Below are 72,089 nucleotides of genomic sequence, written 5' to 3'. Positions count from 1 at the left end.
GAATTGAAGCTCTACTATAAAGCTATAGTAATGAAAACAGCTAGGTGTTGATACTAAAACAGACAGGTATACCAATGGAATCAAACTGAAGATCTTGATATTAATCCACACACTTTAAGTACTTTCTAAGAAAAAATAAAACAAACCACAAAGACCCCAAATAACAACCTCACCTGAAAACAAAGAAATAAAAAATTGCAACACACACAAACACACAAAACAAAACTATAAGCCCATAAATGCACACACACAAAAAAATCCCCAAACCTGTAGAGTCCATTGCATGTTGGTCAAATGCTCCTTAATATGAGGCCTGTCCTAGAGTGTTTAATATATTCAGTGTCAGTGAATTGGAGAAAAATGATTTTCCCTCTTCTAGCAGGTGTAAGTGACAGTATAGTTGTTAAGCTTTATCGAGAGTTTCAGTTTTCATCAACTAATTAATTAATTGATTTTAAAAATATAACAAAATAAAATACAAGATAAAAAACTATCACATCAAAATGTGTCAAAGCAAACAACAGAAGAGCCCAAGAGAAGGCACAAGAGTTGGAGACCTACTTGGCTGCACACTAAAACTCTTAACTAGAAGCCACAATGTGTTTGTGGAGGACCTGGAGCAGACCCAACTAGCCCGGTGTATGTTTTCATCTCTGTGAGTTCATATGAGCTTTGCTCATGTTGGTTTAGAGGACCTGGATTTCTTAGTGTCCTCTGTCCTCTCTGGCCCTATACTCCTGCCTCCTCTTCTGTGGTGTTTGATGGAAACATCCCATTTAGGGCTATGTAATGACTGAACCCAGAAGCCCTCTGTATAGCCTGCCTTTTCTAGGGATTTCATATATGCCTCCTCTTCTGGGATTAGCAGTGAACATCCACAAGTACCTAGATTATATGTGGCTTCTAGGGATCTATATTGGTCCTCATGATTATACACCAAGGCCGTTAACTATGAGCCACCTCTCTAGCCTCTTAACTTATGACATCTGTTGCCTTGGGACTCTTCATTATGTAAAGTCAAAGTGAATTGAACCTATCAAAGCCTAAGTTATATCTTGTTAAATTTCAAGTCAACATTCCTCCTTCCATTTTCAGTTTCTCTAGTCTCTGTCCAATTAGGACAAAGCTCAAGACCTTTAGAAGAGCTTACATGATCTGCTTTGATAAGGTCTCTCATTAAAATCTCCAGCTGTATGCTGTGCACGTCAGTCCATAACTATTGAATCTATGACTGTCACATGAGATATATTTCTGTTATTGCACCATATTTTCAGGTATAGGAGAAGATATCTCTTTAAAATCTTTTGATTATCTCCATGTTACTTAAATATTTGCTTAATTATTGTGTCCCTGAAATTCTTGAGCTATAAACCTACAGAGAGTCACATTCTAGCCCCTCTCCTAAGAAATTGTCATCCTCTAAGTATTTTTGTGCTCATGATAATTGATCACTAATTTGACTTACTATGTACAAAGAGAGTACTTTCTAAGTGATAATAAATCTTTGAAACATGCTAAGCTTTGCTTCATACCACAGTATGTGGTCAATTTTTATAAATGTTCTTTCATGCTTGGGGTAAATTCTTCTGTTCTTGACTATCATGTGCATTTATTCACTACACCAAATTAGTTAATTGCATGATTAAAGTCTTTTGTATTCTAAGTGATTTTCTCTGCCTAATTTACCAATTACCAAGAGAAGCATTTTAAATTTTCCCCGATTAACCATTTGATTTGACTTTGTTTCCTACAGATCTGTAAGTATTTTGAATTTTCTTGTAGGTGCATATAAGTTGTTAGTCTTTACATCATTTCTTTTACTGAAATTCTATCCTTGTATACAGACCCTTATCTTTAGTAGTTTATGGGGTCAGAAGTCTGTCTAAGAATTATCTGGGACTTCTATTAATCATCTCACAGCATTGCAATCAATAAAAATGTTATGTCTCTTTTCTGTAGCTCAATCTACCCCTGCATAGTCATTCAGCTGTTCACTGGAGCAAGTTCTCAATGTTGTAACCCTAAACTATTTGCATTTATTTTAATATTTTGTCTGATTTTCTTTTAGATAAGTATACAGGAACGCCAGACACCTTTACAAAAGAGTGTTATTTAATATGAACTTAGTTAAATACTCTATACTAGAGACATTTCTTTTTAAGTGCTATGTAATAAATAGTCATATATGTCTTGTAGTGATAGCAAAATATATTGCATATAATACTTCAATTGTTTTAATAATGATAAATCAATCTTGAATATTGGAAAAAAAGTTAAACTCTTTAGAATTATTAAAACTTTGCATTTTTTTATTTTTCAAGACAGGGTTTCTCTGTGTAGCTTTGGAGCCTATCCTGGCACTCACTCTGGAGACCAGGCTGGCCTCAAACTCACAGAGATCCCCCTGACACTGACTCCAGAGTTCTGGGATTAAAGGCGTGTGCCACCAACACCCAGCAAAACATTCCAAATTTTAATAACACAAGTTATCATGCTAAGAAGATTCTACAAAAATATTGTAATGGCTATTCCATACTTCAAATAAACTAGGTTGTTGAAAGAACACCATTTTTCATATATGTGTGTGTTTGTTTGTTTGTATGTCTGTGCATTAATATAATGAAATAAGAAAATGCTACAGGTCCAGGAAGAAAGAGCAGAACAAGGCAATCTAGCAATTTTCAAATAATAAAGAGAAACAAAGAAGAAAAAGAAGAAACAGCATTTTATAAAGTATCAATAGAAATAAACAGTGGGAAATTACCAATATGGAGTCGGGTAGAAATACAAGGGTATTTAATAGGGAAAAGCCTTACTTACAGAGCGACCTAGCCAGCCGGTGTGGTAGCAGTCTGTACAGCAAGTACCAAAGTGAAACCGAAAGTGAAAAAGCAGTCACACTACGTCACTCTGACCACGCCCTCACAAGCATGGTCAGGCACACCTGTAGCCAGCCCCTAAGTAGGTGTGGCTACAGCTTCCCCTACAGAAATAAAAATAATCACCATCATGACAATTCACACTGGGCTTAAAATACACTTTAAAAAAATGTGCTACTCCATATACTTGATGATAACACAGAAATTTGGAATTGTGAAAAGCATAATGATTAATCTGGAGATTTCTCATTTTGAAATATATAAAACTAATTAATTCAGCCAAATGCCATTTTCTCCTGATTTTTCTTTTAGTAAGTATAGTTAATAGTATTAGAAGCTTTAATCAAGGTGTTTGTGATGTACCAGGTCTTCGTGTCCCTGTGTAATCTCCATTTTAGTATGAGGAAGTCTCATAAACAATCTTAAGTGACCAACACTTGATAGAAATGGTAAGATACCAATTATAAAATGCATTCATGAAACAATGGAAGGATTTATAATTTCTCCTTCCACTTCATTCTTTCTTCATTACTTTTCTTCTTCCCTTTTCCCCTCTGTTTTTCTCCATTTTCATATGAAGTAGAAGTAAACTGAATACATCTACAGGATAACAATTCATGTTTTTAGCCAGGGGACACAAACCATAGTGGCAGGTAGATCTGTCCCCATTTCACAGAGTCTTCAACTTTCACACTCTGGAATGTGTAATGGCTCTCTTGTGTAAGAGCTAAAGTTAGAAACAACCAGTCAGTCTGTACTTAAGATCCTGCACCACAAAAACAAGAAACTTATCTTTAGTTTTAAAATTTCAGATTTTGAAGTAATTTTTATTCAAAATTAGAAGGGTAATATAAAATGTGTATTGGAATGATATACTCTGGATTCAGATATGTAGAGAAATGTAGAGGTACAATGATAATTCGAATGTCAAAAAATATAAAAATTCCATGGTGTTTTTTTTCTGCAATTTCAAGATCAACACCTTCACAAACATTTTCTAAATGCACTAATTCGGTATGAAAGTCACTAAAAGTTTTATCAGGAAATCAACTTTCATTCAGTTCCTCCTTTTTTATAGATACTTAACAAATAATGCAATTCAGGCTTATTGATTTGAAGAGTTTAGAGTTAACAGCTGTGTGTTAACTGGTGTTATACTTACATGTAATGTAAGGGGCAAGGAAAAGCACAGAATAAAGAACAAGCATCAGAAGAGAACTGAACTGCACAGAGGAAAATGCATTATTACAATGATGAAAACAATGTGGTAATTAGCTCATCACTTAAATTATTTACAATTTTTGGGATACCTTTGGAAGAGACTTTTCCATCTCCTCTTCTATGATGTTTCCAAGATTGACATATTTGCACTGTAGATATCCCCTGGAGTTGAGCATTCTCTGGTCCCTTATTTTCTGCATTTTAACCAGATGTAGACCTCTGTAATAGTCTTCATCTGCTACAAAAAGTAGCTTCTTTGTTGAAGGGAAAGAACTATAGTTAGTGACCTGTGGTCAAGATAAATATTTGCAATGCATTTCAAAAAGCAAAGTAACCAGAATGTGTTCTTTTTTAGTTTTAATTTCATTAGTACATGTTTTCTAAAAACCAATTGTCTGGGCAGACCAACCCTTTGACTTTTGTTTGCTTACCTTATTATTTTCTGCTTTTATTTACACTATTTGCTCCCCTTGTTGGATTGTTAGACTTATCCTTTCTTAGTAACATTTTTCAGCTTTTGTTCTTATCTACTCTAAATATTGAATGCTATAATTCCCCAGATACAGCTTTGTTGTTTAGTATTTTTTTCAACGTTTTCTTCATTCAAGTAGTAAGTTCTCAAGATTGCTTCTGTGTTCTCTGATACAAGATAATTGCAGTGAGAAAAAAACATGAAAAATATAGTGTACTTCTAGAGTATTTTTTACACTTTTTTCTAATTTTAATTTTTTCTCAGAAAATGTAAAATTATGTGTTAATAAGTTAGCAGTACAGCGTTTTTTAATTTCTTACTCTGTAGTCAAATATATCATCCCTTCTATAATCCATTGTATATATCTTACTTTCAATAATTCTTAGATATATTTACCTCAATTTATGGAGTGCCTTATGCATTTGTACAAAGTTTATCAACATCAATAATTATATCTTTCAAACTCATGTATTTCGTTATTTGCTTCTGATGCACTTATAAAATAGAACATTAAATTGTTACTTTGATTTTTTTTACTTTTTTATTGAAATTAGGAACAAGCTTGTTATACATGTCAATCCCACTTCCCTCAACCTCCCTGACTCCCTTGTCCTCCACAAACCCCCATCAATTCTCCTCAGCACTGTACAGTGCTAGAAACACTTTTCTTCACACATTACACATAGGAACTACCCTCTAAAAGCAGAAGTGAAATATATGTGTTTCTACAGTTAGTCACAATAATTTACATTCACTCATTTCTTTCTTAGCTACTTATAGTGTATATTATGTTTTATAATTTATATTATGTATCATGTTTTTATTTAATTCATATAGTATTTCTTCTAAAATCTTCCCATGAATGATTTTGTTTCTTACCTCTTGTGATATCTATCTTTTAGGTTGATAACATTAAAAAAATTAACTAACTACCCTGTCTGTTACTTTTAGTTTCCTCCATCCCTTAACTGGATAATGCCCTTTTCACCTTTTAGAGAACCCTAATGCCTGTGTCATAGATAATGTCAATGACATCCTTGGGGGAATCTGAGAAGATAAATCTGTCCTGTCTTGTTATTTTCTATATGTTAAGCAATAAAACCACTCAGTTAACACTTAATTTTTCTTTTGTCTGACTTTAATTGGTGAGGTAATCACAAAATTTTTCATGTAAAATAGTCTGCTGCTTATTGATAAGAGTCATTCCTTATTAATAACTAACTGTAAAAGGAAACAAATACAGTGATATTAAGTGGCAACCCATTAAAGAGACAATCTAGTCTCTAGTTAAAAATATTTTGATCATGTAGCTGTCTAAACATTTCTAATCCAAAATGTCCACATAATCATATCTCAGGAAAGTAAAGGAAATTTATGCTTGAATCCAGATCATAGCTGCATTCTATTATTAATCTAATTTGATTTCTAAAAAATCTAAGTAACATAGAAAATGTTTATTTATTTTCCAAATGGCAAGGGGACTATTAATTCTTTCTAGTATCCTTGTCTCTGATATGGAATCTGAAAAGAAAGTCCTTGTGTTATGATTTCATAGCAGCTGTTTTTTGTGCAAAGCAAGCATTGCTTAATTCCTAGGATCGGCAGGGCTAATATCAGAGATTTACCCTCAACATTTTAATAACCACAGCTGTGCTTACTCATGGGCAGTAAAAAAGGCAGAAAAGCAGAAATATCTAGCATTTGTGTGATCATCAAAAATACCATTCCTGAGGGTAAACACAGTCCAACAGTCATCCATTCATACTCTGCAAATAAACTGCATAATTAGCAAAATGTCTAACTCCCAAGGTGGAGAAATTATATTCAGAGAGGTCTAGAGATCTGCCTGATTCTGGTTCTACATTATTTTCTTCTGCACATTTATTTAGATATTTATAACTTTAATATACAGCTGTCTTACTTACTAAAGCTCATGATAAATAATTTTATGTATATTTAAAAGTTAGTGTTCTTTTTTAACTGATCTAAGCCTATGCTATCAATCTAAAAGTGGAAAATAATTTTAAAAGCTATCTATTAAAGTTAACAAAAACAAGTTGCACATATCTTTTTTCACATTCGTTCTTTTCAACATGTTACATTGACCAAATTTGCAGTGCTTCATATCATCAGTTGGAGTGTAAGGTTTTGACCAGTAATAATAAATGTCTTATTTCATTGTCTAATTTTGCCTTCATTGGGCCATATCTATTTTAATCAGAGATGCTCTTTAATGTGATATAGACTAGAAATATTTTACAACTAATATTATTTTACCCTGACCAAAACTGATACTCTATTTAACACTAACTTCTGTTGTATCTGTGTTTAGATAAGGACTGTGCCCTGATTCTACTTAAGTAGATTGCTGTCTCTTAAAGTAAACCTCATAATCATGAAAGCAGGGATAATTAAGCAACAGATGTTCACAGAATGCAGAAAGACTGACAGGTTTCCCTAATCAAAACTGAAGAAAAACTGTGGGAAAGATAGATTAATTCCATCAGCCTGAGACAAAATACATCATGAAGTTGCATGCACACTGACAAGTGTTAGACAAGTGTCAGGACTCCATACATTCTTATGACCAAGTATTTCTGAAGCTAAAACTGCTTATTTAGCAGTGCCTGGAATCTATATATAACTTGGTAGTAACCAGACCTTAAAGTTCCTGTTACTTTTAACTTTTTACATCCAGCATAGTTTATGTAATGACAGTTCTATTCTCTCTTGCTTCAGCTTGCAGAGAGGGATCTGCATAAGAACCAGACACAGAACAGACTTGCATCATCAAATTTTAGAATCAAGTTCAGTTACTTTAAATATAGTTTTATAATTCATAAATAGACTAATGATTTTACTACTATCCCTACAGCAACTAGTCAGGGTGCTTGCCAGGAAACTCAATATCCTGGGGTCTATCCTAGGAAGTGAAAAGTAAACAAAGATGATGGAAGAACTCCAGTGTGTTGTACATACCTGAGATTGTTTCCAGTTTCCTCTTGTTTTTACCATTGCATAGGTTCTTATGTTAATTCATCTATTTATGTCAGCACCTTATGTTTCAGACATCATGACAAGCCTTGTTATTACATTGAACTTAGAATAGTTGGCAAATATCTTTATTCTCTTAGAAATGAAGGGATCAGCTCCTTCTTTAGCAGCCATGACAATCTACAGAAAAGACTCAACATGTGCTTGCCTGACCTTGCCCTTCATGCCCTAGTTACTAGGAGGTTAGATAACCTCCTTGTGGCAAGGAACCAATTGGAAGTTAGCTGGTGAAGCTGTGCTTTACAGTTCTGGGTGTGCTTTATGGCCCAAGTGCACAACAGTGATGTGCAGAGCATAGCAACCACCCTGTGAGTGCCTATAGGCCATAACAACCAGTTGACCAATCAGCACAGGACAGGCCACCCAAGCCTGGAAGCACACCAATCCTGAGACTGTTGCATAACTCTAGACACTCCTCTTATGCTGCTCCAGAGGTTCCCCACCTCATGGTTTCTCAGGTCCTTCTCCTGCCATCTGCTGAGAAGAATGGTCAAAGGGCCAGAGCTCATGAGGTTAGCTTGTTAAACAAAAATAAAAGACTCTGCTTTTACATCAGAATGGGTCTCTTGGTAATTTGGGGGATTCAGAATCTGAGCACACTGAAGAAGGATGATAATCAGGAGAAGATGGCTTGCTAGGTAAGATGCTTGCAGTGCAATGTCAGGACAAGATTTCAAATTCACAATACTCATATAGAAAGATAGATGGATGCAAATGTCTATAATCATAGCTTTCCCACAGAGAAATGAGTGGCAGACACAGGGAGATACTCAGAAGCTCACACACCAGGAATCCTGCTGTATATAGCTGGGAAACAGTTCATAGGCCCTATCTCCAACACTGGGAAAAATGAGAACCAACACAGAAATTTGACCTCCACATCTGCACCATGCTATGAACAGCCAGCAGTGTATACTCCCACATTCAAGTGTGTGTGTGTGTGTGTGTGTGTGTGTGTGTGTGTGTGTGCACATGAGAATGCAAACACACACACTTATATATGATAAAAGCCAAGATAGTGTTACTAAAATGAAATATCTCTTACATTTACAACGTGGAAAAACTGACAAGGAAAAACATGCATTGCTCCCAACACATTGGGGTATTATTTCAAAGAGGAGTCTCTTAGTTTGCTTTCTATTGCTACGACAAAACATCATGATTAAAAGGAATTGGGAAAGAAAGGGTTTGTGTGGCTTATACTTCTCCTTCACTATCTATTAATAAGGAAAACAAGGGCAAGAGCTTAAGCAGGAACCTGGAGGCAGTAACTAAAGCAGAGGCTATGGGAACACTCCTTACCAGCTTGCTCAGCTGCTTTAGTAAACAACCCAGAACTTCCTGCCCAGGGTGCCACTGTAAACACCAGACTGGGCTCTTCCATTTTAGTCATTAATCAAGTCAATGCCCCACAGTCTTGCCTAATGACTACTCCAATGGCATGCCAGATTCCAGAGAAAGGTGGCTGAATCCAACTTGTAAAGGCAGAGCAGAAGAAAAAGATACTCTTTCTGGATTCCGTGGCCTTGCCTGTCAAGTATTCCTTCATCAGATATTTTCCTCCTGGAGGGCTAATCCCTGAACTTCAGTTGCCAGCTGTGGCTCCTCTGACATGGCCACAAGTCACTTTCACTCTTCTCTTCTATCCGGGTTCCATTCCTTTGTGACTCTGCCAAAACACAGAACTGTGTTTCTATCCAGCACTCACAGCTGCATAGTAGACAGGGACTCAAATCAGAGCATTGCTCAAGTCTCCTCAGAGAAGATTATTCTCAGAGTAGGCGGCACAACTGGCAATGACAATGTGCAGCACTCCTCCCTAAGTGGAATATTTTCATCTAACTCCTTCCCTCAGAGCTCAGGGATCTATGCTGAGGAGGAGTTAGAAATGTCACATGAACCAGAAATGATTGCTGACTCCAAGGAAATAATGTCTTCCAGGCAGAACGGTACTGATACACATATAAACTGACAGAGACTGGCACGAAGAATGCAAAAGACCAGCACAGGCTCAAATCAAACAAAATCCCAGCACTAAGAAGAGGAATTGGACACAAAATTCTACCCCAACTAAGGAACTATTTGTAACTGATTACCTGCGTGGAAAGGAAAAATGAAATTTCTCTAATGTAGTGTCATTGGGTATATCAACCAAACTTTAGTGTAGGTCCTCTGCCCAAGAGTAGTTGGACAACACTAATAGATACCATGCTTCCATTGCTCATTCTTTGTGTTTTATTTTGTTGTATTTTGTTTCAATATTTATTGTAATTTGCTTTTATTTTAGTTTTATTGTTGTTTGGATTATGAGGGAGAGTTGTTTTGGTTGAGAGAGAGAGAGAGAGAGAGAGAGAGAGAGAGAGAGAGAGAGAGAGATACAATGAGGTTAGGTTGTTAATTGAGGAATGTAAGGAGCTTCAGTAAAGATTAAGATCACATATAATATATAAAAAGAATTTTAAATAAAACACAAATTTTTAAAGGGGGAAAATGGATATGAGGAAAGGAGAGACAAGGAGAAAAATACTTGTATAATAACATTAGGGCCCTCAATGAAAATTATCTAAGTCTTTGCTATGGTTGGTCATGTAATAGCCAAAAATATCAACTTTTTCCTTCCTTCTGCATCCTTCTCTATGTGATTCTTCTTCTCTCTGCCACTTGGAGAGAGGGTATCAGGACAAATATTGTGGCTCATTTGTTGAAAAGCCTTCATTAGTCTTGTCCTCAATTGGCACTGAGGTTCTTTTCAGGCTGGCCATTTTACTTGGGATTGGAATTGTAGATAAATATGATTTCTCAGAAGGGCAGTAAAACGGACCATTAAAAACGTAGCACAAATTAGCTTTTTCAATGTAATTGACTGCACACAGAGGGGCCATAAGGGATTTGGGACATGAAGCAGGCCCATTTCAATGCAAATGGAAAGGAACAAAAGTATGCAAAGAGGGTGTGTTAGGCAGTCAGGGGAGACCTGGGCAGAAAACAAAAATAGAGTTTTAATAACCTGGAAGACAAGGGGAAGCTCTTAAATATCAAACTTGAAGAAATTTCTAGTGCTTTTTAGATTCTGAAACTGAATACAAATCCAGCTATGCCAGTGTAGCTCCTGGTATTTCTCACAGAGAAAGACAAAGCCCCTTCCTTTGATTTTCTATTGGAATAGCAGACAAGAGCAAGATTGCATGGCTTTAGCTTTGAAGAGCACTGGCTTCCAAAGTTCTTGATTTGAATAGTATATGTTTGGTGACCATGTGCCTCTCTGTCTCTCTCTGTCTATGTCTCTGTCTCTGTCTCTCTGCGTGTGTGTGTGTGTGTGTGTGTGTGTGTGTGTGTGTGTGTGTGTGTGTGTGTTGTGTGTGTGCATCCTTGGATTTATACACATGACTTTGTGTGTGAAAGGGCATAATTGTAAATCCAACTATCTCAGCATTTCAGCATGACCAAAATAATAAGAATTAAGAGAATTTAAGTGATATTTTATTGGCTCATCTCAGTTCACTTACAGGGACATTCTGAGTTGTGTGATCATTTTACTTGTCCCTTTTATAATCAGTAGAAGGGGTAACCAGAGCTTAAGTTTACAAAAGTTAAAATAGCTTAAAAGGCAGGACTTAAAGGTTTGATCTACCACTAAAAACTATTAGCACTTATACCAAATATATGCCAATGTTCTAACTGTGGCTGAGAAGTTTCCATGAAGAATTAAGTGTAATAGGAAAAAAAGACTTTATTCTCATCTACACAATAATGTTGTTTGCTTCTTTCAATAACCGTGTATCAAGGCCACAAACTGATTTATCTAGTCAAGCAAGCTGTATCCCCAATACATCTAAGTTGTTCTGGATCATAGTTGACCTACTCCTCTGGACTTCTAAGACAATAGCTGGGAACACATAGCTGAAAAATCACATTGGGCCTGTGTGTGCAGTTTGTGGAATATCAGGTTGTTTGCCTCATCAGATGATATCAAGTTTGTGGGGCATTAGGTCAGATGAGTTTTCTAAAGATAACTGGTACCATATATTTGTGAATAAGAAATCCTGGAAAGCAAATGTGTGTAGATTGAGATTTTTGTTGTCCTGAAATTTCTTGTCACCCTTCTCAGCCCCAAATAAACAAAAAGATGCTATATTAATTAATAAAATGTTGGCCAAAGTCTAGGGCTTCTTATTTGCTAGCTCTTTCTTAAATACTAACCGATTTCCATTAATCAAAGTATTTCCATGTTGTCTTATCTTACCAGAGAAGAGTCCAGATCTGTTACTTCCTCCTCTGTTGCATGGTGTCTCTTCTCTGCCTTTCCCCCTGGTCTCCTAGCCCCACCTATTCTTTCTGCCTGGCCAATCATTGTTTTATTCATCAAACAATAAGAGAAACATATATACAGAAGGAGGACATCCCTCATCAAATATGTTTGTGTTAACTGACTGACCAATTAAAACTTCAATATCTGTCAAGACTATTGTGTGTCCAGAGCCTAATTACAATTTATCTTTGGTTATCTTTGTCCCACTAAATAGCCATCCTGTATTCAACCCTGTGTTTTAACTAATGTCTTGAGTGTAACTAAAAAATTGTAATTATTTAGTTAATAAAACTCTCATTTCCCACATTCCAAAAGGCAAACAATCATCAGGTAACACTGGAAGCTGATGGCCAAGGTTCCTCTACCACCAGTTCATGATTCTATGAATGTCGTAAAAGTGCCTTGAGATATGGCTTTCTTGGATCCACAACTATATAAACTTTATGAAGATAATTTGGTAATTGAACAAGGAATTTGGCCAAAAAACCCAAACCTATATATCTGGACCATAGTCACCACAATTGGCTCCAGAGCAAACTATCTTGTAGCCCCTTGATGAGAAGAGATGTATGATTTTGACAACAAATTCTATATTCACACATATATAATACATAATAGAATCTTTCTTAAATAATAGTCTTCTTCAGAAAATATGGATTTCAGAGGCGTCATTGGTAGCAAGCGTGTGAGAATTTTAAAGAGATTATGCCCATGCTGTTTGTACTGGCAGGGCATATGCTTCCAGCTCTCCTACCTCTTGCTTATGAAGGAATACCACCAAATTTGCTATTTGAAGTCCCAGGAAACAACAAAGAAAAAAAAAACAACTTGTGATTGAAATGCCTGTGTCTTTGTGGGAAACTTGTTGACTACAAGGAATCAAATGGCTGTCATACACATGAGCACAGTTTTTTTTCACGTGTTCTGTATGACTTCTCTTGAAATAATTTGCAGTCTTCAATAAAAATCACACCCCAACCTACAAGCATACTTAGATACCTAGTATAAGATCCATAAGATTCATTCCAGTGCAAGCACTTGAGGCTTAAATTAAAAATAAAAATGGAAAGAATCTGTCTTGAAACTCTCTTTTGTTGTTGAGAATTTATTCATGGAGACTCCTCTTAGACTTATTTTAAAAAGGCAGTATTTCTATGTTACAAAATAAGGATATGTATATATTACATATCCTAAATACAAGACAGGAATATAATAAAAACAAGAAAATATTGATGTTTTGTGCACAAGTGCTGTTCATCTTTGAAATGAAGGAGATAGAGCAGCAATACAATATGCAGCGAGAACTGAGAGGGTGAAACTATGAAGTCATGCTCTGCTGTATCGTCTTTCTCTTTTTTATCCCTGTGTTTAGATGGAGAATTTGAATTTTGTAGTTTTAGGTACCTTGTCATAATTTTGTTTGTTTGTTGATTTTTGCACTTATTAATGGTATCTCCAACACAAACTATAACAAGAAAATAATTCATTTTTATGTGGAATTTCTTGCTTACACTAGAAAATCTAACAGGTTTTGAAATAAAAAAAAGATGCAAGAATTTGAGTCAGAGTAGGCTCATTGAAGCTATTCAAGACAGGATTTCATGCATAAAATCCATAAGCATGCAAGTTTGAAAAACAATAAAACAATTACAATAAGCTAACACATTTTTAGCCAGAAGAATGTGTTATTAGAGATTTTTCCACCTGAGACATGAAAAAGTTAAACAAAAAATTCATATACAAAATCTTGTATGAATAGAAAAATTTAGTATAAAACCAAATTTCTCTTGTTAAAATTCAGTCATTTTCTTTTAAACTACCACCTGGCAGTCATTAAAAAGTTCACTGAAGTTAGGTGAATTCACCTTCTTATATCATTTTAAGTGGCTGGAGTATGAACAGGTGTCTGTACCTTATCAAATGTAAATGGTCCTTTTCAACACCTGCTACCAAAGCCCTCTGTGATCCTAGGAACACTCTTTTGGTATCAAAATTTATGTGAAAACTTATATTCAGTATGCTTTGGATCATCTAATTCTATAAGTTCTTATCATGTAAGTACAAGGAAAATAAAAACTAAACACCAGCTACTGCACCAATTATACTCTGTGTCATTGACCGTTTACACAAAAACCAATATATTCTCATAAACAGAGCCAAACATTTCCACACTATCTGGGAAATAATTTTTGAGACGGTGTTTCTCTGAATAGTACTGGCTGTCTAGGAGCTAGCCTCAAACTCAGAGAATTGTCTACCTCTGCCTACCAGTCACTGATGCATACATGTTTGTAAATGTTGCTGAAGGTTTCTGTAGGTCACATGTTTAAAACTCCACATGCACAAAGTTTTTAACTTAGTTAAATGAGAAATAAGCCTATAATACTTCATGTAGACCATTGAACTCAAAGGAAAAATATGTTAGGAAATTAAATAGTAAATCGATGGAATGCCAAGGAAAGTTCTGGGAAATTTTGTTAGATTTGCTATCTGCTCTTAATCATTCACTAACTCAATAAAAAGTTACATATAGATAAAGATACAGTTGTGCATCCAGATATTTGTATGTGTAATTATGTATTCCTTACTTTTCTATTGCTGTGATAAAATACCGTGACCAAGGAACCTTATAGAAAAAAGGGTTTATTTGGGCATATCACTGAAGAGGATAAATGTCCACCACTATTATTTCATGGAAGCATAGCAACAACAGTCATGGTGTTTGGAGCAGCAAGCTGGGAACTTGTCTTAAGCACAAGCACAAAGCAGAGAAAATGAACTGGGAAGGGTACTAAGCAATTAACTCTCAAATCACACTTCTGGTGAAGTACTTCTTCCTACAAGGCCTCACTTCTAAACCTCCCCAACTGTGCCATCCATTGTAGACTAAACATTCTCATGGCCAAGGCTATGAGGGCTATTTATTACTCAAAATAGCACATTCTACTGCCTGGTCTGCCATTGACTCATAGCCATCTCATAAAGCAAATTGCATTTAATACAACTGAAAGTGTACCCACAGTCCTGCACACTCGCAACACTGTTTATGGTAAACTCCTCATTTACAGATCTAAGGTATTGATTTTGATAATTAACATATTTTCAATTTTAGTTATTATTCCATTTTATTATCTGTTATTTATTTTACGTCATTCTCCATCATTATCGATACATATTTCATCCCTATGCTTCTGTGGTATTGCTAGTTCTATCACTACATTGTCACCAACTAGTCAATTGTCTGTTCCTACTATATAATATTGTCTTATTATTGAACATCGTCTATAGGTAGAATTACATACTGTCAATTCTATCTCTTTCATCTTTTGAAAATTCCTTTTAGTCATATGCCAGTGATGACTTGGAAATTATTGTGCCCTAGTGATCATTGTGTTGTAACAGAGTTCCTTTGTATCATGACATGTCATAGTTTTCAGCTGTCAAATTGACACAAGTGGAAATCACCTGGGAAGAGAAAACTTCAACTGAGAAATTACCTAGGGCAAACTTGCCTGAAGTCACTTCTGCAAGGGATTTTCTTTGTTATTAATTGATGTGGATAAGCTAAGTCCACTGTGGTTAGTGTCCTTCCCTGGCAGGCTGAGACCAGGCTGTGCAGAGAAGGTAGGCAAGAAAGGCAGAAAACAGCATTATTTTATAGTTTCTGCTTCAAGCTCCTGCCTTTGCTTCCTTCAATAATGGACTACCAAGTTATAATAAGAAACAAACTCTTTCCTCCTCATGTTGCTTTTGCTGTTTATCATAGCAACAAAAGAAAAAGCAGAATAATGTGGTATATCCATCCCCCTATGGATAGATATGTTACTCTAATGTTTCAGAACTGATGTGATTTTCATAGTGTTATTCTTTTGGACGTATGTTTTGTAAATTTCTACAAGTCATTGGATTATTAGTTATGCATACAGTGAATTTCATGAAAACTGCATAATAATGTTCAAAATTTTCTAGTATTTACAAGTTGCTTTGTAATTTTTTATGCCTATCCTGTACCTATTGTACTTAATAATTGGCGTCATATTCTGTGTGTGTGTGTCTCTGTGTGTGTGTGTCTCTGTGTGTGTGTGTGTGTATGTGTGTATGTGTGTGTATGTGTATGTATGTGTATGTGTGTGTATGTGTGTGTGTCTGTGTGTGTATGTATGTGAGTGTGTGTGTGTGTGTGTGTGTGTGTCTGTGTGTATATATATATGTGTGTGTGTATATATATGTGTGTGTGTGTGTATATGTCTGTGTGTGTATGTGTGTATGTATATATGTGTGTGAGTGTGTGTGTGAGTGTGTGTGTGTGTGTGTGTGTGTGTGTGTGTAGAACTGGATATTTAGTATCAACATGACGTTTTAAGGGATGGAAGGAGAGATTACAAAAAAAAAACCCACAAAAATCTTAACTTAGATCAAAAATTTTTCTATAGGATTTTTGTTTGTTTGTTTCTACCAGTTAGAAATTTACCTTTTTTCCTTCATATCATTTAATTGTGGATGTATATAGTGAGGGGAATTTTCTTTCCCCCCTGATTTGGTTCATTCCCCTAGTTAAAATTAAAATTAATTGGCCATGTTTATGATGTTACTATCTAAGATTAAAATTGGCAGTATATTTGTAAGTCCATCTCTGGATTTTCTAGTCTATTACTTTGAGCTATTTCATCTATCCCTCTGCCAATAACCACAATATGTTAATTAGTGTAGTCCTCTCCTATAAAAGAAGTGTACTGTGGCTTCACAGTAAATCCCCAAAATGGCTCTGTTTCATCTGCTAGCTGCCTAGCACCTTCACATCCAATTCTCTGATTTCTCCTTTAACGAGATTCCTTTTTTCCCCTCTGTGCTTTGTTTCTCTGCAGTATAAATTAGGAAAAGGCTTCCAAGCAAAAAGCTATAGTAAATATAGGAGGATTTGTATCATTTCTCTAAATAATTTCAGGCCTGCTCGCTGCTGCATGATAACAGTCTCATCAAACATTCTTCCTCTAGCATAATTGTTTACTGTGGGAACCTTGTCTGCAACCAGTGAATCCATCACATGAGGAGCAGAAGTCACCTGCAATGACTCATTCTGTTCCAACAATATAATGTATAGGCTATGTAATAGAAACATAATTAACATCGTATGTATTTGTTGATGATGATGTCTAGAAAACCTGATACCTTGTTTTACATCAAAACTAATCATACAAATTCTTTGCACTCAACATTCTTTAGTATAAAAAATAGGTGACAGATATGTATGTGCATTTGACATTGGATATGCCAGGGAGACTCAGTCTAGGCAGTTGAGTTTAGCAATATGTACTTAATCCGTAGGTTTGGCAGAAGCACACATCCAAGATCTGGTTCCCGTTGAGGCAAAGAGTTGGCAGCCTGAACAGCAGTCACAATCTGAGGAAGAGTACTGTACCACATTTTGGATAGTGAACTTCTGTGAAGATCATACCATTAGAAGAGCTATCTTTGGAAACACACATCTTTACTTTGGACCTTAATGTGTTTGTCATTAATTGATCATGCACAGATCTGTGAATGCGTTTAAAGAACATTATAGTAACCAACACTTGATAAAGTGTTTTGTCAGATATTGACATGGCTTATCTATACATTAGGTTCATTGAGTATCTGGCTCTCACTTTGGGCACCGTAAATAGAAAGCTACTGCTGTTACTAACAAACATGAATGCAATGCTTTGATCAGAACTGTGACTAAAGAACTTGAGTTCAGTGCTCTCCTAAGGTAATAGAAGCATTAATTGCTTGCACCTTCTGTAAAATGAATAACAGTAACCTGATGTCTCAGTGACGTTTGCTGGAACTTTAAAAGACAATGCAGTGGACAATCATAACATTAGTGTATACTGGGAGAAAGGCCAATGCTTACTTTTGAATTCAAACTTCTAACATAATCTGAGAAAATCTCTTTTAACTCTACCCTTAAATAAAACAAAAATTCCCTTTTGTTATGCGTATCTTGATTCCTTTCTCTGGTGCTGTGATAGAATACTTTGACTAAAGCTTTTGAGGGAGAAAAGGTGTATTTCAAGTCACAGTTCAAACTGTAGTCTACTGTGGCAGAAAATTCATAACTGAAGGAGCTGCTTGTAGGTAATTTTAGATTTTATAAAACTGGCAACAAGACTAACTCTCAGAGAGTGTAATTCTCATGGATGAAAATAGGCGATGAAATCTAAAAGAAGGATGTGTAGATATACAGAATGAGCATAATATCTTCATAACCATGTATAATAAGGATCGATAATCAAATAATTTTATTTCCCATTATTTATACTGAAATTAATATACTGGTTTTTTAGTCTGCCTAATTTCAAGTTGATATAAATTACACATTTTTCTTCTCTTTTTGAGATTATAATGTTATTTCTTTTCCCTTTCCTGCCTCCAAGTCCTCCCATACACACCCAATCTTTGCTGTCTTTCAAATTCATGGTTCTTTATTCATGAATTGTTGTTATATGAATTTATGTGTATATAGGTATATGTATATATATCCATAATATTAAACTTTATACATAGAATTACCATAATTTAAATCTATAGTTTACATTGTTCTAGACACAGCTTCATCTTCCTTGATCCTCCTACACCTTGAGAGACACATGCAGGCTGAAGCACAAAAGAAGAAACAGGGGCAGAGGCAGAAGTCCAGGTAAACTAGCTTGTGTACTTATGGAAGCTGAAATAGAAGAAATGGAGATTTGGGAACCTGGGGTGTGGATGGACTATATGAACTGGTTGGTAATGGGTCTCAGTAGATCTGGAACTCTACCATCTGATCACCCAGACCACAAAATTCTTTCCCCTGGCTTTATGCCCCATTCATGTACATTGTGAAGTAGTACTGGTCTCACTTGTGTGACCAAGTATAACTAGTATAAAATAAATCATCTTTCTCACTTTCTCGCCTAAAGAATAACAAACAATGTCTGTCCCAATTTCCAAAGATGTAATATAATTGTAGGAAAATTTCCCCTGTTAAATTATTGTTGAAATCGATGGTGTAGAAAACGATCAGTGTTTGTTTTCTCTTCCAAGAACATGAATGATCAGTCCAAATGGAAAGTGGCCATGATGCAGATCCTAAGCATATCCACAACATTAATTTAAGACATGAAGAAAGAACTAGATTTTCTAGGTTAAGAAAGAAACTGCGAAGGCACAGAATTGAAACCACGTGGTTTGTACTAGAAAAAGCAGTGAAGATGGAGATGCAAGAATTATGTTTAGAATGGCAACACTGCCTGAGAAGCAGGGTGAGACACCATCAGAAGTTCAAGATCTTCTGGGCTACATAGTGTGGTCAAGGCTAACTTGGAATATATGATATTTTGTTTCAACATCAGTGGAATAGAAAAGTAATAGAGATATTTCTGAACACATATGATACACAAAATATAAGCCAAGAGTACATTGGCAACTACAACAAATATACATTGAACAATGGGTTTAGCCAGTAATTAAATTCTATAATAAAATCAATAAGAAAACTCACAAGTGGATTTACTACTAAGTTTTACTACATCTGTGAAGAATCAAGGTCATCAATGACCACCCAAACCATTATTTTCACTACCCAGGAAATGAAACCGCCCTATATGTCCATCAACAGCAGAAAAGATAATGCAAGCATAGCAATTATACACAATTGAGTTATATGCACCTGTTAAGATAACTGAAATCATGATATTTCATGGAAATAAATGGTTCTAGAAAACAATATATTAAATTAAGTGGCCTGGACTCAGATAAAATTCATTTGTACAGGTCCCAATATAACATTTGTCTGCGTGTAAATAAAGGGCTGTGAGTGTGGGGATAGATTATGTAGCAAGATAGGTGACCATCATAAAGAAGCAGAAAGAAAAGGGAAGAGAAAAAAAAGGCCTCATGATGAAGGAAACCAGAAAGGAGGCTACTTGAGGAGGTAGGGACATGTGAGAAGAGCAATGAGGTAGAATGGAATGAAGAGGCAAAATGGAAGCAAATTTTGCTGGAAAATGTCATAATATGCAATTATTATTATTCAAGTGAAAATCAATTTTTAAGGATTTAAATAAAAAGAAAGGAATGCTACCAAACACGTTTTATAAAACAATGGTTTCCCTGATACCAAAACCAGATAAAGACATACCCAAAAGAAAAATTAAATTGTAGGGAATTCTCCTTGGTGGGAACAGATGGCAAATTTCCCAATAAAATCTTCATAAATTGAATTGAAAATACCCTTGAAAGTTTATTCCCTACCACTAAGTTGGCTTCATATGAAGAATAAGTGAAGGGGCATAATATATAACTGCAAAATTATATATATATATATATATATATATATATATATATATATATATATATAATAATTGAATTGAAGTACAAAAGTCCTTTAATTATGTCCATCATTTGTTAACATGATTAAAAATGGGGAAATCTCAGAAAGGCCCATGCATTCCCCATTGGGCCCTCCTTGTTACCTGGACTGTACAATCCTGGACAGTCCAGGATTGTAGTCTGTGGATTGTAGCTTGGCTATAATTTACTTTACAACTAATATCCACTTATAAATGAGTACATACCATGTTTGTCTTTATGTTTCTGGTTGCTTTCCTCAGGGTGGATTTTTTTTTCTAATTCTGTCCATTCACATGCAAATTACATGAAATCATTATCTTTGAAAGCTGAGCAATACACCATTGTGTGTAAATGTACTACATTTTCCTTATACATTCTTCAGTTGAGGGACATCTAAGTTTTTCTAGGTTCTTGATAATGAAATTTCTATCCACCTTGTCTGGCCGCCAGACAGAAACAAATAGTCCCCCAAAACACAAAGAGGTTTATGTAATTATGAAATGGCCAATGGCTCACGCTTCTTATTAGCTAGCTTTCTTTAATTATTAACCCATTTCTATTAAACTATGTATTGCCACAAGTCTGTGACTTACCTGTAATGATGTGGCATGTTACTCCTTCAAGGGCTATATGGAGTCTCTGTTAGACTCACTCTCTGTGTTCCTGCTCCCAGGATTCATGTAGCCTTGTATCTCCGCCTATATTTCCTACCTGGCTATTGGCCAATCAGTATTTTTTGCCAACCAATAAGAGAAACATATATTCACAACATACAGAAGGATATCCCCCATCAGGTCCTGTTTGTTATGAATAAAGATACTATAACATAGTTGAGCGAGTGTCCTTGCGGTACAATTAAGCATCCTTTGGGTATATACCTAAGAGTGAGCATCCTTTGGGTATATACCCAAGGGTGACACACCTGGATCTTGAGGTAGATTGATTCCCGATTTTCTGAGAAACCACCATATTGATTTCCAAAGTTGTTCTGCAAGTTTGCAATCCCACCAGCAATGGAGTAGTGTTTCCCTTACTCCACATCCCCTCTAACATGAGCTGTTTTGATCTTAGCCATCCTGCCCAGCGTAAAATGGAATCTTGTTTTGGTTTGCGTTTTCTTGATAGCTAGACGATGGTTTTAGTATAGGGACATATTATTGCTGCTGTTGTTTGTTTGCATTATCTGAAAGATGTGGTCTATGGGGTAGTCCAGTGGATTCACACTGATAGCTTCTGAGCTTTGAGAAATGCTATGAGTTTCTGAGCTTTGACTGCTCAGTTCTATCCTGGAAGCCTCTCTTCTTTGTAACCAAAGAAGGTGGTCATGCCAAGTTTGGAGGTATCAGAATGTTACCAGCTACCTATGCCCTTTCCTGAACATTTAGTTCCTGCATTTATTCTACATAGGTGCATTTAATTACTTGAAATCAGACCTTTATTGCAATGTCAATCTATTATTGAGAGCAGATGTGTTAGTATTTACCTCTGAAAGCTTAGTACAGGAGTTGTACTAAGTCCTTGAGTCTATTAAAGCAACTAATAAATGGTGATAAAATAACAAATGGCAATTTCATATTTAAAATGGCTGATAATTATTGCAAACTATTTTATCAGATAACTGGCATGTTTTACGTAAGATAATATATCAAGTACTTTAAGGTCCAGTGAGGAACCCCAAAGCTTCCTGAATTAAACTAGTAGTATCTTAGAGTGGAAAAGTCTTTTGATGACTTGTTTAGATTTATTGGTCTCATTCTACATAATGTGGATATCATTTTAAGGAAGTGCCATATGGTGTCAATAAATAAGCCTTCAGTGTGTTTCACTTATCCTCTAAAATGTACATTAAAAGGTCAATTATCCCTAATTAAGTATATTTTCTTTGGTAATGGTGTGTCTGCTTTTTCATTCAGACTCCTGGGAGGTTACAGAATGTTTCTCCATAGTTTATTAAGGGCATGTCAGAGATGTGAGTCAGGAAAAAAGGTTAAAACTTCACAAAAATAACTGTCATGTTAACTTCTTTTGCATGGTATTATTAATCTTTTATTGTGCATATTTTCTGACAAAACCTTGTTTTCAAATCCCTGGATCTCATTTAAGGATCATAGGTGGGAAAACTATGAGAATAATTTGCAAACAGACCTGTCTCTCCGAGACTGGAATGTAGCTTTTGGAACGAATCCGTAATCATACACTGTGTGAGTTGAGGCACAGATGCAGAGAAAGGACCACAGGTGCCAAGTCACAAGGATCCCAGAAGTACGCAGGAATGGGAAAGATGCTCTGAAAGACGCCGAGCAAGGATTGGAATGTGGTTCACTCCCTCTCTAGTGTCTTTTGTTTTGTTTTTCCAGGGTGTGTGTGTATAATCTCTTAAAAGTATAAGATACAAAAGGCTGCAGGCACATCTTGTACTGAACTAACTCAAGAGACAAATTTGAGCATGTTCATCTGTCACAGATTGCCATAATCTTCAGTTTTGAGTCACTGAGAATCCTTGTGTACAAAATAACACCAAGAAGAATGGGTTTAGGAAGCAGAACATCAGAGACATGATTAAGCTTTGTAAGTAGAGTCCTCATGACTGATACTAATGAATTTACAAAGACATCAGAATAAAACCTGAGCATTGCAGCATGCTAGGAGTTGACACTGTGTGAGGAAGTTGTCTTTACTAGTCCAGACACTAGATCTCTTCTGATCTTCACATTGGCCTTCCCAAACTTCATCTGGGAAACATTAATGCCTGTGAGCAAACAATAAACTTTGATATGTGTGTGCCTATACATACATACATACATATATTATATGCATACATACACATATTTATTGTGTTGTAATACATATATATTGTGTGGATACATACATACATACATAAGTATTTTGTTATGGTTAAATATATAGTTAAAGTTTTATTATTAATGTCCATGGGCAACAGGGAAGTGTTTATTGAAAAATACAAACCCAATCATATTGAGTTAATTACTTCCAATACGCGAAAAGAAGGGGACTGTAGATAGCTCATCAGTTAAGTGTTCCTTTTGTTTTTCCAAGAACTGGAGCTCAGTTCCTTTCACTTAGGTCCTTGATAAGTCACAGTCACCTAAAACTCTAGCTCCATGTGATCTGATGCTTTCTTTTTGCCTCCCCTGGCCTCTACAGTCTTATGCACATACCCACATTGACACAATAGCACATATAATTAAAACTAAAAATCCTACTTTTAAAAGACAATAGAAGATGAAAAATGCTTCATACATTCTATGTAGAAAATACCAGCAAGGCAAAAATATTTAAAATTTCAGAACTTGAAAAGAAAACTAAGAACACTCTAAAAAGACCAGTGAAGAAATACACACACACACACACACACACACACACACACACACACACACACACACACAAATGAAAAGAAGGAATAAAACCAAAGTGTAAAGTGTGGCTCTGATTCAAAAATATATTCTTGTATAAAAGAATGCTTGAAATACACATTTATATAAATGAATGCTAATCCATAAGTAAAAATCTCATAAACAAACCTCTTTATCTAGTTGTTGTCAAACTATCCAAAACATGACATATGCATTGTGTTTTTTACCCAATTCCATTAATTTCAGAGTGTATTTTTATAATTACATGTCCTAAAGGTAATCAAACATACTGCGACTCTTACCAATATCAAGTCACAATGATTCAGTTCTAGATTGAGTTTTAATTCAAGATAGCTGAAGGCTAAGGCGTAAGCATGTTTGTCTAATTAATAGTGATGTAATCTACGGAAGGAAAGGAGGGAGTGCAAAATGGATCAAACCAAGTTCACAAGGTAATATTTTTTAATTTTTAGCTGATTTATTTTTGTGTGTGTATGAGTGTTACGTCTGCAGGCCTGCATGTACATCAAATGTGATATGGTGACAGTGAAGTTTAGAAAAGAGTAACTGATCCCTTGGGACTTGAGTTACGGATGTGAGCTGCGGTGTGATTGCTGAGTCCTCTGCAAGAACAGTACCTAATCCTTATAGCTGATCCAGATCTCCTACCACTCAACAATACATGTAAAAAGTCCTCATTTTGTGTTGAGCCATCATGATTTTCTTGTTTTATATATATTTGAATGATAAAGCATCCACATATTAACAATGTAAAACAACACTTGACAATAATACATGACTCAGCAAACAAGTCTAAGGTCCAAATTGTGAATTCTGAGTATTATGTTCCATGAAATTAAAAAAAAAAAAGATTCCTTGAGATGTGTCTGCATCCAATTAGATATCTAGAAATATACAGAATGAGGCTATATTCCCTGGCCATAACATGGAATAAGAAAGATTTCACTGAGAACAGGACACCACAAAAAAAAAAAAGGAAAGAAGGGAAATATTCAATATTTGATAAAGATGCAGATTGAACATCAATAAAACAGAAGAAAAACTAGGATGGAATATTTTTAATGGGAACATAGGACTGGGGATCAGGGTAAAAGTAGGAGTTAATTCAAAATAGCTACATAAGAATCCACTATTTATAAGGAAACTAGTCAATACATTGTAATTGTTTTAGTGCATTGCTGGGTGTACTGCTTGGGTGGGTAGCATTGTACCTGGAAGTCATAGGTTTTTTAATCAAACCCCAGTACCAGGTATGAAACACCTCCCTATTACTTCTTGGCCAGGGATCTCCTAAAGGCTTCTAAGAGAATGCAGGTAGTGTTACTGTTCTTGATTCTCCACCAGAATCAGACAGTAAGACCTTATTACTGAAGACAACAAAATATTTTTTTTCCATGCCAAAAGTTCTAGTGGAAAAAAAGTCATCAGTTATTTACGCCAGCTGTGAAGACTGTATGCTATAATACTGACCTATTTGGAAAGACATGCCCACTCATGAAATGTTGGAATTTTTATTTGGATTTATAAAATGTATTTTTATGGAGATTATAATTATATCATTTATCCTTTTCCTCCCTGCAGATCTTACCACATGTCCCACTTACACTTTTTCAAATTCATGACCTCTTTTCACACAAATACACAAATATATATTTATGTATTATTACATATTAAAATTGTATTCATACACAAATGTATGGATATATAGTATATATAAATACATTCATAAAATAAGATCAATCTGCACAATGGTACTTGTACATATTTTCTCAGGGCTAAATATTTGGTATTGGACAGCCAATTGGTGTGTTCTTCCTTAAGGAAGACTGTCTGCTCTTTGTTTTGATTTTGAGACTGGGTTTATTTGAGATCCCAAGTCTATTGTCTCCACCACTCAGTACCCAAACTCTAGGTGTGCGCCATTCTAACTGGCCATATAGAATTTTTAAACAAACTAAGTGGAGACAGAGACTATGAGGGAAATAGAAGAGAGGAGAGAGGGAAAGAGAGAAGATGACAAATTATAGATAGATAGATGATAGATGGATAAATAGAGAACAGTATGAAAGGCATCCTGATTTAGATTTGAAGATATAAAATCATACTGAGAAATACATAAATAATGGAATTATCCAACTATTATGTTGAATATTTTGCATTTATCTTCTGTGGTAGAACCAAGAGCCTTGTGTAGAGTAGTTAAGAATTCTACTACTAAGTTATATTTCTACTTGTGTGATAAAACTTTTACAGTTAGATGACAAATTACAACTGTGTGTTAAATTACTTATATCACTATTGTGCAAAGAATTATTATTACATGATTGTACATAAAAGACATACATATATACACATATTTATTCATATCCATATATATAGTGACATAAAGAATCATATTCTTATACTTGTCATTTTAAATTTTTACTGATTTAATAAATAAAGTATCAAGATACACATAAATTTATACATGAGAATGAAATATCTGCAGTAGAATGATTAGATTGTCAATGAGTTTCCTTCTTTTCTGACCAAAATTACAATACACTATATCAGCATAAAATTACAATTGAAGACAATTCATTTTTGGTTTTCAACACAAATTAACTTTTCCCATTAATATTTTGTTTAAATAATGAAAGCCTTAAAGTCAATGATAACTGAGTAAGAATCTCAAATTGATCACTACACCTGACTTGTGAGTTTCAGTAATTATCTTATCGCTTCAATAACAGTGAGTGTTGTGTGAAGGGATAGTTATGCTCAAAAACTTTATGAATTATTTTGTGAGAGATTAAAAAGTATAATTTAATTCTGGTTTGATGCATCCTTATTTTCCTCAAATTTATAAAGTTTCATTTTGATTTTTCTGCACTCCATAATTGAATATAGAATTTATCACTTTGCATTTCCTTCATTCTTCCTACAAGATCAAACAAAAATCAGTATAATGAGAAAAATGCTTACCTTCCTTTATTCTGTTTTGCACAGTGGTCTGTGTGACATGTGAAATTGATCCCACTAGGTATAATTCAAAACAAAAGGGTCAAAATATTTTATGAGAAATTAGTGTTGTCTTTCATGTCAAACTATAAATTAGGATGAATGATAGATTGGGTCAGAATTTCCAATGCATTGATATTTAATTCAATTGTTTCCAAATTCAGAGTAACAATTCAAAGTATCATGTCTGAGATTTGGTAAAATTATATGCTTTCTTTTTCTCACTTATTGGTCATCTAATGATTTCTATACAGAGATTTCCCCCACTGAATGAACATAATGGGACTGAAGTCTTGAGTTTCATTTTCCAAGGATGAAACTCCAAGTTCATGATCAACCATGGTCTTTTTATTCTTGTGTCTTTTCAGTGCTTAGTAAATTATAGCTGTCTTCATTCTTTCACTATATTACTCTCTATCAATCTGTTTCTTTCAAAGGACAAATGTTATTTTGAAGCATAGGATTTTGCTTTAGTCTTCAGCGTAATCATCCCTCCAAATCCTGTCAATCATCCCTGGGCTAAAGCAGTTCTTCTCTTCAGATCATAATATGACCTTTAGTGCTGTCTGTCATCTCAAGTTTATGCCATTATAAGTTGAGACTGTGTCCTTTTTCAGTCTCAACAGTGAGAGGACTTAAAGGAGATCTCAATTTTATTCTGTTTCCCACATTTTGACAACTTCAGACTGAGGATGACCCATTGCTCTGAACTCAATATAGACTTACTTTTGCCAGGGCTCTGTGATTGGCTCCCTGTAAGATGAACAGGAGACCTTGAACTCATCCTTATAATCCCATTATCTTCCTCTTCATATTTAAGGGCCGACTTTTGAGTCTGTTTCAGAATGTCACCCAGCAAACGTTTTATAGAAACTAAGCTGCTTTCAGCTGTGTATCACAGCAGCAGAGTGCTCTAGCTCAACTATCAGCTAATGAGAATTGATTAAAATGGATGGACATAAATTATTTCTTTGCTTATTTTCTCCCTATAATTTCTTGCAAATCTGAAGTTCTAATCACTTTTAATATCTCTAAATTAATAGGAAGTAAGACAGATACATATTTACAGATTAACGAGTAAATGATTGCCCCTTCCCGTGACATGAATATTTCCTCATTCAACAGGCCTTGCCTACTCTGTTAGTGTTTTCAATAGAATTTCAATTCTGGGCAATGCCCTCTTACTAGATTTTCACTGTCTTCTCTGCACTAGAAACTGCTTCAACAAAGCTCAAGGCCCTGTTCTGTTTTATTCAACCATGCACAGCATGTACAAGTAGAGTGCATGATACATATTAGATACTCCATAGATCACGTTTCATAATCAAACTTTATTCACATTTGATAGGAGAAAGGATGTATAATGTTCTCGGAAATACTTTTATTACATTTATTTGTATCTTTTCTGCTTTCATATATACTTACAGGTATAGACTGTTATTCTCTATACTCTAGGACCTGTCCAAATGAATTTTTATGTATTTCTAGATTCCTAGATAATAATATAGATAAGATAAAGTTATGCATAGCATGACATGTTTACTAACTGGGCTGAGAAATTTCAGAGAAAAGGGATGACCAACTCAACTGGAGACTCTGGCAGTTTGGAATGCAGACTATTTTGTCTTTGGACTTTTAAAATTTTATTCCAGATTTGTTCATTTTTATGGCAGGTCACCTATGTCATTTTTTCACTGTGAAAACAGGATTCCCAGAGACCAGTTCAACACAGGTAGCTGTGCAAAAACTAGTTTTCAGGTTTCAGAAGTAATCTCCCAAATAATCAAGTTTTATTTTTAAAACCAAAAAATCCTTAAACTGAAAAGGTGAAATAGGAAAGTTTATGGACACCACTTAAAATATATCCTGGCCTATATCAAACCACTTGTGTGAGCACCATTTCTTTTAGTTAGAAATATCTGTCTTATACATCAGTATATTGGGCTTTGACAAAATCCATTCAGCTATCTAATTTATAATTTTACTTGTAAAACAGTATTGTGTTTTCATAAGTTATTATGACTCTTGTGATTTGAACTCTATTTAGATGGGTCAATTTAACAGAGCATATGAAGAAATCCAGAGTTCAAACCATTAAAGGCAGGCCAGCATTTTCTGCTTCTGTCATGCTAGTCTCCCTATACTGGATAGGGAATTAATAAAATGAATACAAAGTGCTCACCTATATACTTTAAGTATCTTTAATTAAACTAATAAACTTAGTTTGCACTCAAAAGGTTGTGTAATGATACACTCTTAAATGCCTTCACCATTCTAAAGGGTTTGAATTTCATAAAACATCCATAGGCAAGAAACTGCTCATCAGCACTGATATTTTAAGAAATGATTCAGAATTATGAGCCAGCATATATTACTGTAGTTAAATGTAATATTACACACACACACACACACACACACACACACACACACACACACAGACACACACACACACACACAGAGAGAGAGAGAGAGAGAGAGAGAGAGAGAGAGAGAGAGAGAAAGAGAGAGAGGGAAGCACACACACATTCTCTGTATCCAGATAAACAATCCCTGACCAATGTATAACAATTCTTTCACATTTTAAGTCATATGCCTGTTTAATTCTATCAAATGAAAGTCATTACATGCATACCAACTGGTACTATTCTCAATAATTGCAATACTTCTCTACTTTTGTATGTAGCAATTTATGTATTCAGAATGAACATTACATTTCCTTTTTTGACTTTTAAACAACTTTCTGTTCAAATATTTCTCATGCGTTTTAAATTCCCCATCCTCATGTATTAATTTTTTACTATACCACACTCTTATTTATAAGTCATCCCTTTGGAATTCCATCATGTAATGTTTTCATTAAAATATAGTTTTTAAGCAATTTAAGAATGATTAGTGTTCTGTAGTGAAAATATATTCTATGCTCCAGAAAATTATTTTAGATATAATGAGAACGCAGAAATTATTTACTGAATTAAACTCCTTCCATGCCATTAATTTCTGAGTATCTGGGTGACTTTTACTGCATGGTTACAATATCTCACAGCTACAATCTGATTAACATACCAAAAGAGATACATATTACATAACATTTTATCAATTATATTGCCTACTTAAGTAGTGCATACACATACGTAACTAATCTCAGGTAACAAAATGAATGTCCTGAATGAGCTTTCTTAGATATGGTTGTTATTAAGAGAAACATTTTCTCACTGAATGATCTTAAATAGAACATGGACCACTCATCACTACCAAATGAGTGCCTTAGAAGCTAATAATCTGATGACCTACTATGTGAATCTATTTGTTGCTGGAGATTCTTCTTTCCAGTCTTGTCCCAATACCCTTCTCAGCCCCAAATAAATACATGGATGCTATATTAAGTATTAAACTGTGGATCAATAGCTAGCACTTCTTATTGGCCATCTCTGCCTTAATTATTAACCCATTTATATTAATCTATTTATTTTCACATAGTTATGGCTTGCTAGAGAATGTCCAGATCTGTTTCTCCTTTGGCAGCTTCTGTGGTGCCTCTCTCCCTGGCTTCTCCTCATCTCCCAGCCCCACCTATCTTCCTCCCTCTACTGGCTATTGGCCAAACAGTATTTTATCAACCAATAAGAGAAACACATATACAGAATAAAATCCCCCATCATCTTATATCACTTTATTTATTGTTATAATATGTCACCAACTCCAGTGTGTCAGACTGAAACATCAAATAAATAATTACCACTCTTTGTATCAACTTCTTGCATATAAATTATATTTAATGTCATTGATCTGGTATTCAGAATTTACTAATTTTTTACTATACTTTCCATAAATCCATGATCTCTTGAATATATAGATGTCTTCTTTAAAAAGATCTTCATAGTGGATTGTTCTTCAAGCATTCAATACCAACTGGTTTAAGGGTATATGAAGCCATAATTTTCCTCAAACATCAAAGGGACTTAGCATTTTATGAACTTATATTTTGTGCACTGTAAAGACTGATTACATTTGCATTCTAAACTGGACTGCATACATTGGTCCATTCATCAAATACAGAATAAAGTTTAGATAACCCATCATGGACCAAGTCATAAAGAAGTAGCTGAGATAAAAAACAAAAGTGCTTTTCTTATGTGCCTTGCCACTAGAGAGTGAGAAAATATTTTATTGAAAAGATCAGAGATGGCTTGAAGAATATTTCAGTTGAGTAGATAATAGACTAAACTTAGGAAGTAAGTAATGTAGGATCCTGGAAAAGAAGTGTCCAGCCAATGATAGTGTAAAATTATAGGTCTTATTAGACTCAATTTGGCTTATTGGTAAAACTGAAGAGTCAGTGTGGAATGGTCATGGCGAGAATGTTAAAGAGTCCAGGCATTTCAGTGCTATGAGTATACACATAAGACACTGATATGAGAAGTTTAGTTTGGGACTTTGCTGCTATGTAGAGACACCTTGGTAACTCAACACTTTCAAAAAGAAAACACAATTATTTATTGATTCTTTGGAAATTTCACATCATGCACCCCATCCGGCTCACCACCTAGTAACTCCATATCTGTCCCTTACAATTAACTGAAAAAAAAAAAACAACACTCCAAAGCCCACCTTGCTCCTACATCTTTCCAACACCTCCTTATTTATCCTAGTGGCTTCAAGATCTGCGGTGTGTTACAAAGTGCATGAAAGGGACTGATCCTTCAGAACTATAACTGCAGAATCTCCATGACTTGGGACAACAATAGGATTTCTGAGAGGAGTTTTGAGGAGGGCCCAGGGATGATGGTGTGATAGAAACCAGAGGCCTCGAACTGCACCACAGCAAATCTTATTGAGAAAACATTTAATTGTGGCATCTTGCTTACAATTTCAGTCCATTATCATTGTGTCCAGCATCATGGTGGTATGCATCACACATGGTATGAAGGAATAGCTGAGAGTCCTATATCTTGTAGGCAACAGGAATTCAACTGACACACTCGGCAGTATCCTGAGCATAAGAAACCTCAAAGCTCACCGAAACAGTGACACACTTCCTCCAACAAGGACATACCTACTTCAACAAAGCCACACCTCCTAATAGTGCCACTTCCTATGAGATTATGGGGGCCAATTACACTCATACTACCACAGAAACCAAGGATGAGGGCCAATAATTTTAGCTTAAGAAACCACTCAGTAAAGGGCTTTCTTACTAATGTAAGGACCACTGTGCAAGAACATTGTGGAAACGAAGAGTATAATTTGGAGCATAATACATTTGAGACGCTCTGGAATTTGAAGTGAATGTAACAGTGGCCATGCAATAACATTATAAGGCCAGTTCTATGGGAAAAGTGTCGCTATCCTACCTCAGGTGGGAACAATATTTGAAGACTGGAGAGATGCTTCGTGGTCAAGAGAACTCACTCCTCTTGCAAAATGATAGAGTTTTGTTTCTCAGCACTCACATAGTAGCTCAAAACAGTCTGCTACTCCAGTTTCAGAGAGTTCAACACCCTCTTCTGCTTCCATGGGCAGCAGGCATTCACATGGCACATAAATAAACATATAGACAAATAGTCATACACAAAAATTAATTAAATAAAAATAAGAAAAAACAATCTACAGGGTGTCAACAACACCCTAGTTAATAATATAGTATCAAAGCAACATAAAAATAGCTTTATATATTAAAAGTGACTTTGAAGACGGTGTGATATTTTTGATCTGATTTAAAGTATGAAGATCTTTATGACTCCAAAGTATACACACTTTAATCTTACAAGTACATAATATCAAAAAAGCATCCCAGAGAGTAATTCAAAGAGATGCAAAAACCAGGGTCAAGAGAATTTGGATGCTATGTAACAAAGTCATCTCTTATTGGCTGAAAAGACAAGCCAGGAATAACCCAATGCCTAGAAGCTATGAGCAACTTCTATGTAAAAACAAGCAAAGGAACCAGAACATCAACTCTGACCTAACCAGTGGCTTCGGTGAGTCATCATCTGGGTTCCCCTCCAAAGACTGGGCTGCCACAGTCTCCATCACTCTTCAGATTTTAGCTTGGTGGTATCAAGACCATGTGAACAACATGGGCTGACTATGCTTGCAGGGGGAATCTGGTGAGCTTCCACACTTGTAATGGGCTGTGGGCGGTGCTGTTGATTGATTATTTGCTTTGGTTTTATACTAAAAGCTCTATGCTTGCTTCCATTTTTTTTATAAAGTAATAGAAAAGAAATCATAATAGAAGTGATTCCTTTCACCCCAGGCTTAAATATGGTTTGGCACCACACAATCAATCTATTCTAAGAGGAGATTTAAGTTTGAGAAGTATTTTGTTTAGATTTTTGTGGTTGCTGCTGTTGTTGTCATTTGTGTGTTTTCATTAAGAAGCTCATGAAGACAGAACATAGTCCAGCTCTGATGACTGGGACCTTGAAGATACAGTTTCATACAGACAGAACCGTAAGTAAAGTCAGTCACATTTAGAGGAACTGGAATATAAAGATATTATCACTGAAGAGTCAAATCTGAACTTGTCACATTTTATTGCTTTTAAGATAATAATGTTGGACAAATAGCACAGAAAACAAGTGTAGACAATGAGAACACTAAACTCAGCTGAGTATTTGGGATCTGGAGAGCTCACACCCATGGCTGGAAGGAAGCAAATGGTAGAGGCATCTGGGATGACAGGTGTCTTCTTGCTTATTCTTATCATTTAATCATTTGCTCATATGAACGGAAAACATCCACACAAAATCTACATATGAATATCCCCTCTGTAGAGTGGTGGATAAATAAACAGTGGTACAAACTGGAAATAAATTTTCAAAATAAGTGAGCTATTAAGTCATAAAAATAAAATAGGGGATGGCCTGGGAGATTTTTCAGTAGTTACAGGACACATAGGACACATCTTTAGTTGCCAGTGCTCACATCACCCACATGGAGGCTCACAATATCTGTAATTCCAGTTCCAGGGGATCAGACACATTCTTTTGGCTCCCATGGGTACTAGGAACATAACTGATGCAAAGACATACATGCATGTAAGACACCCATATGGAGAGGGAGAGAGAGAGAGAGAGAGAGAGAGAGAGAGAGAGAGAGAGAGAGAGAGAGAGAGGTAGTGGAAGAGGGAGGTAGGGTAGAGAGGGGGGATCTTAATTAAATATTTCTAAGTGAATGAGGTCAAACAAAAACAGCTGCATTGGTGTTATTTCATTTTCAATTCACACAAAAGACAGAACTGTAAAAAACAATAAAAAGATCAAAGTCATCTAATCACATGCATATGCAAATTTTATGCCTTTAATAACTTTCGAGTAGACATTCGACTGGTCCTCTTTTTCTGCTTATTATAAATAATCTTGTTTTGAATATTCACCGTACCTTTTGTGGACAGTCATGCTTTAGTTCACTTGGGATTTGTGGCTCCTTTGAGCAAGCTGAGTTATTTTGCCCTTCCTGCACTCAAGATTCTAGTCGGTTTTAGAATGTTTATTTCTTTTTCCTCTGATCTGTGAGCTTATCCTGCTTCAAGGTGGTCAGATCCCTCAGGAAATATTTTTTTACCAAGTTTTAGAAGTTTTAGCAAAATATTATTTTTATGTATGAAGCTTCTCCCCATCTTCTCTTCCATCTCTCCCCGCCCCCCAGGTCCATTTTTTTTTTTTTTTGTGAATGTGGTATATGTGCCTGTGTGTAGATATGTCTTTGTGTGGTATGTCTATAGAGGTCTAAAGTTTATATCAGGTGTATTTCTTGATCACTATCCACTTTACTGAGGCAATTGAGGCAATTTCAGTTATGCCTGTGTTGCAAACCTGACACGAAACTTCAAGGAGCCGGAGTATCTGATGCAAGCACACAAGGGTCTCTTTATCTTGAAGTTAACACTGGTTGGCAAAAACCCACACTCTTGACACACAAGACTGAAGGAATGTAGCTCTGAACACAAAGGAGCATAAGTTTTTAAAGGAAAGGAGACCATAACAGGGACAGGGTTACATGCCTTAATGTTTCAGGATTGGGCCAGTGGGTATGGGGCAAGGCAATTTATTTTTAAATTACTGATCAGGTCAATGTCACCAACCCATAAATGGCTAACAGGATGTCTGTATGTACATGTAGAAACCATTAGCTGCAGACAGGAAGCCTGTAGTACATCTGGAACTTATTGTCCGGTCTTCTGATTGGCTGTATCTAGGGTGCTTGCTCAAATTTCTGCTGCCACTGCACATTCCTGGGGCTGGGTACAGCTCCCAATCACTAGATGGTTTAAGATGGGGACTCTCTTAAAATTGGAGTGTGCAAGGCCAAGTAAGCTTTTCTGCATCCTCACATTTCTCTAGATTTACATGGGTCTGGCCAATTCCAGCCAGTTTATATACCCAGCTTGCTTCTAGGGAGTCCATTTATAGTGCTAGCATTGAGGTGGGCAAATGCCTAGCTACAGTTTATGTTATTTCTGGAATTCCAGTTCTGGTCATTTGGTTTCCAGTGATTTCTGCCTCTGATGTTAACCAATGAGAATTTTATAAAGTCAATTCTGGATGACACCTGTTAAAAGTTCATACTTCTTCAGTTTTCTCTGCTTTTTACTCATGCATCCTGTGCGTATTCTACCTAAATGTCAGAGCAACATTCACTTTGATAACTCTTCTGGGAAGCACATTTGTACCCGCTGGAGTCCCAAAGACACTGATGTCTTTGTCATTAAATCTAGCAAAGGGTTGGTATGTTATCCACAGATACTGCTGTTAGCTTGTGTCATCCATGGATGATGCTGATGGACTGGCTATTAACCCACAAACTGCTACTCATAAACTTTATGCTTCACTAAGGACCTTTCTTTTTTTCTTCTAGGTGCTAATTGGTTTATTATCTCTGCCTTCACTGGGGTCCTTTAATGAATACAGTGAAATCTTAGCAACAGTGAAATATTTCTGAAGATGCAATAACAAAACATGAATTCATCTATCCTAGGTGATTTTTTTGGTGGATTCACCCCAGGACTTCACTACACCCTTTCTTTTGGACACCAACCATTCCCACTTACAAGACATGAGTCAGCATGGCATATAACGTTAACAAACACTGAAGTAGCTCAGCTCAGACTTGAATAAAATTTCAAGGCTTTGGTTGTTGTTAATTGATTTTGCTTGCTTTTCACAATATTGCAGAAAAAAATCAAAGACTTTAAGTATGCTAAGAAAAGCCTCTACAACGAGATACACCCTTACCAACTCAATTACTATTTTTAACATTTGTCTTTTTTACATTTTGTCTCTCTCTCTCTCTCTCTCTCTCTCTCTCTCTCTCTCTCTCTCTCTCTCTCTGTGTGTGTGTGTGTGTGTGTGTGTGTGTGTGTGTGTGTGTGTGTGTGTGTGTGTGTGTGTGTGTGTGTGCGCACATGAGCGTGAGTGCATGTGGGGGCTCCTTGAATGCTTCCGTGTACAAGCACATGCTTATGTGTATTATTATAGTATATCACATGTTGATTGGAAAACAACATGGAGCAATCAGTTCTCTACTTCTGCCTGTAGGTTCTGGTGATTAATTTCAGGTCTTCAGGCTAGGTGTCAAGCACTTTTGCTTACTGAATCATCTCACCAAGCTAAGAGTGATAGTATTTTTGTGCAAAGTTATCAGTCCTTATAGTAATAAAAATTAATATTGAGAAAAAAAGGACAATTCAGTCTTTCTCTACTGTCCTTCCTCAACACATAATTTTCAAATTAGAATATCTTTGGATTATACAGAAAACATGTTTTGAGATTTATTTTTGTATGCATGCTTTTGAGTCTGTGAGAGTATATGTATAGGTATGCGGAGGTGACTTCTGATTTCCTAGACCTGGAGTTATTGGTGGTTGCCACATGCCAAGTGTGGGTGCTAGGAACCAAATGCATGCTGTCTACCAAAGCAACCATCATTCTAGAACATTGAGGAACCTTTCTGACCTAGAAAAACTTTATTTAAAATAAAAAAAAATCCAAGAAGAATTGACTTCTGCTTGCCTACCCTGGGAACTCCTGGCCTGGGGCCTGCAGGCAAATGGACTCAGACCAAGCTACCAAGAGTCTGCTGACAGCACTGTGTTAGTCCAGCTCCCATCCACCAGGAGAGGGATTGCCTCAGACCCGCCTGCACACACCGTGATATCCATCAGAGTGTCAGACCCACTTGCACCTATGGTAAGAGAACCTTGGACCTGTACCCACCAGGAGAGAAAGAGACCCCACCTACACCCACTGGAAGAAGGGATGGGAAGATGCCAATATAAGAACCTGTTCAACAACAGAAAAACCAATATGACACCAGCAGAGTCTAGGGAGTCTATGCCAGTAAGACCTGAGCATCCTAACCCAGATGAGGCAGAAGATATTTTTATTTTTTATGAATGAATATGTCTTTGTTTTGGTGCATAGATTCCTCTTGGATTTTTTGCTTTGGTGATCATGTAGTATTCTTTCCTATTTCTTCTGATTAGTTGTAGTTTGAACTCTATCTTGACAGATATTAAGAGGACTATATTGGGTTGCTTCTTTGCTTTATTTGCTTGGAATATATTTTCCACTCTTTGATCTCCAGATGATGTCTCTTCTTAATGTTAAGGTATGTGTACTACGGGAGAAAAGAAGGACCCTGTTTCTGCATCCACTGTTAATCTGTGTACTTTCATTGGGAAACTGAGACCAATGATGTTGAGAGTTATCAATGAACGTTGTTTGTTCAGCCTATTATTTGTTGTTTTTCTGTAAGATTGTGTGTGTGTGTGTGTGTGTGTGTGTGTGTGTGTGTGTGTGTGTGTGTGTGTGTATTTCCCACTTTGGTTTTGCTGCTCTGTGATTATGTTTCACTCCTGTTTTCTTGGGTATGGTTATACTCTTCATATTGAAATTTCCCTATGATAGCCTTCTGTAGAGTTGAGTTTGTAGATTGATAATTTTTAAACATGGGGTATCTTTCTTCCAGATCAACTTTGATTGAGTTTTTTGCTGGGTAGGAGAATAGGAGAGGATCTGTGGTCTCTTAGAGTTTGTAGAGCATCTGCCAAGACCCTTCTATGTTATAGAGCCAGTTGCCTTTGAAAGGTATGGTTTTAGTCTAGCAGCTAGCAGTGGGACTCGGGCTGCTTGGAGGAAAGATTTATCCTTACATGATGCATTTAATATTCTTTTTTTGTTATACTGGATGTTTAATGTTTTGATTATTATGGGAAATAGGACTTTCTTTTCTGGACCAATACATGCTTCTTGTATCTTTATAGGCACTTCTTCATTAAAGTTAGGGATATTTTCTGTTTTTTTTTTTTTTTCAAAATAGTTTATGTGCCTTTGACATGGGTTTCCTTTCCTTCCTATATTTCTACTATTTTTACCTGTGGTTTTAGATAGTGTTCTATATTTTCTGGATGTTTAGTGTCTGGAAAATTTTCTAGATGCAACATTTTCTGTGATAAAGATATCATTTCTTCTATCTTGTCTTCAATGCCTGAGAATCAGTCTTCTATCTCTTGTATTCTGTTGGTGAGTCTTGCCTCTGAATTTCCTGTTCAAGTTTCTAAGTTTTCCATTTTCATATTTCCCTCACTTTGGGCTTTCTTTGTTGATTCTTTTTCCACTTTCAGGTCTTTAAGTGTTTTATTCATTTCCTACCATCGTTTGTGTTTTCTTTCATGGATATTTTTTTAATGGATTTATTTATTTTCTCTGCCTTATAAAAACCTCTACCATAAATACATGAAGGCTATTTTAAGGTTCTTGTCTTCTGCTCCCATGATGCTGCAGTTCTCAGGGTCTAATTCAGTAGAGCTGCTGGGCTCTAGTGGTGACATATTTTTGTGACTGTTAGTGATAGCCTTTTTATACTAGTGTCTAGGCATGTGGGTTTGGAAATGTTGTAATTCTAGGTACTAATATATAGCCTTGTCTTTATTCAGCCCGTGCTTTGCTCCTTTTGTGTTTTTGTTTGTTTGTTTGTTTGTTTGTTTGCTTTGTTTCTTTGTTTGAGACAGGTAATTTCTGTGTAATGCTGGCCATCCTAGAACTGAACTCATCTTTCTTATTCTTAGGAATGCTGCCTAGTGGGGAATGCTTCTGGGATCTTGACTTGTCCAGCACCTGGGGATTCTGGTAAAATTTTCCTGTTTCCAGATATTGGAAACTGACATTTAGGAATGATGATGGACTAGAGGAATGGGGTCTGAGGTGGTCCAAAGTGGGAGGAAGCAAGGTGATTCACTGAAACATGATAATAAAAGACCCAGCGACAGATATTGGGATTTAAGCTTTAAGTTGAAGATCAGAAAAGCAAAGCAACTGGCCACTAGCTATTACCTCTACCTCAGACTAAAAGGTAATCCTGGCTCCATCAAACCTCAAACTGCAATCCTAGACTATTTTCCTTTCCTTGACATGGCTGGAGAATCCTGAGACTGACACCCCTACTTCTTTCATTTATACTGCCCTAGTGCTAGGATTAAATGTGTAAGGTCAGTTACTGTTACTATAAATCTTTCCGCCAAAAGCCACTAAGCCCCACGGCCACCTGTGAGCTTTACGCCAGTCGCCTGCCCGAGTAGGCCCAAATAAATACACAGAAACTTGTATTAGGTTCAAAGATGCTTGGCCAATGACTAGGATTCCTCATCTGTTAACTCAGTCTCAATTATCATAAATCTATATATTTTATAAGACTTATCAGACGCCTTATTGGCATCCCTCCTTGCTGGTGGCTCACATCCTGCTGCTGGAGAAGGCGAACAGGAAAAAGGAACCCTTCCTGTTTCTCCTTTGTTTAAATATGAGTCTCCTTGCTATGCCACTTCCTGCCTGGATCAGCACTTCTCTACTACATTTCCCAGAATCCTCTTTGACTCCTAGTTCCGTCTAACTTGCTGTCTCATTGGCCAAACAGTATTTTATTTAACAATCAATAAGAGAAACATACACAGTAATTCCCCATCAAGTTACTCTTTTTTTTCACTTTATTAGAAAGAAAATTATTTTACATGTCAATCCCAGTTCCTTCTCCCTCCCCTCCTCCCCTGCCCCACCCCCAACTAATGCCCTATCCATTCCATAACCTTTCTGCTTTCCAGGGAGGGTGAGTCTGTCATATTCTTTGGGATAAGGCCTAGTCCAACCCACTTGTGTCTAGGCTCAGGGAGTATCCCTCCATGGGATACTGATCCACTACAAGAGGTCCCATAGATTTCCAAGGTCTCCTCACTGACACCCACATTCAGGGGGTCTGGATCAGTCCCATGATGTTTCACAGCTATCAGTCTGGGGACCAAGAGCTCTCCCTTGTTCAGGTCAGCTGTTTCTGTGGGTTTCACCAGCCTGGTGTGGACCCCTTTGCTCATCAGTCGTCCTTCTCTGCATCTGGATTCCAGTTCAGTTCAAGGTTTAGCTGTGGATGTCTGCTTCTACTTCCAACAGCTGCTGGATGAAGGCTCTAGGATGGCATATGAATTAGTCATCAATCTCATTATCAGGAGAGGGCATTTAAGGTAGCCTCACCTCTGTTGGTTAGATTGTTGATTAGTGTCATCTTTGTACCTCTTCTGACATTTCCCTAGTGCCTGATTTCTCTTTGAACTTATAATGTCTCCCTCTATTATAGTATCTCTTATCTTACTCTCTTCTGTTCTTCCCCCAACTCAAACTCCCTCTCCTATCATGTCTTCCCCACCCTTTCTCTTCTCCCCTCCTCATTCTCCTTGTTCCCTCTCCCCTCCCCCCATGCTCCCAATTTGCTCAGGAGATCATGTCCCTTTCCCCTTCTCCAGGGGACCATGTATGTCTCTCTTAGGGTCCTCCTTGTTTACCAGCCTCTCCAGGAGTGTGGATTGTAGGCTGGCAATCCTTTACTCTATGTCTAAAATACACATATGAGTGAGTACATACAATGCCTGTCTTTTTGTGACTGTGTTCCCTCACTCAAAATGGTTTCTTCTAGTTCCATCCATTTGCCTTCAAATTTCAAGATTCCATTTCCTTATTTTTTTTCTGCTGAGTAGTACACCATTGTGTATATGTAGCACATTTTCTCTATCCATTCTTCAGTTGAGGGGCATTTAGGTTGTTTCCAGGTTCTGGCTATTACAAATAATGCTGCTATGAACATAGTTGAACAGATGTTCTTGTTGTAGGAATGTGCTTCTTTTGGGTATATGCCTAAGAGTGGATTTGCTGGATATTGTGGTTCAACTGATTCCCATTTTCCCGAGGAATCGCCATACAAATTTCCAAAGTGGCTGTACTAGTTGGCACTCCAACCAGCAGTGGAGGAGTGTTCCCCTTTCTCCACAACCTCTCCAGCTTAAACTGTCATTGGTGTTTTGTTTTTTTTTTTATTTTAGCCCTTCTGACAGGTGTAAGATGGTATCTCACAGTTGTTTTGATTTGCAATTCCCTGATGGCTCAGGATGTTGAACACTTTCTCATGTGTCTTTCAGCCATTTAAGATTCCTCTATTGACAATTGTCTAGTTCTGTACCCCACTTTTTTATTGGATTATTTGGTGTTTTGGAGACTAGCTTCTTGAGTTCATTGTAAATTTTGGAGATCAGCCCTCTGTTGGATGTGGGGTTGGTGAATATCTTTTCCCAATCCATGGGCTGTCGTTTTATCTTGTTGACTATGTCCTTTGTCTTACAGAAGCTTCTCAGTTACAGGAGATCACATTTATTAATTGTGGATCTCAGAGTTCTTTTATTGTACAGGGTTGTTTTGGCTATCCTGGTCTTTTGTTTTTCCATATAAATTTGAGAATTGTTTTTTCAAGTTCTGTGAAGAATTGTGCTGGGATTTTGATGGGGATTGCACTGAATTTGAAGATCGCTTTTGGCAAGATTGCCATTTTTACTATGTTGATCCTACCTATCCAAGAACATGGGAGATCATTCCATTTTCTGGTATCTTCTTTAATTTCTTTCTTTAAAGACTCAAAATTCTTATGATACAGGTCTTTCACTTTTTTGGTTAGTGTTACCGCAAGATATTGTTGTGACAATGGTAAAGGGTAATATTTACTCTTTTAGACTGATTCAATCTGTGTAGCCCTGGGTGGTATTGAACTCAGAGAGATTCATATACTTTTGTTTCTGGAGTCCTAAGATTTAACTCTCTGATATCTATAGTGTAAGACTGCCTTCAATATCTGAATCTTCAGGTAAGCTTTAATAAATCATAAGTAACACTTCATCACAATTCACCATAATTTCCTGAGGCCCCTGAGGTTGGGGGCAGAGAGTGGTGAGAAGCTACAATGGGTGATCTGTTACACAGCTGGAGATGAGACAGGGTGATTGAATTTGGAGGAGAGAAGTGGGCTTACAAATCTGAAGCCATCTATCTGCTTTGCTGACACACTTGCTTGCTTTAAAGGCTTGGCCAGTGGGTAACCTGGAAATTCCTTCTGGAATTGGGGCTGAGACAAGGGGCCATATGGGGAGGAAGATTACGGCAGAAGATCTGAGCCATTGGTTGGAAATGGGGCAAAGAATGATAGGGGACTCAGCAGGTGGTTTGCTGTAGTTGGGTAAGAGACTGTGGATTGGATTTGGAGGAGAGAATGGGTATGTGAAGGTCTGATGTTGGCCTATCTGCTTCCCTAGTTGGCAGGGCTAGTGGGTTCCCAGAGTATTCCTGCTGGATTTGGGGTCTGGGACAAAGGGAGCATACCTATTTTAAATATCTTTTAAAAAGGCAAGATAAATTCATCATTTCTTGGTAAATGGGTTTACAGTTGGAAAAAAAAAAGATTAAGAAGCACTGATCTAAAGTATGGTTCTTTTTAGACCTATGAATTTATTCCTACTCAGAAAAATGAATTGCTACTTTGTACAAAACCAACTAGCTGATATAAAGTGGAGAATAGTGTTAATTTATTTTAAATGAATTTTTCTCCACGAAGCATTGTGCTTATAACACCTAAAATGCAGTGACTGTGCTAGTTAGCAACCTCTGCTAGTTCTGCTCCAGAGATTGACTATCAGCTGACTAGTATTAACCCCAGGATTATGTGTCCTTATTTTTAATGTAAGATTTTGTGTTTCTTGAACAGACTTGTATGACCCAGTTTTTGCCTAACTTTCGTTGTGACATTTGTGTGATCCTGGAAAATGTCATTCTTCCTCCTGATTTAAACCCTGATTATTGAGGATTGTCAATACCCAAAAACTGGAAATATTTTAGCCAGTGAAAATTGACAATTTAATTTGTCTTTCAGGGTTACAGCTATATCGTCAAAAAGAAGAAAACTTTTTGACGATATAGCTGTAACCCTGAAATCCTACTTTACATTGTAAGAAGCAAATGACAATTTACAATTGCATGAAAAAATACCTGAGTAATGAGTTCTACCACTTATGATGTGGTCCTGAAAAGACCCAAGTTGCTGTTTATTCAAGTGCAGACTGATATCATCTGCTCAAGGCATGGATTCTCCTGTGTGCTTTCTCTGTGATTAATTCCTTCAGTGTCAGTTCCATGGAAATTCTGTTTCTAAATGCACATGTATTCAAAATGAGAACTTCCAGTTTTTCAAGATGCTAGTCAAAATGCGCTGGCTCTCCTTCCAGATTATAGCATTCCAATCTACCCTTCACCTTCAGGCTTTTCTACTCTGGGGCATAGAACAGGGAAGTAAATATGCTAATAAAATATCTGAAAATAAATTCTGAAATGTGTCTTAGACTGCTTAACAACCAAACCCAGGCCTCTGGAAGATCTGTGAATGTGTGACCTCTAAATGACATTATTCTCCCTTCCTTCACACGGTCGGAGGGCTTCTCACATACCTGTGCAGCTTTCAGGAATTGTGTTTCACCTTTTGGGATCCTGGCCCAGCACTATTTAGTTGTCTTACTTGGCCTGACATTTTTCTAAAGGAGATAGAAATTCTTAATATGTAAATAGTTAATTTTCTCATAGGGCTTTGTTTAAACTATTAAAAACATAAATGAGTCCACCTGCAGAGAAATACAGTCTGCCTTTATACATAGCTCCAAAAATGATATACCTTACCTCAGGCTTGAACAGGGATTTCCTGATAACTGCTTTAAATATTTTATGCACCTTTTCTCATCCTAATAATCCATTGAACATTTCACATCAGCAATGCTTTTACGGTTTACACATTACTTCACATAATTTATGTTCTTAATGCAAAGATCATGGCCACTGGGGGAAGGTATTATTAGAATCCTAAATTACAAGAGAGAAATCTGAGACCACATGAGCCTCCATATGAAGTATGCTACAATCTTCTCTCCACTTTTGCTTTAGGTGGTCCATGAGAAGCCTGTTCCATATAAGTAAATGCAACAAGAAACATTAATGATGTATTATGTCCACTGGCTGAGCTAGTCATATATCATACATACTATCTCAGGTCAAATTCTGAACAAAACTTCATTACTGTGGCCACCTTCATGCATGTGAAGAACCTGAAAGCATAGGGCAACTGAAGTCCCTAGTACTAGTTGAACTTAAATGAAACTTCCAGTATCTTGATTCCAAATCATGGGTCTTTACCTCCATCCCCTACACCTAATTACTTTGTAGTAAAAAAAGATAAATGATTCTTGTTAAGCCAATTGAGTGGTTCTATTGCTATCACAGCTTATTAAGTATATAGTTTATTAAGCCAAGGCATAATAAGATTAATTCTTAGTGACTAAACACATTTATCATGTATACATGAACGATTTCCAATATTCTTGGACCTTTACTTTTGTTTCTCTGATATTAATTTTGGGAATTGGGACTTAAGGCCTTTCTTAATTTTTCTCCAGAAAATGTCGGAAATCAGCGATAGCAGTTTGCCTCCTCTTCCAAGAGACCCACAAACCTTGAGGGGAGGGATTTAATGGAGATTTCATGTTTAATACTGCATGCTCTGAAATCTTTTGTTCTCTGTGCATTGTTCAGTTGTGGGTCTCTGTGCTGGTTCCCATCACCTGCAAGCAGAAACTTCTCAGATGAGGCCTTAACAAGACACTGATCTGTGGGTATATGATGGGGAATGCTCCTCTGTATGCTGCAAATATGTGTTGCTTTTATTGGTTGATTAATAAAGTTGTTTTGGTCTATGCCATGGCAGAATGTAGCTAGTTGGGAAATCCAAGCAGAGATACAGGGGAAAAAGAGGAGTCTAGAGAAGATGCCAGCAGTTATCAAGGAAGAAAACCATGAAGGATGTGGGAAGGTTTAGATAAAATATGGGTTGATTTAAATGTAAGAGCTAGTTAGTAATAATCCTGAGCTATCAGTCAAACAACTATAATTAATATTAAGCCTCTGGGTGATTATTATTTTAAGCAGCTGTGAAACCAGGTGAGACACAGAAAAACTTCCAGCTATAGGTATAGAAACATGTCATAGGGAATCAAGGTCCCAGAAAGACATCTTACACCACCAAGCAAAACCTTCAATGTCAGAAATTGGTTACACCTTATAGAGTCATTAGTCAAACTGGTTCTAAGAAATCCTTTGAATATCACAGGCAATTGCCGAGGGTGCAGGTGGCTCTCCATATCTGTATGGTAAGGACCTATTGCTGAAGATAGCACTTACTTTGTCATTGAACATGTAGAAATAGATCTGGTTCTTGGCCCAAAGCTTTACCCCTACTCATCAGCGCTCAGGTTGCTAGAAAATGCACAGTAGTGGAGGATGAAGGTCGTCATCTATATCACCTAGATACAACCCCCAAGACCTACAGCACACACCTGTCTTTGAGATACATAAACCTAATTATTATTAAACATAATTATATCTGAAAAGGTAAAGAGAAGGAGCCAGTAAACTAGACCAAGGATGTCAGATAATTTAGATTATATGTGTGCATTTCTTTTTTTTTTCTTTTGGTCATCTACAAAACTAATTTCAATGATGAAAATATATTTTTTCCAATTTTAATATATTTATCAGTTAAATCACACTAATTATACCCTTTGTGGTTGCTATATATTCCTTTCACTTGGCATCATGAAAAATAAGAGTAAATAATAGACTAAAAACATCACATATAAATATTAAAATATTATGGGTTTGAAGGCATTTATTACTTGGCATTTACCATGTCTTTGTATTCAGTACATTGCATACTTTTTAAGGCATCCATAGTAGGTATACATGGTTTTGTTACTTTATTTTTTTATTTTAAACTTTGATGTTCCAAGAAAAATAATTTTCTAAAAGCAATTTAGAAAATGATATGAAACTCATGTATCATATAACTGACTGTTATAGGTACTATAATTCAATATCATACATTAGTCACAGTTCTGCAAATTCAAGTGTGTGTGTGTGTGTGTGTGTGTGTGTGTGTGAGAGAGAGAGAGAGAGAGAGAGAGAGAGAGAGAGAGAGAGAGAGAGAGAGAGAGAGAGAGAGAATATCTGTAGGTGCCATATCCAAGAATTGGACACATCAGGAGTTCAAGAACAACATTGAAATTTTGAAACATTTCTGGAGATTTTCTGGAGTTTAATTCTTGCTCAAAGGCTGAAGAGCCTGTGATTTGATGTCTAAAGCAATGAAGCAGAGTTTACATGTATACAAATGCTACATTTCATTCTTCTGCCTGTCTTATAGGGTCCCCTATCTCATTGCAAGATAAGACCCACATTTTGGTTGGGTCCCCTGCCTGTCTTTGTGCAACACATACTCTTTTAACTACCTCTTAGATTGGCTTACAAATTTCATAATCAATCCAAAACATCTGTCTAGAACACATCATACATTTGTTCACCAACAGGGAGGTTTAACCACCATGAGACAGTTCTCAAATCTTTCATTTACATGACCAAATTTTCACTTACACAGACTTCATTTTTATTTATTATTTTTTATTGATTCCCTTCTGCATGTATCAGACTTCAGCTAATAGTCTTCCTCTCCAGATATTTCATAAAGAGGCAGTCATACAGACATGTTTTCTGTACAAATATGTTCACTGAGTTGCCAAAACTTACCTGTATTTGGCAGGCAACTCCATATTTCCTATCTTTTCATGAATATTGTATTCTTATATAGTACATTTATTTGTTGATAGATATTTGGAATTTTCCTATCAGTGACTACTTTGTTAGTGTGAGTTTTGTTGCATAAATATTTGTACCTAGAAGTTATATTGCTGAAGCATACCAAACTTTCTACATTATTTGATTATCTTTTTTTGGATGAAAATTTAAAAATCTTGGAGTATTGCTGATAATTTGCAGTGTCATTCAATTTTTATTTTCAAAATGATGACTATTCTCTTTTGGTTAATCTGTTTGCCTTCTCTATAGGCATGGAGAGTCAGATATTTCACCCAAACTTTAGTCAGCATGATTTTGGAATTATACATAAGGATAACAGAGTCTCACTGACATGTCACAATTCTATAGAGGACAGAGCCAATAGAATGAATAGACATTGTAAATGAGATTTATTTGATTAGTTTCACAATAAAGCTTGGGATGTCCAGTGATGAATATGTACACACTGCAAAGTTTGAGCATGTGCAGCCTAAGTGGTACAGCCTAAAACTGAAGAATAAACCATTCCTGGAGGCATGCTGATCTTCAGGAAGAAGACTCCAAGTACTGATATCAAAGAAAGACGGCTGCAACAGTACTTGTCAGTGACAGTATAGATGTACTCAATGAGAAGTAAAGGTGGGCAGGCAAAACAGTACCAATTTTCTTTCAAATATTTTTTATAGCTGTGCTGATGCAAGAAAGTACTACCCATGTAAAGAGTGACATGCTACATACAGTTAAACTTTTCTGAAACTACTACAATGATTACCCCATAAATATATCTCTTGGCTGATTCCATATTTAAGCACATAGAAAAGCAAGATTCAACATAACAACAGGTGTTTGAATTTTAAATATTTTCTCTCATTATGTAGATTGTCTTGGGATTCTCTTAAAACTGCCATGTGATGGAAATATTTAATTTGGAGACCAAATATTTAATTTGTTGGAGGCCAAAGTATATACTTTTTAAAATTTGAGGTTATAAATCTAAGGTTTGAAGTTTTATATCTAAGAATTTAATATCAAATTTAAACTCTAATGGTTTTCCTCTGTTGTTGCTTCTAAGAATTTTATAGTTTTAGTTCTTATTCTTGATTGTTGACCAATATAAATTCCTGTTTATAGGTGAAGTGAGACAGGAAACATCTGGACTTTCTCCAAAATGATTTGTTGAAGGGACTACTTCCTGATGAAAAGAGCTTGAAGAATTTGAAGAATTTTTGAATTTCAGTTCATTTCATGTGGTTTGGAGTGATATTTGGGGGATTTAGATATAATTTTGGAAGTTAGTACAACTTATGTGTTAATATAACATATTCTATCTTGAAAAGTAATACCTGTCCATTTGGGCTAATATGCATTCAATGATTGGTGTGTGATATAGATAGGTATATAAATGCTATATCTATATAGATATATAAATGATATATTTGTATATAGAAACAGATACATACATACATACATGATAGACAGATAGATAGATAGATAGATAGATAGATAGATAGATAGATAGATAATCAGCTCTATCTGGTTTTTAAGCTGTTTCATAGTTGATTTTCTATCTGTCTGGTCTACCAATTTTGATAGGTGATCTCAAAGTCTCCATCTACTAATGTAAGAATTTCTATATTGACCATTAATTACTTAAATATTTCATGTTTTGAGTTTCATTTTAGCCTCTAATGATTTAAATGTGTCTCTCTAAGACTTTGTGTGGGAAACTTATATTCTAACATAGCAAGAAATGCATCATTTTAAGAAATGAATTTTTTTTTTATTTTGTGGAAAAGTAAATGTTGCTATTTTTCAGGAGTAGTTTCAATAGGAAAGGATCAGTTCAGGCAAGGCTGTCTTCCTCCCCATCACTCCTCCTATTTCCTTATCCTCCTCTTTGCCATCCCATTATCTCTGACAGGAATGTCAGAATTACAGATCCTCAACAGATCATGGCATGCTGATCCTGAATTTTTCTAACACTTAGAAACTTGAGACTATTAATTTCTGACTTTTGCCAGTTACCATATATTAAGAATTTTGTGATAATATCACAAAATGAATAAAATATCTATAGACATGACATTATTGTCATTGTTTCTAAGATGAAATATTTACCAGAATATAATGGTTTCATTGAAATACGAGTGATTTGCATAATGCCAATATACACCTTAGACAGGGAAAATGGATTCCCCTTGAAATTTATTCTTGTGCCATATTTTCAGGCAACCTCTCCTGCATGTTTCAGAGATTTGTTATGTCAGTAAAAAGTAGAACATATCACTTTAAATACAGATCTTAAATGAGTTACTTTATGTGGTGACATATTGTTTATGTTTTAATAAAGCTTGCCTTGGAATCAGATGCAAAGCCAGCCACACTAGTTAGCCACAGAAGCTGGGAAATGGCAGCAAACACCTTTATTCCCGGGACTCAGGAGACAGAGGCAGACAATCCTTTGTGAGTTCAAAGCAACCCAGAGCTACAGGAGTGAATCCGTTTAAAAGAGTAAGAAAGTTCATGCCATTAATCCAAGCACAGAAGAGGTTTATAGGGAAGAAGCATGGGGTCTTATGTGAGATTCAGTTTCCAGTCAGGAAGACAGGATCTCCTTTGCAGCCTCAGTAGACGTAACAGCTACTGGCTGGCCATGTTGCTTCTCTGATCTTCTGCTTGAACCCCAATATCAATCTCTGGGTTTTCTGCTGCAACTTTTCATTAAAAGGAAACCATTCTCTTTGTAAAAATTGTAAACATTGAATTTTATGTGTTTAGCCTTTAAATAGAAAAAGAAGGAGGCTAAAGGTGAGAAGATGAAAAAATATAGCTAACAACTACTGAGGAGATAATTTTGAATAAAAAGATGTGGACATTGGTGTTTTTGATTTTAGCCATTCTGACAGGAGTAAGAGGGTATCTCAGAGTTGTTTTGATTTGCATTTCCCTGTTTGCTAAGGAATTAGAGCACTTTCACTAAGTGTCATTCAGTCATTTTTAGATTCCTCTACTGAGAATGCTCTTTTTATCTCTGTACCCAACTTTTTAATTGGATTATTTGGTGTTTGAGAGAGTAGCTTCTTGAGTTTTTTGTGTACTATGGAGATCAGACCTCTGTCAGATATGAGATTGGTGGATATCTTCTCCCATTCTGTGGGCTGCTGTTTTGTCTGGTTGACTGTGTCCTTTGCCTTACAGAAGCTTCTCAGTTTCAGGAGGTCCTATTTATTAATTGTTGAACTCAGTGGCTGTGATACTGGTGTTATGTTCAGGAAGCAATCTCCTGTACCTACTTGTTCAAGGATACTTCCCACATTCTCTTCTAAGAAATTCAGTGTGGGCTGAATTTATGTTGAAGTCTTTCATACATTTGAGCTTAAGTTTCTGCATGGCAATATATATGGAACTATCTGCAGTCTGCTACATGCCAGTATCCAGTTATGCGAGCAACATTTGTTGAAAATGCTTTCTTTTCTACATTATATAATTTTATGGTCTTTATCAAAATCATGTGTTCATAGGTGTGTGGGTTAATTTTGGGGTTTTCAATTTGATTCTATTGGTCTACCTATATTTGTGCCAATATCAAGCTGTTGTCAGGACTCTATGATAGAGCTTGAAGTCAGGGAGGATGTGGAGAAAGGGGAACATGCCTCCACTGCTGGTGGGAATACAAACTTGTACAGCCACTTTGGAAATCAGTATGGTGATTCCTCGGGAAAATGGGAATCATCGGTTTCCCACAAAATCCTGCAATTCAATTCTTAGGCATATACCCAAAAGATGCACATTATTACAATAAGGAAATCTGTTCAACTATGTTCATAGCAGCATTATTTGTAATAGCCAGAAAATAGAAGCAACCTAGATGCCCCTCAGCTGAAGAATGGATATAGAAAGTGTGCTACATATACACAATGGAGTACTGCTCAGTGGGAAAAAGAATGGAATCTTGAAATTCTCAAGCAAATGGATGGAACTAGAAGAAACCACCCTGAATGGGGTAACCCAGTCACAAAAAAGTCAATCATCGTATGTACTCACTCATATATGGATTTTAGACATATAGAAAAGGATTACCAGCCTACAGTCCATACCATCAGAGAAGCCTAGAAACAAGGAAGACACTAAGAGAGACATACAAGGTCCCCAGAGAAGAGGAAAGGGACAATATCTGCTGAGCTAATTTGGACCATGGGGGGAGGGGAAAGGGAGCTAGGAGAATGAGAAAGGGAAAAAGAGTAGGGGAGAGGAGCAAATGAGGGAGCAGGAAGTTTGAGTTTGAGTTGGAGAAGAACAGAGGAGAGCAAGAAAAGAGATACAATAATAGACGGAGCAATTATAGGTTTAAAGAGAATTCTTGCACTAGGGAAATAATAATCTAAGCAATAATCTAACCTAATAATCTAAGCAATAGTGGAGAGGCTACTTTAAATGCCCTTCTCTGACAATGAGGTTGATGACTAACTTATATGCCATTCTAGAGCCTTCATCAAGTAGCTGATGGAAGCAGAAGCTAAACACTGAACTGAACTCCTGGAATCCAGTTACAGAGAGGGAGGAGTGATGAACAAAGGAGTTAGATAAGGCTGGTTAAACCTACAGAAACAGCTGACCTGAACAAGGGGGAGATCATGGACCCCAGACTGATAGCTGGGAAACCAGCATAGGACTGATCCAGACCCCCTAGACATGGGTGTCAGTGTGGAGGCCTTGGCGATCTATGGGCCTCTGGTACTTTATCAGTATTTATCCCTAGTAAATGAATGGACATTGGGAGTCCATTCCACATAGTGGGATATTCTCTAAGCCTAGACACATGTGGGGACAGACTAGGCTCTGCTGCAAATGGTATGACAGACTTTGAAGTTCCCTCATGGAAGGCCTCACCCTCCCTGGGGAGCAGAAAGGGGATAGGATAAGGGTTAGTGGGGGGCAGTGGAAGACTGGAGGGAGATGGAACTGGGATTGACATGTAAAACAAGCTTGTTTCTTAATTTAAATAAAGCAAAAAGAAAAAAAAAGAAGTGGGCAAAAGCCTAAATTATTTACAATTAAGGATGCATCATTGTAAGCTCAGAATAAACACAAAAGGCATATTCCATAATGAAGGTATGTAATTGGGGAGTGAAACAGCATTTTGTTAGCTGTTTAAAAATTATAAAATAGGGAATTTAGTTTTAAGAGATAATATTTGATAATAGGCATTGACAAAGCTTTTAAAACACTGTAAGAACACCATTTTGGCATTTGTATGCTGAAAGCTATTGGAGAATTAAACCCTTTACTGTGTTTCTTGTAGGGTAGGCAAATATCTACCACAGAGCAACATCTGTAGCTTTGTTATGCTTTATCCCACTCAGAGCCTTAAGTTGTTCAGGCAAGCACTGAACTTAATCACACAAGCATTACTAGTCTATTGTTCCACTGTAAGTGGAGTTGACTGTAAGCCATATAAACATAGGGAGGAACAATATAGTTCAAAAATAATTTCAAAAATAATTTTGAAAACCAATAATAGTTTGATCCAGTACTTTGGGACTGAAATAAGTCATCAGATGCTATTCATGTTTGAGAGTAGAAACACAGTATACTCTGGCACAGTAATTCTATTTAAAGAAATTATTATATAGAAATCAATTTATATTATTGAAAATATTATCTGTACATCTTTTCAAGGTTGTGTATTAACTCATTACCTTTCCCAGCTACCATAGCAACAACATAAATCAGTAATTCACCACAAACTTGACATTTTTAGACAATAATTTGATAACTTCTAACTCAACATATACCTTCCATCATATTCATTCTTTGTATCTGTTTTCTATTTGTTAAATGATGAAAATGGCATTTGTTAAGAGAAAAATATTTCATAGACTTTGTACGTTGTTAGATACCTTCCAGCACAAAATGTCAGATCACATAGCCAGCTTATACATTGGTTAAATAAATGGTAAAAAGATAATATGGACATCTGATAAATAAAATTCTATTGCCACTGGTGATTCTTTATAGTTAAAGAACCAGCATGTTAGAGATTAATGTCATTTCTGGAGATTCACAATGGGATTCAAGGGTTGATTGACAGATGTTATAAACAGTCAATTGTTAAATATTCATGAATTTTGTGGAGCAGTTGGCAGCATATCCTTAGTCTGAAATCAAACACGATTCATAGTGGGATTATTTATACTGCAGAAAATGGTAAGCTCAATAACTCAGAACTCCCATGGAGCTGTTCTTAAACACTTACCAGCAGACCACTGAGTCTAGGTTCTTTCTTCAAAATAGATCAAAGTTTGCAAACATCCCATTTATCTCATAGTGTGCATCATATTGGCATATGTAATTTAGAATAAATTCGTTTGTGTTTTTTCTGTTCCTTATAACTTTCAAAAAAAGATACATGAATGCTATCTCATCTTTTAGAGAGGTGTGTTTTTTTGCTGCCACTGTGAATATATCCAAAATATATAGGTATTTCTCTAATAAAGATTAATAAAACAACAGCCCTAAATATTTCCATATCACTTAACATCAAATAATTCACCTTGAAATTTCACAACACTGCTTTTTTGTTGTTGTTACATGATGCAACCGTAAAATAAGCATTTTTTTTAATTTTTCTTAAAAGTAAGTTGCTCTGTATGTTGATTTTGGGCCATTAATTCTTCATAAGCATCCCATTCCTAAAAATTCAGATTACAATAATGACTTTTAATTTCCATTCTATCTTCACTAGAAAAAATAATCTTAAGAATTTTTGGTCCTGTCCTTTGTAATTTTGTGACCATCATTTTTGCAAAAATAAACTTACATAACTTTTCCTAAAGTGAGTAAGTTTATGTGAATTTCTATGGTTGCATGAAGTCCTGAACTCATTTTCATGTCCTGGGGACTCTGAATTGAGAAAATTTGGTAGATGATGGGTCTCATAAATATATACAGATTATGGTGAGCACTTCAGATTCCCTTGGGGACTGGGACAGTGCTGATATGCAATCCTGAGTGAACCTCTAAAGTTTAGGATATGGAATGCTGTATACTATTCAGTTTTACCCCCAAACTCTATATGACACTCAGATATTCCAACCATAGTACTAGAAACTTACATAATAAATGAGAAGTAAGAAGACAATAATCAAACTAGAAACTACAAAATAGCTCCAGGCTCTCAAGGGAAATAAATGGGAGAAACATAAAACATTCACTGAGTCCTAATGAATTTAATACAATAAAAATATAAATGTTATAAGATGCTAATGAGAGATCCAGGATGCTTCATAATCTTCAAATAACATAAGGTTTACAGTTTTTTAAATATTTCAGAAGAATGCACTTTCTTTGAACACACTAGCAATTACATGCAATAGATTCAACCTCCTTCATGGACTTCTGTTAGTGAGGTGCTGTCATTGCCTATAAGTCCACAGGCACTCAGCTCCTTCTTTAGCTGTACTAGCCATGGAAATTACACACACATACACACACACACACACACACACACACACACACACACACACACACTCACACACACACACACTCACACACACTAACTCACACACACACACACACACACACACACACACACACACACACACAAACTTGTTGGCTTCTACTAAGTTTACCTCAAACTTTCCTCCTCCACTGATGTGGGAGTCCATTCTGTATGCTGTTAAGATTCATCGCTTTTAATGGTTGGTAGATGAAGCTGATTTAGCCAGTGGTCAGTCAGAATTGATCCAGGAGTGAAATCCAAACAAAAATCTTTTGTGTATGGAGAGAAAGAAGGCAGAGTCACAGAGACGCCATGTAGCTACTGGAGAAGCAAGATATGAGGTAATAAGCCATAAGCCTCAGAGAAATGGTTTAACTTAATTGTGAGCTATCCATTAATATGCCTGAGCCATTGGCAAAGCAATTGTAATTAATACTATGCCTTAGAGTGGTTATTTGGGAACTGGCAGGCAGGACAAGAATCCTTCATTTACACTCTAACTTTTCTAAAAACATCACCATTCTATCAAAACCCCTCCCCCTTATTCAATTACACCATGAAGGTAGAAGAAAATGCCCTTGTATATCATTGCTCTAAATATGTGCTTCTATCAATGCCTCTCCATAGTTGACCAGCATTGGCCTCTACTACCATCATCAATATGCTAAATCCTTCACAGTGTTTCTGTCATCACCATACTCATGTTCCCATGTGTTTCTCTCTTTTGACTTAATTAAACACCGGTGTATTAATGTCACATTTAACATACTTATTCATTCTTGGATTTCTCATTCTTTTAGTATGCTGAATGACTGGGAACCATCACAAGCCATATATCAGAGAGAGTCTCCTGAGTTTGAGGAGACCTGCTCATCTGTGCTGCCATGATGCTCTCTTAATGGACACACTATTGTTAGACACCACCTAATTGGATATGAGAGTTCTTTGATCTCAGATAACTGTTGCTGTATTATTCAGGGTTCTCTAGAGTAACAGAGTTTACAGAATGAATCCCTCTTTCAATATATACCTATATACTTAAATGTACATACACACATAGGATGTATGATATTTATTGGAATGACTTAGAAGCTGTGGTCCAACTAATTCAACAATGGCTGACATGAATGGAAACTCCAAGCATCCAGTAATTGTTCCAGTCAGGAGCCTGGTATCTCAACTGTTTTTAGTGTACACTGGAATCCCAAAGAATTAGGCTTTAATGGCAGTGAAAGAATGGACTTATTAGAAAAACGAGAGCAAACAGGCAAAGGAGAAAAGCTTCCTTCTTCCACGTCCTTAAGTAGACTTCCTTCTGAAGGCATGGCCCTGATTATATCTGGATTAAAGGTGTGTCTTGATACTTCAAACACCCAGATTAAAGGTTTAGAAGTATATCTTCCCCACTTGAAATCCTTAAACATGTGCCCCCATTGTTTTGTTTTTACTTAATTCCAAATGTAATCAAATTGACAAACAAACATAATCATCGCACTTGAAGAGATGTAACATTTTTATGGCAAGAAGTCAAAGAAAAAAATGACTGAATACTGGCAAAAATAATCAAATAAGGAAAGGTTCTGGACTACTCGATTTAAATGTAAACAAGTACATCAGAAAAATAATAGTAAAGGCGATAAACAGCATATTCTTTCTCAGTGTGTGCATAAATACAGACCCATGACTGCTCAAGAAGCATTGAATAAGTTGACTATTGAGTGCACAGCTGCAAATGTGGTATCTGTCTCATTCCCCACCTTCCCAAGTCTTGGAGATCACTGAGAAAGAATGAGCAGAAAGTATGTAAGAGCCAGAGGTAGTAAACAACAACAACAACGACACTTTTTCAGAAACAATAGACTAGTTACACATATGAACTCACAAGTTCTTGTGACAGCATGCATACATTAGCTTGGGCTGGAGTCAACCAAACAGCATAGAGGATAGGTAGCCAGGATGTTTCAGTCATTTCTGAGAAACCATTAGCAATTGAAAGCTTCTGGAGAAATTGCTTTTCTTTAGGGGTGTGGCCCTACGAGGGCAAACAATATCTAGTGGATGTCCATGTACCTAAGAGTATGCAGGCAGCACTAATGGGACTCAAAGGGTTCTTAAAAGGTGTACACAAAATTGTGTGGTTTAGAAGCTGGACCTGGGAGAAAACAGAAGTCAATATATGGAATTCTCAAGTCCTTAATAACACATCTTAAATTTGTATCCCAAAGTAAGCCATAAAAGTGATCTTGAGAAAATCAAAATATTAGCTCCTATAAACTTTGGGTTATGAATAATAAGCAGTTAGGTTTAGAAGTATTAGATAGAAAAAGAATGGCTTTCTATAATAATCTGGAAATGAAATAACATTAGGCTCTTAAAAGGGAAACCATTACATAAAGAAACATTTCATATTCTTCAAACTTTCAAAAGTAAAGACCAGTAGAATATATAGCAAAATTTATGTATTATAAAACTGATTTTTATTCAATTTCAGGAGCAGGGAATGCTTTAAATTAATGAAGCAAGCTAATTTCAATTGGGAATTTTATAAGGCATTATAATATAAATGATACTGGTAAATTATCAGATGCTTTTTAAACTTGTTGAAAGCAGGCTCTGGGAGTGATCAGGCCCTTTCTTATCTCTGCCAAACATCCAGTACCTGACTCTGTAATTGGCAAAGGGGAAAAAGCAACTAAGTGCATTACAATTCTCTTTCATTCAAGCATGGTATGCACTCACTCATATATGGATATTAGACATAGAGAAAAGTAGTACCAGCCTACAATCCACACTGCCAGAGAAGCTAGAAAACAAGGACGACCCTAAGAGAGACATACATGGTCCCCCAGTGAAGCAGAAAGGGAAAGAGCCCCTAAGCTAACTGGGAGCATGGGGAAAGGTGAAAGGGAGATAAGAGAAAGAGGAGGGAAGCAGAGAAGTGGGGAGGAGAACCTGAGGGAGCAGGAAGTTTGAATTGGGAGAGGAATAGAGGAGAGCACGAAAAGAGACACGCCACTAGAAGGAGCCACTAGAGGTTTAAAGAGAAATCTGGCACTAGGGAATTGTACAGAGATCAACAAGGATGACCCCAACTAGCAACCTAAGCAATAGTGTAGAGGCTACCGTAAATGCCTTTCCCCTATAATGAGATTGACGACTACTTTAAATGCCACCCTACAGCCTTCATGCAGTAGCTGATGGAAGCAGAAGCAGACACCCACAGCTAAGCACCTAGCCCAACTCCTGGAACCCGGTTTCAGAGAGGGAGGAGTGACCAACAAAGGGATCAAGACCACACTGGGAAAACCTGCAGAAACAGCTGACCTGAGCAAACAGTCTGACAGCTGGGTAACAAAGGACCAAACCAGGCCCCCTGAATGTGCGTGTCAGCTAGGAGCATTGGACAGTCTATGGGGCCTCTGGCAGTGGGACCAGGATGCATGTCTAGTGCACGAACAGACTTTGAGTGCCCATTTTCCATGGAGGGATATTCTCTTAGCCTAGGTACACAAGGGAAGGCCAAGCCCTGCCCCAAATGACTCAACAGATTTTTATGATCCCTCATGGAAGGCCTCACCTGCCCTTGGGCATGGATGGCAGATGGGATGGAAGGTGGTCAGTGGAGGGCATGGGAGGATGGGAGGGAGAGGGAATTGGGATTAATATTTGCAATAAGATTGTTTCTAATTTAAATAAAATTTATAAAAAATTCTCTGTCATGTAGAAAACCTAGAAGGAAACCATTTTCAACACATTAATATCACTTATTTCTTGATATCTGTGTCTAAAAACCCTGTAGTGGGAATAGCTCAACAGGAACTCTACTGACTGCCTTAGTTAGCATTAGAGTTATTTGATGAAATACCACCTCCAAAAGTACCTTGGGGAAGAAAGTTTTGTTTTGCTTACAAATCCTGAATCACAGTATATCTTGGTAAGTGAAGGCTCAAATTGGACAAGGACCTGAAAGCAGAATTGATTCCGAGGCCATGGAGGGATGCAGCTTTCTGACTTGCTCCTTAGGCTTGTTAAGTCGCTCTCTTAAAGAATGCAGGACCACTTGGCTGGGCACTTCCCCATGAATCACTAGCTTAAAAAATACACTACAGGTTGATTACAGCTTAATATTAAGGAGGAATTTGTTTCATGTGGGGATCCTTCCTGGCAGATGTCACTAGTCTACATCAAGTTGACATTAAACTGGCCAGCACACTGCTCCGACTGGTGCTACTGTTGGCTGTGGTAAGCACCCAATTTGGTGATAATGTTTATCTTTTGGTATTTGTTCTTTTACAAAGAAGCCTCACTCCACAGGCCACGTAGCTTCTCCTGATACACTTTCAATGGGAACTCGAGCTGAGTGCCTCATGGGGGCTTTCCAGTGGCTTTCTCCTATTGCTTAAGTTAAAATTTGATTTTAACTTGTTTTAATTTGATTTCAACTTTGTTTTACTTCCCATCAATTGTTTCTCTCTGTTACCAACATTTATTCTTTAACTTTTGCTGTATTATATGTAATAAACCCCTCACTCGAATCCAAAAGTATGTACTACATAATAAAACAAAAACAAGTTATTTGGGTAAATATCAAAATGTAGATGACAGGGGTACAGATGGAAGATTGGGAGGACCAGGGCCAAGGCTGAGGAGGCCACCACCACAGCTTCTACAGAGGGTTCATCATCGGTCTTAGGGCCACAGATATGGTGGAGGTGGTGGCCATGGTTTAGCCTGTGGAACTTGAAGAAGTTAAGACAAAGAGAAAAAAATTGCATCCTTGTCACCAAGATGGACTTCCTGGTTAAGGACGTGAATATTAATCTGTGGAAGAAATATACCTCTTCTCCCTGTCTATTAATGATTTCAAAATTATTGACATTTTTCCTGGGACCATCCCTAAAAGATGAGGCCCTAAGTATCAGGTTAGGCTCTGGCTGGCCAGCAGACAAGGTTCAAGGCTATTGTTGTTGGTGGTGACTATAATGATTATGTTGGCCTTGGTGTTAAGTACTCCAAAGAGGTAGCTCCTGCCATCCAAGAGGGCATCGTTTTGGTCAAACTTGCCATGGTTCCTGTGGGAAGAGGCTACTGAGGAAAAAGGAAGGCACCCTGTCACCACACTATTAATGTAAGGTGACAGGGCGCTATGGCTCTGTGCTGGTATGTCTCATTCTTGCCATAATATGCACTGGCACCCTCTCTGTTCCTGTGGCCAAGATGCTGTTGCTGATATCCAATATTGTTGACTGCTACACATCAGCAAAGGGCTGCACTGCTACCATGGGCAACTTTTTCAAGGCCACCTTTGATGCTATCTCCAAGAACTACAAATACCTGACCCCCAGCTTCTGTAAAAGGGGTGTGTTCCCCAGATCTTCTTATGGTGAATTCACTGATATCTTGTGAAAACTCACAGCAGAGTCTCCATTCAGAGAACACAGACTCCTCAAGCTGAGGCAACTACATAAATGGCTTTATAAATGAAAAATAAAGTACATAAAATCTGCTAAAAATAAAGAAAAACCATGGAACATACAGGACAAAAACAAAAATTAGAAAGGTAGATACAACCCCTCAAAAGATATGAAGATGGCTTACTTCTGAATTTAAAATGAGAGAGAAACATAAGACATATTTCTTTCTTTCCCTTGGTGATTTTGTTTCTTCTATAATTTCCTTCGTCTTTTTGGTGATTGAAACTCAAGAGTATATATGCCACATTAAATTATGCACTGTTCTGTGTCTGAAAAGCTCACATGCTATTGTCTAACCCAACCTTTTCTTTCTGCTACAGTTAACTCTTCCTATCAAAGCATCCCAAATTTTTATCTATTTTTAGATAGGGAGCTTGCAGTTAAGGTGTCAATTGATTAAATTTCATCAATTTGTTTATATTCTTAGATGTCATGTCTTTTTCCACTTAATTCCTGAAGTCTGTTATGATGCTTGGCTTAGAGAACATGGCCAGTGGAGAGCAAACAAATCACTTCAGCCACTTTGTTCTTTCTTTAATAAATGTTAGTGGGGAAGCATATGCATCCAAATTAGAAAGTCAGGTGTCCAACGGATGGCTAAAAGGATTTTATCCTTAAGATATTCTGCTTTTTATGTAAACATCCACCGACAAATGCCAGGCTTAACCTGTGCAATACTGCTAAAAAAAAGTCTACACGTAGATAAACAAATTCATTTCTTACTCCTTATTCCCTTTCCTTGTAGAACTAGACTCTTTAATATATACTATTGGTCTGATAAATTTCCCTTTGAAGAACAGTCTGGTTTTGCAGATAAAATAAATATTTAATTTTTTATTTTCAAACACAGAAAAATGAATAGTCAGCATAAGGCATAAACTGATATTAAAACTTTTATGAAATATATACACACATGTATACTTACTTGTAGATATTATGTGTGCATATATATATATATATATATATATATATATATATATATATGGATTTATGTGTTGACTCCTCAGCCATTAGCCTGTCTGCAGTGAGCTATCAGAAATAACTGCTAATAGCTATGCAAAAGCTAGATAATTCTTAAATGCCTCCAATATATATCATCTTGCTGTTTAAAAATAAGATTTAAAAGCAATCTGGAAACACTTACTCACCTCCATAATCTATGGTGAGTAATAGACTGTAATTATATGATCTTATTTGTAAATAAAATTATTCATTCAATTAAATAAAGATGCATGAGTTCCATTTGGCACTGTTGAGAAAACATGTTTAAAAACAAAATCTGCTACCATTTCCAGAAAAACCTGTCCACAAAACAAAGACAAAGAAAACTGCTTAACTCCCAGTCTTCCTCAATTTTAGTCCTTAATCTTTCATATTCAGAACAGGAAAGGTCCGAGAGCTAGCCTAACAGTATCATAGGCTATGGGCTGAGATCCAGGCACCCTTTTTTTTTTTTTTTTTTTCATTTTGCAGTGTGGCTAGATACATGATCAGACATCAGAGGGTTGGGCATTCTTGCAATACCTTAACGGTTCTGAAATACACAGCATGGTACTAAGGAAGTTAAAAGTTTGAATGTAACCACTTTATTTAAAGTTTTTTTCTTTAAATGAAACCAAGTTGAAGTGAACCTGATTTTGTTGACCATGTATGTGAATTATAGATGCAACATGCATTGGTAGAATCTTGTGATGGTCTAATGTGATACCTCGTTTTTTACATATCCCAGTTGTATGTATTTATATAAACTCCTGCTTTGCTCTGATTGGAGGATTTCCAGGACTGCTGTCTTCTGAACTTTGTTTTAAGTATGTGTATCCTTTGCTTGTATTTTGTATTAAGAAAAAGTAAGGAAAAGAACCTCTTATTGTTGAGCATGTTGGCATTGTCCCCTTTATTTTTTCTTTCTTTTGGGGGACATATGAAGCAAGTTATTTTCTGTATCTTTTTCTTTTCTTTTGTAAACCTTTTGGTTTGTTTTGTTGTAAGATGGCTTTATAAAAGGGCTTTTGTAACCCCCACCAAAAAAAGAAAAATGCTTAAACGCTGAATAAGTATGAAAGCAGGGGCTTAAAATTGATCTGCTCCAGAAATCAATAAGAAAGGCAAGATTCTCTCCTTTAACTCAGTCATGAAAACAGCAGTCCACTGCCTATGTGTTCTGGAGAACAGGTCACTCATCCTCCACTAAGGGGACTAGATTGTAGTTTATGTCACACTTGCAGATTAACTTTGTGTTTTCTGTAGTCACTTGTACTTTCTGGTCCCTTTAAATGAAACAATACCCTCCAACTTTGTGGACAAAGTAAGTACAATTTAAAATAAAGACAGCTAAGATAACAATCCTCTAACCCAAGAAAGCAATTCTATATACAAAGAAACTGGAAATGAGTACTCATCTGCAGTCGTGAGCTGAGTACACTTCAAACTTAGACTCTGGAGCCTTGATAAAAGCATCCCTGTTGCTAATTTATCCTTTTTAGTTCATGCATATACATTTCAAAGGTCAAACACGTAGATAATGAATTTTCTAAAGCAAATATCTTAAGAGAAATGAGGTCAGGGAAAAGTAGAATTTAAGCAGGGAGAATAAGTTTTAAGACCCTTATTTTTAATCTGTATTTGCCTTTAAAGCAGACCCAAAATTGCAAGGAGACATAAGGAATTTGTTGGTTTTAGCCTGATAGGTGGCCCACTGTAATCCTAGCATTCAGGAGGATCAGATGTTCAAAGCTAAGCCTAAAGCTTATCAAACAAATCAAAACACAAACTTTGTTGGTTTTAAGCAAAGATTTTCTTTTTACTTCCATTAAAGATGACTTCAAAGGTAGAAAAAATATATTAAAAAGAAGCCTATCACCGAATGTCACAGCTGTTCTCTTGCACAGAACCATGGTGAGGCTTAGCAAATGAATCATAAAAGAATTATGAACAAACAACTAAAACACTGTGGACCTATGTTTCAATGCAACCACAAGGAAAAAAAGACTGCCTAACAGACTGAACTGGGTAATACTATCCCTTGCTTGGCATTCCTATAGATTCTTAAACCTTAGATTAGCGGTGTTGTTTGGAAAGACAATACAGAACTACCAAGAAGGTGATGTAAATGGATGTCAGTGTTTGATGAGAACCCACAGAAATTTCTATACTTTTATACCTGAACAAGGTACACACAGCTTCAGAAGAAATAGGGGCAGTTTATAAAGATGTGATAACTTCTAAGGGGGGAATCAAGCAAAGGAAATAAACAGCTTAGTGGCTAAAACTAAACAAAGATTGGGACTTTAATGTCACTTAGCAGAAGCTTTCAGGTTATTTGTATAGTGTGGGTTTTCCCACACATCACGTTGCATGTGGTTCTCTGTGAAGTGGCTTATACCATGTCTCTAATAGCATGCTAAATCTTCACCCAGAGATGTGCTTTGTTTTACTATTAAATCAGGCAGCACACCCTCATATGTGGGTTATCTATGCATGTTGCTGTGTCAGTGGTGGCTTTAGTCATCCAAGGCTTTCAGGTTTCCTCTTTGCTAACTGATGATACACTTTGTGTAAGGCATTCAGGTTTCCTTCTGTACTTTACATTCCTTCCTCAGAAGCACGCCATTAAAAGTTATCTTTACTAGTAACGTATGCAGATTTTATGATATGAATTTAGACTCAGGAAAAAATGATAATTCAGGTAAGTGGAAAGATAGGCAATACAGCAATAGCAGTGAGGAATGTTTGTATTTAAACAAAAAGGCACAAGACGACAAAAGTGAAGAGCAGGTTCAGCTAGCTGTGGAAGCCAGAAAGGAGAATGACAGTCTTGAAATAAATGAAAAAAAGATGATCTGGGGAGGGGAAAGACAGCTTAAGGAATAAGGGAATAATACAAAGAGATGAGTTAGAGGCAGTACCAGACGTTGATGAAAGGATGTTGGAGCAGCTAGAGACGGGAGGGGGGGGAATGCCAAAGGAATCCGGCATTTGTGTTTGAGAGAAGCCCATGAATCTCTCTTATGGCTTGTCAAAATGATTCCGATAATAACTTGAAAGGCTAAAGAAGCTGATTTTAATATTTCTATATCAGAATTTGGTCTTTTGTTTTCTTGAAATTAATTTTTTTTAAAATTCTCATTGTTAAAATAATATTTTAAAACTCATCAAGGAGGAATACAAAAATAGTAAAATCCCATCATTGTCATATTCTTCTTTGATATTCACTCTTTTGGATTTGCTATTTATGATTTTCCTTATGATCTTTTAAAAATACAGAGTTTATTAGTAGCCCATCACATAGGCTTGGATATCTTTAAAATCCCAGTGCTGAAACTCATTGTCTGCATCATAGATTATGTAGTTATACTTTTGTTTTAATTTATAAAAGTTGTAGAAATTATATTACTTATAATCCTGTGTGTATATTTATAGCATAAAGCTTAGTTCCAGTTAATCCCTGCATAACCAATAATTTTTCTATACCTACACCACATTTGATTCATATTGTATATGCCAATGGCCTACTTCAAATAAATTTATAGTCATTATTTCTACATTAAAGTTCAAATTATGGAATGATATTTCTCAGTAATTTGTTATAATATGCCTGCATTTGCATCTTCTGGAAGAAACCTTATAATGTCTCTACTCCATTTCCTTTTCTTCTCTTTCATTCTAACTGCTTTAATTTTATTCTTTTATTAACCAGATCCTTGGTCTTTGATGCTTTTATTGTATTCCACTAGGATATGTTGTAGTGAACAACAGTCTATTTGAAAGAGTTCTCTTACATGTAACCGACCTAGAAAGAAATAAAAATGTTAAAATATCTCTATGGTAACTGGGTTCCCAGGGCCAAGGGCCAGAGGGGACCTTGTATATCAAACTTTCTACAAGGATTTCAATGATTGTGTTTTATGGAATGTTGTTAGTCTTGAGACAGATTATATTGGGCTATCTTTAGCCCTTTAAATAGACATTTATTTACCCCTGTATCTGATTGTGCTATTTAGTTTTTTGTTGTTGTTTTGTTTTGTTTTGTAAGCTAGGATCATCAAAGTAACCCCAGTTGGAAAAAAATGTCTGCATCAGTTTGCCCTTTAGGCAAATTTGTGGGGTTTTTGTTTGTTTAATGTTTGATATGAAAGGGTCCAGCCCACTATGGGGAGTACTGTTCCTGGGCAGGTAGTGCTGTATTGAATAAGAAATGAAACTGAGCAAGTCACAGGGAACAAGTGAGCAATTCATCCATGGCCTCTGCTTCAGTTCCTGCTTCTGGGTTTTTGCCATGAGTTCCTCTTGCCCTGACTTCCTCATTGATGGACAGAAACTTGGGATGTATAAAATGAAGAAAACACTTTTTTCACAAATTTGCTTTTTATCATGGCAAGAGAAACCTATGTAATACAGTCATTTAATGTCCTTATGATAGACAAATCCTTTTGAAATTGAGAAATGGACTCCACTAACCTGAAGACTGTCAATGCCATTAGCTAATATGTGAGATCTAGAGCAGAATTCTCTCTCCTTTGCTGAAACCACCTACCTGCTGCTTCCAACAATGCCTTTTTAAAATGTCTTGATTTATGATTTTCTTTGGTCTGTCCTGTAAATACTTTATGAAAATGTTAGCATGATACAATATGGTCTTTGGGATAACTCGACTTGATATCCCTGAGGCCAGGGTTGCTCATTTGGCTCCAGAATTAACTATCACTTATTTCCTCGGAGATGAGAACTGTGGTTTTGATTTTTTTTGTTTGTTAGTTCTTATCAATGCTTCTTAAAATACTAGATTTATCATATGCTTGATCTCATCCTCATAGAGTCTTTTCATTACCCCAGGTTATAAAAGTGAAGCCCCAGAAGTGAGTTGACATTTTTATTTCATTTAAAATAATTTCAGAAACGAGAATTATACATTAAGCATTAGTTATAGATGTCAAAATGTTTATCTCCAAAGTATGTCTAGAATTTATCAGTACATTAATAGATGCATGATTGATTGATTATTTATAATGACACTGAAAATGTATGGAAGGCTGTTTTTTTTTTTCTTACAATATCTCCAATGGCAGAGAACCCCTCTTTCTATTGCTGCTCTGACTAATTCATTCTGTTTGGGAATTTAAACACATCATTGTCTCCATCAATTTACTTACCTTTTTATCTCATTCATTATACTCAAGGTCTTCTTTCTTTTCCATTAGCATATAATATATACATGCCACATTTCTTTCTTTGTTCCTTTGTTCTCATTTATTGAAAACAGATTCTTTATACAATATATCATGATAGTTTCCTCCCCCTCTATGCTTCCCACCTATTCCCCCACCTCTCCTCCTACTGAATCCACTCCCCTTTGTCTCTCATTAGAAAAGAAGAGGCTTCCAAGGTATTAACAACCAAACACGATCAAATAAAATAATAAGATGAAGCCAAACCTATCAAAGTTGGACATGGCAATCCAATAGTAAGAAAAGAGTCCCAAGAGCAGGTACAACAGTCAGAAACCTTCTCATTCATAATCAGGAGTCTCATAAAAATACTAATGTAACAGCTATAATATATATGCTGAGATCCTGGTGTATAGACCCATGGAGGACCTGTGCTTGCTACTTCAGTCTCTATGAACTTACATGTGCCTTGCTTAATTGATTTGAAAGTCTTGTTCTCCTGGTGTCTACCATCCCCTCTGGCTCTTACACTCTTTCTGCCTCCTCTTCCCGCAGATTCCCTGAGCTATGATGGGAAGGATTTGAAGGAGACTTCCAATATAGATTCTCTCTCTCTCTCTCTCTCTCTCTCTCTCTCTCTCTCTCTCTCTCTCTCTCTCTCTCTCTCTCTCTCTCTCTCTGTTTGTGTGTTTCCAGAATGTCTGGTTGTGGGTCACTGAATCTGTTTCCATCAGCTTCAGGAGGAAGCCTCTCTGATAATGACTGGATAAGCTACTGATATATGAGTATAGTAAAATATCATTAGTATCATTTTATTATTTTAAGACCAGGAGTGTTTGGTTTTCCTTAAGACCTATAAGCTATCTAGTCTCTGGTTCCTGGTTACACAAATACTGTCTGGTGTGGTTCCTTTTGGTGGAGTGTGCCTTAGATCAAATCAGACATTCATTGGCTACTCACATCCATTCTGTGACACGGTTACCCTAGCATTTTATATTTTGCGGTCACGACAGATTATGTATCCAAGGTTTTGTAGCTGAGTTGGTGTCTACCTTTGTCTTTTGGTAGCATGCACAATACCTTCCCACACTAAAGTGACTAGAATGTGTGGGTGAGGCTCCATTTAGACACCAGATCAACTTTCACAAGTTCAATGAGTTGTGTGGGTGTTAGCCTCTGCAACGGGGTCCCACTGTCAGTTGGCAGAGAAGCATTTTAATTTATGGGTTGTTTAGGGATTTCCATGGGACCCTCTTGAACAATAACTTAAGTGAATGCACACTAGTCCCACCAGTAGAAGCCTCTTCTGGCCATGTGGTTAGGATTTCTGGCCATAAATCCCCCATCATTAGGATTTCTCATTAGGATCACCTTAGATTCCAGGGAGTTTCCACTGTACTAAGCTTCAAATTTCTCCATCTGCCTCCAGTGCAGAATCTATTCTATTCTCTCCTCCCAGAGAGATCCCAGTTTTCACACTCCTTGACTCTTCCTCTCTACTTCACTTCTCTATGGAATGTAGTTTGGTTGCCATTTACTTAATATCTGATATCTACTTATGAGTGAATACATACCATGTTCATTTTTCTAGGTCTGAAATACCTCACTAAGGATGATTTTTTTCTACTTGCATTCATTTGCTTGTAATTTTCATTTTTAACAGCTAGGAAATACTCCATTGTGTAAATGTACTATATATTTTTTATATATTTTTCAGTTAAGGGACATCTAGGTTGTTTCCAGTTTCTGGCTATTATGAATGAAGTTACCATGAACATAGTTGAGCAAATATCCTCATGGTGTAGTTGAGTATCCTTTGAGTATGTGCCCAAGAGTAGTATAGCTGGGACTTGAGGTGTGTCAGTTACCTACTGTCTGAGGAACGGCCATATTTATTTCCATAACAGATGTACAAGTTTGCTCTCCTGCCAGCAATGGAGGAGTGTTCCCCTTGTTCCACATCCTTTCCAGTGTGAACTGCCATTTGGTTGAGTAAAAGACACCAAATAAAAGAATTTAACATTTTGCTTCTCTCTTGCACCAATGATATTTGCACGAGTAAAACAAAATGCAGGGCTAGTGAGAAGATTCAGTGCATGAAGGCACTTGCTGCCAAACCTGAATTAGATCCATTGGCAATATGGAAGAAGTAAAGAACAAACTCTTGTAATTTGTCCTCAGACCAACACTCACACACACACACACACACACACACACACACACACACACACACACATATTTATATGTTTCATTTAAATGTTTTGAAGTTAATAGAAATAGGCTGAATCTCTTTCTATTGTTTTTTTCCAATGACTATTTTTTTCATCTGGAATATATTCTAAAATTCCACTTTTCATAAGATATATTTTATATTGGGCCATTTTCATGTATTGACTATTATAGAAAATGATTAGTACTATGAAAAGTTACTATATTATGTATTTATATAAGATCCTAAGTACTAATTTTATTAATTTATCTCTCAAATGAAATATGGAATAATGTGTACTTTATAGCTAATCCCAATATAACTTTTACCATTAAAACATCCTCCCATATTACATAAATTTGATATGGTAACAAAATCTATTTTGTAATTCTGTAGGATAGAATGGATGACTGAGCACTGAAAAGTACATGTCAATCTTGCAGAAGACCCAACTTCAAGTCCCAGAACTCACATCTGGGAGCTTACTAGTCTATGTAAGTTCAGCTCTAGGAGATCCAATACCCTTTTCTTGCCTCTGTGGACACCTGAATTCAATTGTGCACACACTCCACCCACCCACACACCCCCATACATATAATTAATATCAAAAGAAATAAAAAATGTAGGTACATATACAAAAGTCAATGATATCAACTTTAGAAATACTATGATTGCTTTAAGGTGTATTCAGCAGTTTTGGACTATTATTTTTATTTGTCTTCTATTTTATTATTTTCATTTGTTTATTTAGTGAAGGGGCATGAATACCACATCATATGTGGGGGACAGAGACCAACAGTTGAACTCATTCTCTTCCTCCTCCATGTGGTATCTTAGAAGTGAACTCATTCACATGGCAGTGAATGCCATATTCACTCATCCATCTCACCAGGCCCAGGTGTGGATTGTTACCAAGTAGTGGATATGATATGGAAGTATAATTATCTATTTGAGTATCATTTTTCCTTATTGTGATTATTCTTAAAAATTAGAGTACCTTTTAAGATACTCTATTCATGATAACTTCGTAGAGTACCTGACTTAAATTTATTTATTAGTGTTAGTTGCTTCAAAAATAGTCAGTTGTACTCAAGATAGCTAGTTGTCAACACTCTGAAAATATATTTTCATAATAAGAATAAATTCATACAATGAAAGAATATACACTTAATTTTCTTTTTTTCCAAAAGTGCCTTACACTTTCCATAAATTCCAGTATATATATATATATATGTATATGTATATGTATATGTATATGTATATGTATATGTATATGTATATGTGTGTGTGTGTGTGTGTGTGTGTGTGTCCATAGAGCACAAATCAGAATGACTTTTGCTAAGATAAACCCTCATTAAAATAATTGCATATTACAATATGCAAATTATTTAAATAAGAGTTTAAAATATGAATTAGGTTAACATAAGGCATAGCTGTACACCCTTGCCCTTACATGCTGCTCTTAGCCATTTTCATCTTCAACTGACTGGGGTTGGCCAGCTGATTTCAGTCCTGTGCCAATCAACTCTGATGCTGAAGTTTCATCTTCACTAGAAGAAAGATACAGTAAGAAAACAACATGTGACTCAACATATGCCTGTAAATTTCAGGAAGCCTCTGAAAGACAAGATTCTTAAGATTCCTCCACTAGGTGGTGTGGACAGTAAACAACTGTTAGGGGTTTCACTCATCTGAGAAGCTGAGTGCACACCATGTAGAGGCCTCCAGGTTTACAGATTCCATGTAAAAACATTAGCTATGCTAGGGTGGGCTTTTTGGCTACACATCTGAGTTCCCAATAAAAACAAATAATGAGGACTTGACTGCTCCTAGGTATGGGGTGATGAGGTTTATTGTATATACCAGGGAGAAAAGAGATAGAGGCATCTGGAATGATCCAGACTGAACTGGGACATGAGAGTAGGGGTGGGGGGAGGGAGGCTGGTAAAGAATCAGGAGCCAAGATGCCAGGAGTGAACCAGGAGAGCAAACAGGCCAGGAGAGTAAGAATCAAGACACACTGTAGGCAAAATGGCTGAGGTTATATGGAGAAGAAGCATTAGGGGAAAGTAAGTGAAGCTCAGAGGCTGGAGCAGGTGAGGGTGGGGGGGGGTCATGCCAGCAGGGTGACTGTGTAACACTGTGGGTAGGGACTGAGGGAGACTGGCTGTCAGAGTCTATTTTGATATGTGAAAAAAAGCCCCTTTGATTCATAGATGTTTGTGTCATAGCTAACTCTTATTCCTGTAACTAAACCATAATGAAGTCTTTGTATATCAGTGAAATTGCTGTTTTGGTCTGTTTTGGTTATCTATGTTAAGCAGACATTTGTTCAAATCTGTCTACCAAATTTATACAGCAAATGAATAATATATTTTCTGTCACTGACTTTTTCTTACCTGGCTTGTCTTTCATCTATTCATCATTTATCTTGTTTCTTTATCAATCAGATCTAGTATGGTAGCGACACAATTGCACATGCATATTTTGTATTTTTCCCTAACTCTACAATCAGGCTAAATCCCTCAAACACAGAGAGTGTGTCTCACTCTCAATCTCTCACAGACTACTCTTAATATCCTTGCCATTTTCCTGTGTGATTGACCCTCATGATGCCATTGGAAATAGATACAAAGTTGCCTCATTTCTTAATTTCAACATCACCTCCCTCCATACAACTTTATAACTTCAGTTGTATAATTTACTTTTAAAGGTTACTTTCTTCTTGTACTAATTTAAAACACCAAATAGATCTAAATAATTAATTTTGAGAGACAACCACCAATAATGGGTACATAGTCCTAGGGCTATAGAAAATATAAGCCAGTATAAAAGAAAGATTTCATGGATCTGTGTTCAGTAAAAGACCTATGAATGTAGAATCTGTTCATTTATTACCCTCTGTGTTTCCGCATGTGATCATCAATGTTCCCTTTTATTTCAGAAACATATTAACATAATTTATTTGATTTTAAAAATAATTCTCCAAATGAAATTCTTTGAATACAGTTTTTATTATTTGTCTGTTTTTTTTAGTTCTCAGCATTTCTTTAAAACACCTGAATTACAAAACCATCATTAAATTTAATATTTATTTCCTCAGTGCTACTGACAGAACTCTGTGCTTGTGTATAGTTATGAGTTATGTATTTATACAAGATTGTAATTTCCAATGGCGAAACCAGCATTAACATGAAATTTAACATTCTGCTTTCTCCATTTCATTTCATTATTACATAAATCATTCAAAACAGTAACAGTTTGACTAATAATATTATTAATGGATTTTGAAATTAGATGCAACCTTGATTAGAAAAAATAAATCATTGTCTGTCAGGCTAAGGAACTACAGCACCATATTAGGAGGTAGGGAATAAGGTCCAGTGACTTCAGAGATAGTTCTGACACTCCTTCTCTGTCTTCACACACCAATAGTAAATAGGCTGTCATCAGCATCAGTGGCCCATAATTAAGGGGAACATGCTCTGTTTGTGTGTGTGTGTGAGAGAGGGAGGGGGGATAAGTATAACATCATGAGCAAATAAATGAAACCAGTCTAAAAATACAACTTTGAATATATATGATTTGTCCATTAGCCATTGTAGAAGACACTACAATTTAGTTTAATTAACAAAATAATTTTGAAGAAAGTTGCTGGACAACACTATATTCATATTAATTTTTGGATTGACTGTTGAAATTTGTTTATATAAGCAGTGTGTTTAGTATCTGGCACAGTTTTAGGAATCGGTGAAGTATTTCTGGCAAACACACAAACACATTCATATCACATCACATATTTACATGAACAGGCCCTTTACACACACACACACACACACACACACACACACACAGTTTGTTGTTTAGAAATCATTTTAATAACATTCCATAAGCACTGGGGCCCAGGAGCTCCATTAACTGCATCCAGGTTGCTAAACCTACAAAGAGAGTTTAGTGGTGTCTGCTATCCCTTTGTGATATAACAAAAATGCAAAATGTGTATTA

General features: G+C 36.3%; 1 pseudogene; it reads left to right on the top strand.

Moving 5' to 3' along the window:
* The first annotated feature begins 58,383 nt into the window (after positions 1-58,383).
* Positions 58,384-59,705, top strand: LOC118239530 (annotated as a pseudogene).
* The last annotated feature ends 12,384 nt before the right edge of the window (positions 59,706-72,089 follow it).

This window comes from Cricetulus griseus, assembly GCF_003668045.3.
Source record: "Cricetulus griseus strain 17A/GY chromosome 1 unlocalized genomic scaffold, alternate assembly CriGri-PICRH-1.0 chr1_0, whole genome shotgun sequence".
Taxonomy (NCBI): domain Eukaryota; kingdom Metazoa; phylum Chordata; class Mammalia; order Rodentia; family Cricetidae; genus Cricetulus; species Cricetulus griseus.
This window is presented reverse-complemented; position numbering and strand designations above follow the sequence as displayed.